At 42.0% G+C, this 72,089-nt stretch overlaps 1 protein-coding gene across 1 annotated transcript; it reads left to right on the top strand.

The window, feature by feature from the left end:
- Positions 1-41,960: 41,960 nt before the first annotated feature.
- Positions 41,961-54,225, top strand: sall1a (spalt-like transcription factor 1a). Its single transcript, XM_030048141.1, has 3 exons — positions 41,961-42,803; positions 48,711-52,120; positions 53,206-54,225. Exons 1-3 carry the CDS (start codon positions 42,731-42,733, stop codon positions 53,644-53,646), a joined length of 3,924 nt encoding a protein of 1,307 aa, XP_029904001.1. The 5' UTR covers positions 41,961-42,730; the 3' UTR covers positions 53,647-54,225.
- Positions 54,226-72,089: the final 17,864 nt, after the last annotated feature.

The following is a 72,089-nucleotide window of genomic DNA, read 5'->3' as shown; positions in this document are numbered from 1 at the left end:
CTGTTGTGTTGCAGGTGCATGGCCTGGACAAAGCCACATAAGCCACCAGGATGCTCATGTTTTCACAATCACGCAAACTTAGTTGGACAATTCACTAAACATTTGCAGTTGTGCTATTAAATGTAAATGAAAAAAACTAGAGCTGCAACAATTACTTGAATAATCATTTCTTTTTCTCTGATTCCAGCCTCTCTTTGGTTTCCTTCCTCCTCTATGACAGTAAACGAAATATCTTTGAGTTGCGGGCTGTTTTGTGAACTGGACAAAACAAGACATTTGAGGACATTTTTGAGATCTTTTTTGTGACATTTTATGGACAAGACAACGAATCGATTAATCAAGAAAATCATTGACAGACTGATCAAAAATGAAAATAATCGTTAGTTGGAGCACCAGAAAAAAACACTGAGCAACAACTTATCTTCTGATCACATAACAGTAAACCCATCAGAGATGTCACTGATCAAAAGTTTTATCCTTTTGGTGTGACTTTTACATGCTTGTTTGTTTGTTTTACATGCTTTACCCATATTTTATTATTACTGTTATTATATTTAATGTCTGTGTTTTATTTTCCCTGTAAAGCACTTTGTAACATTTATTTTGAAAAGTGCTTTACACATAAAATTTATTATTAGTATTACTATTAATGATATCACAGTAATGGAAATGTATTGGAATCTGATTTTACAAACGCAGGAATTGGGCTTGAGTGATAACCAAAATTTAATATCATGATAAAGTAATATCAGAAATATCACAATGTCTGATACTATTACAGTATTTGGATCGATATTGTGAGTCACCCAACCCAACATTTCAAAAGTTCACCATTTTAAAAAAAATCTGAAAATTTTGCAGTTGGCCATGCGTATTATAAAATTGAATAAAACTGGATGTTGCCTCAAACCTAGAAGGAACCCTGTATTATATCATTCATCGTTGTCATGTCATTGTTGTTGTAGTTGCACTACTGTAACAAAAAAAAAAAAAAAAAAAAAAAAAAAACAGTCCTAGCCTCAAGAGACGGTCATTGCTGTGGCTGTTGAAAGGTGCTCCTGTAGGCCCTGGCAAGCATCAGACCTGGCAACCATCAGGTGTCCTGGCTCGCCCAGCTGGTTGGCTCTCCAGAGCCAGAGGAGGGTAGCGGAGCTGGAGGGACACAGGACATCAGTGTCAACGAAGGGAGAGAGAAGCTGCTGCCATGTCCTGCTGCTACTGCTGCCGCGTGTTGTTTGTTTACAGAAAGGTGTCACTTGGCCGTGTGTCTGTTGCTAAGGGCCAGGGGCCTGGATGGAGAGATAGGGCCTCCTTCATCCCTAATGACTATTGAGTGTGACTCACAAGATGACAGCCTGCTGAGAGCACCTGGCTGGCATGGTGCACAGCTCCATGCTACACCGCCTCACGTTGTAAGAGGGCAAAGGACGGCTTTATGTATGTGCTTTGTGTTTATGTATGTGCAGCGCTCACTGAATAAGCCATGAATCAAGAGGTCATGTGATCTGCCCTCTAATTGTCATGTTTAAGTCCCTTCAAAAGGGGAGATGGAAAATTCCAAACTGTGGAGGTCATGCGCTCAGGCCACCAGACCATTTTGTTTACTCATGGCAAGACTGAAAAAGGTAACAGCCAATGTTTACATAATTTTATAGCTGTTTTATGTAGGGCAAGAAGAAGAAAAACATCACTCTCCTGCAAGTTTGTCAGTGATTTATTTCATGTTTAGACAAGTATGTGGTCCGGTTTGGCGATGTAAAGGAGAAGACGTAGGCAACAGGTCTCTCGATCACATTGTCATTTTTTACTACTTAAACATCAGACTTTGCACTATAAAAACGTCACAGCTCGCTATAAACCCTTGTGACATCTTTTGGCATCAAAATGAACAACTTAAAACACAAATCCAGCGCACTAGCTCAAGTTGCAACACGCGCTAGCACTAGCCTAGCAGGCAAACTTTCAACAATGGCGGCTAACTCAGCCGCAACTGACAGCGAAGCTGCTAACCCACCTGTTCGAGAGGCTCGGGAGGAAACGGGCACCATCTCCATGAAGCAACTGGTGGCCGAGCTGGCGAAACAAAGAGCCGGCTTGAAGGACGATGTCTCAGATCTGATTCAAGAGTCTCTAAAGCCACTCCAGACAGCTGTGGATGCCCTCCGAGACACGGTCGGTTCGTTTCAGACCCGCCTTACAGCTACGGAGACCGTCGCCGGGGAGAACTTTGAACGCCTAACCGCAGCCGAAGCTACAATCAAGTCTCTCCAAGCCCAGAACCAGGCACTGTTGGATCATGTAGATGACATTGAGAACAGGTCACGTAGATCCAACTTGAGGATCCTTAATATCCCGGAGGGCAGCGAAAACGGCAGGGACCCGGTCAAGTTTGTCTCTGAGCTCCTCATGGAATGCATGGGCCCGGATGTGTTTACCGAGCCGCCGGAGCTGGAGAGGGCTCACCGGTCTCTTGCTCCAAAACCGAAAGACGGGAAACCCGCAAGACCATTTGTCGTTCGCTTTCTCCGTTTCCAGGAGAAGGAGGCAGCGCTACGGTGGTCCAGGAATCATGCGGTGAAATACCGGGAGACAGCTTTGAGATTCTACCCTGACCTCAGCTCGGCTTTGGCGAAGAAACGCGCAGCCTACAACGGAGTGAAACAAGCACTTTACCAGAAGGGAGTTCGGTTTCGTCTGATGCACCCCGCCCGGCTGGTGATAACTTTCGAGGCGCAGACGTACACCTTTGAAACACCTGAAGAAGCCCAGGGATTTTACAATCGTCGGGTAAAATAAGGAGTGAAAAAGCATCTGTGAATGGTGTCATTCATCATCGGGAAGAATTGCTTCTACAACAAGTAAAGGACTTAACGATCAGGACTTCATATAAACATTTGGAACCCTTTTTCCTTTTTTTTTATTTTCTATTTTCTATTTTTTTCCCCTCACACTGAAGGCGGAATGAGGACTATTATGGCTCTACATATTAAAACCCACCATTTACTGCCGCAATGTGTGCTGCCAAATGTTACAGCAGTCAGCGTTTGACACCTGCCCACCTGCCTCAACCCCTCAGCCAAAGGTTTTTCCGGTATAACTTTCTATTTTATGTATTTGTTTACTTATTTAATTAATTTATTTATTTATTTTCTTTCTGATTTTTTGCAAGCAGTAGATCATTACCTCTAGACAATCAGCCGCTGTTTTTGGTTAGTCCAACCACAAGTGCCAAAACAATCTATACAGTTCATACACTGAGTTTTTTGTTCATTTGTTTGTTTGTTTGTTTTTGTTTTTCTCTTTTCTTTACAATTATTTATATTTATTTTTCAACTTCCATCATAATAGCTGATGTCTGATAAATACTCATTTACACCTGCCCATGTGATAAGTACCATAGGCTGCATTCCTATTTAATTATTATTCATTTATTTTTTCCCCACTCTCTCTCTTTGACGTTTTTCTTTTTTTTAATATACACGTTTTATAGCGATGTTAATACTAAGTTACTTACACTGTGATTGGGAGTACCTCGAGTTAGAATAGTAGTTAGAGGAAGTCCCTCTGGAAGAATAAGAAAGAAATGGTTAGCCTGCAGTTTGCCTTAGCTACGGTTGCAAACATAGGCGATGTTTATACTAAGTGTTACTATGTTTTACTGTTATCTTGGGGAATTTGGGGTTCTGTTCGGGGTATTAGGGTACTGGGTTTGTGCATCCCTGGATTTCAATTATATTTTGCAGGTTATATTGTATGCTTTCATTATTCTACCTTATATTTCTTAGTAGACGTACCTTTTTACATGCCTTTCACAGAAGACTATGTAAGTGTTGGACTGCGGTATGGCAGAGCATGTAGACCCACAAAACATTATCAATAGATCTCAGATTATGAAGAAGATACAGAATGGTAATCCAGATGTAGGAGGAGCAAGTGCAAGATTCATATCATGGAATGTCAAGGGCTTGAATGGACCCATAAAACGAACTAGAATATTCACACATCTCAAACTTCTAAAATGTGAAATTGCTTTCTTGCAGGAAACACATTTAATGGTCAAAGATCACACTAGACTTAAAAAACCTTGGGTTGGCCAAATTTTTCATTCAAATTTTAATTCCAGGTCACGTGGCACAGCAATCATAATACATAAAAAAACACTTTTCAGTGCCTCAAATATAATATCTGATCCACATGGCCGTTTTATCATTGTATCTGGGTCCCTCTACCACAAACCTGTACTATTGGTTAATGTATATGCACCCAATTGGGACGATGAGAAATTCATGGAAAAATTAATTTCATCTATCCCTGACCTAAATTCACGCAGTCTAATTTTTGGAGGAGATCTTAACTGCACAATTGACCCCTCTCTAGACCGTTCCAGCTTAAAATCAAAAAAACCATCCAAAATGGCTAACATTTTATCAGCGTTTATGGACCAAATTGGATGCATTGATCCATGGCGTTTTCGTTTTCCTCAAGTTAAAGAGTTTTCTTTTTTTTCACATGTCCATAATTCGTATAGCCGAATTGATTATTTTTTTATTGACAGTACATTACTTCCCCTTGTCAGTAAAATAGAGTATTCAGCCATAGTGGAATCTGACCATGCACCAATAATACTAGATCTCTCCTTCCCACTCAACTACTCTGAACGTGCTCCTTGGAGACTTGATGCCACACTATTAACAGACAAAGGATTCTGCCAAATGATCTCAACAGCCATTGACAACTTCCTGAAAACCAACAAGAAAGATGATGTTTCTCCCTCCCTGCTCTGGCAGACCCTTAAAGTGGTAATAAGGGGGGATATTATTTCATACACATCTATGGTAAATAAAAATAGAAGGCAAGAACAAGAACAACTTCTCAAATCAATAATTAACATAGATCATCAATACTCCACTTCTCCCACTCCGGAACTTTACAAAAGTAAAATTGACCTTCAAGCCAAATATGAATTACTGTCTACTAGAAAAACAGAACGCATGTTACTGAAATCGAGAGGCTTTGTATACGAACATGGGGAAAAATCTAGTCGACTCCTAGCTCATCAATTAAAATGCAAGGCTTCTGAACAGCAGATCCCACAAATTAAAAAGGAAAATGGTGAGCTTACTACCGACCCCCTTGAAATCAATGAAACTTTTAAAGCATTTTATTCAAAACTGTACACCTCTGAAGCACCGACTGACGATACCGAAATGCAGAACTTCTTTTCAAACATACAAGTCCCTGTTATCAACTCTGTTCATAAAGCAGAGCTTGAACTACCTTTCCAACACAGTGAAATTTTAAATGCAATCAGGGCAATGCAAAGCGGTAAGGCCCCAGGTCCCGATGGATATCCTATCGAATTCTACAAAAAATTCTCAGCTAAATTAACTCCACTTATCTTAGAAATGTTTAATGACTCAATGTGTAACGGGACCTTGCCACATACACTAACAGAGGCATCTGTAACACTTTTACCAAAACCGGGGAAGGACAGAACTGAGTGTGGATCTTACCGCCCCATCTCCTTATTGAATAGTGATATTAAAATACTAGCTAAAATGCTTGCCAGACGTCTTGAGTCTGCTGCAGGAGAAGTGATCTCCTCTGATCAAACTGGCTTTTTGACAGGTCGACACTCATTCTCTAATATCCGAAGCCTGCTTAATGTCATATTCACTCCAGCATCCGGGGAGATACCAGAGGTGGTTATCTCCCTGGATGCGGAGAAGGCTTTTGACAGAGTGGAGTGGGCATATTTATTTAACTGTTTGCAAGTTTTCGGTTTTGGACCCACTTTCATTGGTTGGATCAAACTCTTGTATACATCACCTAAGGTCTCGGTGGTCACAAATGGAAAACACTCTAAATACTTTTCATTGTCTAGGGGGACGCGTCAGGGGTGTCCATTAAGCCCACTTTTATTCGCATTTGCCATCGAGCCTCTGTCTATCATGTTAAAATCGTCTCGGTCAATAAATGGAATTTCTAGAGGGGGGAAAGAACATAAGTTGTCGCTGTACGCTGATGACCTATTGTTGTATGTGTCTGATCCCGTGCGGTGCAGCCCCCATATAGTTCAGGTTTTGCATAGATTTGGTATTTTTTCGGGATATAAGGTCAACCTCACTAAAAGTGAGTGCTTCCCAGTGAACAACATAGCTTTTTCCATCCCACAAAGTGACCTACCCTTCCATTTATCTAAATCTGGTTTCAGGTATCTGGGAATTAATATCACACGAACCTACTCTAAACTATATCAAAAAAACTTTGCACCGCTCATTGAAAAACTAAAAAATGACTTACAGAAATGGAGATCCATTAACCTGTCATTGGCAGGGAGGATCAACTGTATTAAGATGAATGTCTTACCCAGGTTTCTTTATCTTTTTCAGTGTCTCCCAATATTTCTCTCAAAGTCTTTTTTTCAGTCCGTTGATAAGTCTATATCATCATACATTTGGGGAGGCAAGGTACCCAGAATACAAAAAGGGCTATTGCAGCGGCATCGGTCTCAGGGTGGACTGGGTCTTCCAAATTTGCTTTATTACTACTGGGCGGCCAACATCCAGAAAATCATATACTGGGTCCAATCACCAAAACTAAGCTGGTGCGAAACTGAAAATGAATCTTGTCTCTCTACATCCCTCCCTGCCCTGGCTACCTCCAGTCTCCCTCTATCTTTCCAGCAGTACACCTCTAACCCTGTTGTTGTTAGTACTCTACGAATTTGGTCACAATTTCGATACCACTTTGGTCTAAAAGACTTCTGTAACTTGGCCCCTATCTGTAATAACCACCTCTTTGTCCCTGCTAGAATAGACAATACCTTTGCTGTATGGAAGAGGCTCGGTCTCTCCAAATTTAAAGATTTCTATACTGAAGGTATCTTCTCCACCTTTACTCATCTTTCTCATAAATTTAACCTTCCCCACTCAAGTCATTTTCGTTATTTACAAGCCCGACATTTCATACGAAGCCTTGAACCAAACTTCCCAATTACACCACAACCCTCTGCTATAGATGACATTCTCCAAATTCCTTCCAACCTGAAAGGCCTCATTTCGAGAATCTATTCTATTATATCATCCCTTGGAGATGTTTCCCTCAACAAAATCAAAGTGAGATGGGAGGAGGAACTAGGGGTTGCAATACCTGATGATTCTTGGAACGAGGCCTTGACCAGAGTAAATAAGACCACATCATGTGCTAAGCTAGGTGTAATTCAGTTTAAAGTTCTGCATCGTACCCACCTCTCCAAGTCAAAGCTTGCCAGAATATATTCCAATATAGATGAGAATTGTAGTAGATGTCATAGTGCCCCAGCAACCCTAACACACATGTTTTGGTCTTGCCCATCCTTGTCTAATTATTGGTCAGCTGTGTTCAGGACCCTTTCACAGGCACTAGACCTAAATCTACAACCTAATGCTTATTCAGCTATCTTTGGTGCAGCGCCACTTGAACATCAGATTATTAATAAGCATAAAGACGTTATAGCATTTTCCACTCTACTTGCCCGTAGGAGGATTCTCATGCATTGGAAATCCTCGATTCCGCCAAAAATCTCATTATGGATGAGTGATCTTATGCTTTATTTAAACCTTGAAAAAATCAAATACACACTTAGGGGGTCCAAAGACCGCTTCTACTCTACCTGGAACCCAGTGATGTCATATTTTGCCACACTTAAATCACTCCCTGATAACTCATGAATGTTAAATGATGAGTGATGACATGTGATGACACCCGGTCCAACACAACCATTTCATTTGTTGTTCATATAACCTCACTAAGAACTTGACTCAATTTCATTTATATGTAATGAATTGTTATTATTATTGTTATTTTATTTATTCAGTTAATTTTTTTTTTATTATCAGACTGGGTTGCACTACCTGGGGTTGTTGGGATGTGGGTGGGTGGGTGGGGGTGGGGGGATTTATCTTCTTGTGAATCAAAAAAAAAAAAAAAAAAAAAAAAAATGCCTGTCTTTATATGCCTGGAATTGTATCTTGCTTTCAATAAAAATAATGTTCAAAAAAAAAAAGACAAGTATGTGAGATCCATCTTTAGACAGGGACTTAATTTCTTTGAAAATATCACTATTATTGCTCAGACAGGAATGTGTGTCTAAATTGGAGATTTAATGTGTTGATTTAGCATATGGTTATATAATACGCCTCATAAGCATACAGTCTCTCAACTAATACATTTCCAAATTTATGTTGATGGCTTGGCTGTTTTTCTACAGAGGCACATTGTAGTGACTTCAAAGAAAGTCTTGAACAAGCAAAGGGTCGTGGTTCTTTTTAATTTCATAACAGCAAACTACTTTGTGCTTTGTTACGAGCTTATTCCAGTAATCATACTTGTCAGAGCCCCTCCATGCTGCCAAGGTGTGGGTGAGACACCTCGCAATTACTTATCTGCATTTTGTTGAGACGTTTATAATTCCCACAACCTAATACAGGAGCATCGACTCAAATTACAGGCTTTGAGTTACACGGTGAGAACTTATTTATTGTGGCACCTTCTCTTTTTCTGCTGGTGACAGTCGACTACAAAAACTAATTAGTGCTTTCAGCTCAACACCCATTAGTTGAAACCCGATCCTTGGCCTGGTGGAAAAAAATAATTATGACATTCCTCTTATAAATCATTGGTTATGTCCTGGGTCCTTTCAATGGAAATATGATTTCCCACTACAAATTGTCCGACCTGTTTTATGTTCTCCAACACATAATTAAAGCCGTGGTGTGCGAGAGGAAGTAATTTTGTTCAAAGGCTTTTGGCAACAGTGGTGCTATGTCTTTCTGCTTGTTTAGAGAACAGCTACTGGCAAACCTGGACATGTGAGCTGTGTAATGGATTAGGAACAACAGCAGCAACATGTGTGAATAACCTGTATTTGTCACTCAGCCAAGAGACATGGGGAATGAAATACATCATCGAGTGGCAGGGGTGTTCTGGGGGTCATCAGGTACGGAGAGGGCCACTCACAACCACTCTGACCTGGAGAAAATGTGTCCACACATTAGGGCTGCTGGGGAAAAACAAGTCTGCTTTATTCTCCGGGGTAGGTCGGCTTCAAACCACAAGGAGCCATGCGTGACCTAGTGAGTCCGGCCTCGCTGAATGAATAACACCCAAACTCCAAAGGTCTTTAATAGAAAAAATATCAGAGGGCAACTCATGCAGTATCTGCTTGTCTTACATTACAGAATTCTAGTGCTATCGATATATCTGTCTGTGTCTCTGTCTGTCTATCTATCGAGCTATCCATATAGCTGTCTGTCTCTACTGTTTGTTTATTTATTTATTCATTTTTGTTTATTCCACGTATGTCAGCAAGGATTACTTGCATATCAATCACTGAAGAGTAACTTCAATACCTCCATATGGCAGAAGATAAGTGCTGAGAGCTTGCACTTGAAGATGCATGGGTTTAACCCTGCTTATTGTTGCGGTGGATGGGCTAATCTCCTGCATACTTGTTATCCTCCTGAAGCAGGTACATTAAGTTATTGTGTCTTGTTTATCTGTGCTCTTCCAAGCTAGGGAAGGGCAGACTGTTAGTCCTCAGGCGTGCACGTGTGCGTGTGTCTGCATAAGTGTGTGTGTGCTGTATATGCATACGTGCGGGAGGTTGCGACAGACCGCGCCAACGTCAGTCAGCCAAACACTTGGCCGTCTGAGTGCTTTGAGAGGTCGTAGGGCAAATCTGGTGATAATCTGCTAATCCAATTGGCCTGTTGTATTCACATGATCTGCCGGGCTGCAGGACAGCCATCTTCTGTTCAGATACACGTACCCGCTTGTATATATGGGCGCGCGCACGCCTGCTGTCTCCGCCGTCCTCTCACGACAGTCTTTGACTCTATGACACCAGCCTGTTTGATACCACTTAGGCTTGAAGCAGATTAGTGAAGGTGACTCCTGAGGGGGAATTCCGCAGCACAATTGGCAGAATTTATAAACCAATTAAAAGCACATTCTGAACAGCGCTATTCTGCAGCTATTATTAACTTTGTGTGATGGGATAAGCAGGGGCCCCTCGGTGTGGCATGCACGCTTCCTTTCATATACTCAACTGTACAAGTGCGCCTGTGTGCTATGACCCTGCTTTCACTCCCGAGTCATACATATAGACGCAACCACAACATGTGCTCTATCTGTGTCAACCAACATGCTGTAACATGAAAGAAAGTGACTTATTTGTATCTTTCCCATGTGAACATAAAGACGATGGCCACATCATAGCCAACAGGCTCTACATTTTATGTTTGAGGCATGCAGCTGACACTCTTAGTTGACAGGACCCTTAGGTGTTGTGGGGATCCAACCTGTGACTTTTCCATTATGGGGTGGTTTCTCTAATCACTGGGCCGCCCTGCTATCCTGTCTGTGTTAACTAACATACCATACATGAAAGAAAGTTACTGGCTACATGTGGTTCCCATGCAAACACAAGATAACAACCACATCATGGCTGGCAGGCTGTGCTGCGAGTGTGTCGTACTCTATGGCACCAGAGCCGAGGCTTAGCGAAGGGACTGGATCCCATTTCCCAGGCCGAAGCAGGACCTCGGGGCAGAGTGTGGAAACTGAACTAATTGCAGGATATTGGTCCTAGGATGATTAGAAGAGGAGGTGGAATGCCTGCTCTGTGATGCAAGCAGACCAAGGTGACGCTAATGAGGGATGCATTTTTTTATGTCTTCAGATAAGTGTGGATCCTACAGTGGAGGCCCACGGCGCTGCAACAGGAAGAGGCAGGACACTGGGGCTCATCTGCCTTAAAGGGATAGTTCAAGCCAATTTCCATATCCAAATTCTGTGCAGTGTATGGATAATCCTAGCAGTATATACAAACTGTATTTTCTTTGTGAATAATTTATACATGCCGCCTTCAAACTGTACCACAACAAATTTTGTGTTTTTCAGTGACAGTTATCTGGAGCTGATTTGAATTTTGTTTGTCTACTCATAGAGCTGATAAGGCTCTGGCACAGCTGTTCAAACCTGTATAAAGATTTAAATTAAGTCTGATGGTGTTAACTGTGAAACACTGGCACAGAATTGATTTTTACACCACATTTTACAGTAACTTTTTTTTACTTTCATGATGGTACATTTTACAATTAAGGCTTACACAAGCGCAACATTTTGGATAGTTTTTGACAATATATTTTCTTGGTAGAATTTTGCAGGCAACTGTGCAGTCAAATTAGTAAAAGTATAATATCTTATCATTTTCATTCTGCTAGTGATAGGAGAAAATATGTATAAAAGGGTTTAGATGTTGTTATTCAGACAAAAACAGCAGTTCCTCTACTGCATAGGTGCTAATAAGCCAGAGTTTTACATTATGTCATGGCTGTCTCTAACCACATTCAACAAGTGGCCCTTAATTTCTTTTTGCATGATGCAGCTGGCTTGACACTTCAGCTATGTTTTAGTTGTTTGTGTCCAGAAATGCTGCCCATACTGGGCAGAAGGCATTTTGGACACAGTGAAGTGTCACAGCCCCTCTGTGCAGACACCAGCCCTTTGATTCTGTCTCTGCATTTAGTAGCCTCCTTTGTTTGCAGTGTTTGTTTGGTGTTACTTTAGCAGAAAGAGACAGACACCATTGAGTAGCGGGGAGTGCTGTTCTGCTGTGTGCCGTTCACGCCTGCTGTAGAGCGCGCAGAGTCAAACACAACAAGGGTAGGCCATTGTTTACCAGTGGAACTAATCACCCTGATGACACCTCCATAAACCCCCTCCTCCCTGCAGACAGTGATTGGAGTGTACCTATGTGTGACCATGGACAATGTGAATGCGCCGAAGGCAAACAGAATGGGGGTGCACTGAGGCAATATTTAGCTTGGCCAGATGGCCGGTTGCATGCGGCAGGCTTCTTGGTCCTCCACATCTGCTCCTTATGATGTGCCAGCAAGTGGGTGAGTCTCTCACAGCTTTACTGGTTGGGCTTTGCTGTGCAGCAGGGTTAGTCCCACTGCAGGATGAGCCTTCACACTTTAACCTGTCCTCTGGCAGATAGCCACCCGCCTGAGCTCAATTAACGACACCCAGACATTACTGTAGGGACCACTGGGGCATCTTAATGTTCCTACTGACAGTATGGCACATTTACTAGGTTATGAATCTTAAGAATATATTAAGTTCTATTATCACATATTTGCTGTTAACTGTGTAATTTGAGTTTACCTTGTATTTTACGCCAGCTGTGACAGAATTTTCTCATTTTGAGAGAAGTGTCAATGTGGCCCGCAGTCAAAGCTCTTCTCCTCTGATTTCTCTCTTTCTCTGTCCTGGAAGCTGATCAGAGTCAGACTTGTGGTGTGGTCCTGTTGCATCACCAGTCCACACACAGAAGCTTGCTTTTGCAGCTGTTTAATATAAATTCTCTGTGAATATCTTTGTCCAGATGGTTTATTTTTACAAACAATACACAGGGCCGCATTCCTACTGAGCCCCCGACCCCGCCCCTCCACTGTCTGCCTAACTAGGCAGCTTCACTTGGAAGAAGAGAGACAGGCACTATCATGCAGAGTGTGCACAGATGGTCCAGTGACACTGCTGTCATACAAACAGACTTCAATAAAAAAGATATATACATGTGTAAAGGTATGGATACATAAGCCATTCATTTTCGAAGAAAGACACACGCATGTGAACTCACATACTTTTTTTCATGTGCATGGAGACAGATGTGCGCAGAGGGGGAAAAGGCGCATGTATATGGATTTTGGATTCCAGCGTGTTTATTTTAATAGGATACATACCCATTTGTCATAGATCACCGTGTTTCCAAATGACTTCCAGATGACAACCCAGTGTTGTGTTAATGTCACTGATATTCAATGGTTGGGTGTGTCTGCCTCACTTTAGCCAGCTCTACGCAGCATAAAATGCAAAAAAAAATCTTAAAATCTTACTTTTATTGAAATATGCAACTGCTGTACTCTAGCAGGGTCATATAGTGTGTAGGGGGTCTGTTGATCAGATCACTTGATTTAATGGCCTGTGCTGGTTATCATCACCCCTGCTGCACTGTCCTAGAGCAAGATGTTGAATCCCAAGCAGTTCCAGAGGCGCTGCTCTGTCATGTCATGTCATGATAATATTATGTGTTTAACTGCCTTCTGGCCAGTCCACAGTCCAGATCCAGCTTCCCTGTCATCCTGAATAGGAATAAGTGGATATGGACAGTGATTAAACAAGTGATCATTAATCATATTGAATGATGGCATGTATATACCAAACATAAATAGTCCTTTGCTGCAAAAAATGTAAATCTTACCAGGTTCCTTAATCTGTAATCAGTTTTTAGAATGTATTTTTTCTTCAATAATATGGTATTTTGGTATACATTAATATATGTTTTGCAACTTTGTTGGGCTGCACAATTAATCAATCTTTTATTGAAATTGTGATATGACTGTGTGCAGTATCCAAATCACGGGAGTTGCAGGTAAAATCTGTGATAAAACATTGCTGTAAATGAAGTCTTATGGTGCTGCGGAGCCACCCTGGATTTCAAATTTTATTTTTCAGATGTAAGAAAACATGTTTGTTCAGTACAGACCACAGCAAAAATCACACCATGATCATTTTGATAGCTTTTTCAGTGAAAATGAAAATTATGATGCAAAAAATATCTTTTTTACTATTGCAGTTGCAATATCACAATTGAATATATTTTTCACCATATTATTACTACTCTGTATCACCAGCTGATATACAGTAACACTACAGTGATTCAGCCTGTAGCCAGTTCATGAAAATTTTTACATCTGCTGCTCTACACACTCGATGGGGGAAAAAATCACAGGAATGACTGCATTTTGTTTTTACCTTGAGCTGTGATATCCACTGTGGCTGAACAGACAAAAAAAGACATTTAGCAACAGAAACTCTAACTTTATTAACAATTACTTTCTAATTTTTTATTTAATTTATTTTTTTCCACACTTTTTTTTTTACTACATAAGAGTAAGTTCAGACATTGAGAAACATGAGATTCTCTTGTAGACTGATTCATTTTTATTTTATTTATTTATTTATTTTTGAGTGTGTGCAGAGGAGTGCTAATGCTGGAACGAATGGATAGTTAGGGTGGACTTTTTTTTTTCCCCCCAGTGCACTACTCCTCCACCCCACCCGACCCACACACACCCCAAACCACCAACACTACCAACCCCACCCTCCTGCCACCCCTTACCTCTCCCCAGGCCCTACTGCCACATCCACTGCACATCCTCTGCTCCCTTCCGGGCCCCCAGCTCTGGAGCCTCACAAAGAAGCCCTAACAAGAGAGAAGAAAGAGCCAGTGCCACTTGGACGGGATTACATCCTAGTAAGATTCTTCAGTCCTCTTGGCCAGCCGCCCCTTAACCCTCCCCTTCCCTGATTAGAAAGTGAGCAGGGAAGGGTTGGCTGGATACTAAAAAAGGTCCACACATGTCCAATGAAGTGTTGCACAGTTGTATGGAGTAGACTTGCTGAGAGTCTTGTCAGTCTAGTTTTAGCAGAAATCCTGCCATTGAAGTCATTGTAAAGTGTATGGTTTATATACCTCTGTGCATACTGAATATTACGCTTTTTTTTTTTTTTTAAACAACCATTTCTTGGCACTTTCAGCTTTAATTTATCAGTTTACTCATTAATTTAACCTCAACAATTAAATTAACCCCTTTCCCTGTTGAAATCGACAATCTCAGTTCCAAGACAGCAGCAGTTCATTTAGTTACAGATCAAACAGCAGCATTATTTAATACGTAATAGCTGACTGTAAATGTTCAGTTTTTAGACGTAGGAGTCAACCCAATGTAAACTGTTGGTTAAGTTCATGCTGCGACATGCCCACAGTTCAGTCTGAGAGGGGCAAGGTCACCACCCCTCTCATGTTTTTCCATGTCCTCTCCGGATACTTAACACCTAACCCCACCCATCCTGTTCTCATCCCCTGCCTTCTATCCTCCCTCCCTCCCACACTAATCTTCTCCTAGGTTTGCCATGTTACATACCTACAGCTATAAGGCAGCCACTGAGATGAACCTTCATCCTGTGTATCAGCATGTGATTTATTAAGTCTTGAGTATTATTTTTTTTCTGTGAACATTAAAAAAAACTGCTGAAAATGTTTAGGAATTTTACTTGTTTTTTGTACAAAATTCAAATTCATTTTTTCCACACTTCTTTCAAAGAAAAATTAATCTTGGTAACACTGAATTACATGTTAAAAGCAACATTTTTGCAGTGTGGATGACTGTCACGTAGAGCTTCTTGGGGTGAGTGATGGCCTGTATGTCCCCCTTTTTACGCCACCTGAACCCCATGCACCATCTGACGATGGCGGAAGGGGTCAGGTGACAGGTGGACAAAAACCAGTAGCTTCAGAGTAAATGATGCGTGACCCAGGATCGGTAAATAAGAGGCAGGGTGCCATTAAAGACGGGCAGCCTGCATAACTGCCATTCCTGCTGGGCTGATGGTGAGGTCACCTGGCTGAGCCCACCATGAGTGTATGACTCTGTGTTTGTGTATGTGTGTGTGTGTGTGTACCTTGCTCAAAATCTTGACCACTGAAATTCATTTAATTTTGTACCTCAACTGTTTTTTTCCAGCGCAATTAACTTGTTCCATTTTTAAACTTAGAGTACTTATTTCGATACTAGTGGGGTGATCTACTTTACCATTGTTTTACACAGAGTGACATGAATTATCTCCCTTTTCTTGAAAAAAAAAAAACTTATAAGACTGAACATGAGACAAAGACAGGACTTGATACGAGTATGTGTATGCATATGTGAATGTAATCTATATATGTGAGTGTTATTTGTGGGAGGGAGTGCTGGGGGTGGGGTGGAGAAACCTGTTGATGCATATAGTTGAGGCAGTGGTCAAGGGCTAAGACACATTCACCAAAAATGCCCTGCACCCAAGATAAATGGAAATAGGTTTGGGGCCAGTGGAATGGACTAGATTATAGTTGTTTGCAGATGATGGCAGTAGTAGCTGTTATTCTTTTGTTGTGCTTCTCTGCTCACTTATCCTCCAGGGAGATGCCTGACATTGTCATTTCAGTGGTTAGGAAGGTTAAGTAATTCATCTGAGTAAAACCACATAGGTTGAACACCACATCCCACAGTTTCCAACTACCCCCTTGTGTTACTGCCAGTGGTGATTTCTTTTTTTTATGTCTTCTTCAGCTGGTGCAGGGGATGAGCTGTTGCTGTTGTTTGTTGGAAGGTGGTGTTGTTTAGAGAACCTGCGTCAGAGCAGCTAACCTCAGAGCTATGCGAGAGAGAAAAGTAAGGGGGTGGAGGGGTGAAGTGGGGGGAGGGGGTGTTCTGGCTTCCCTCAGGAGCTCCGTCTTTCATTGGAGCCAGGGAGGCAGCTGCTTGCTTGCCCAGCCAGGACTCCCCTCAGCCAGGCCCCGCAGCACTTCTCTGCTCCCCTCTGTAGCTGGGCTGGGGACTGACTGGGCCTGGAACTCCTTCGCCTCGCACATCGCAGCCAGGACAGCAGCCGCCAACCAGCCAACCAGCCAGCCAGCCAGGCAAGCCCCTTCCCCAGCCCCAGCTCCCAGCCAGGCCCCATTGTAGTGCTCCACTGCACAATAATTGATGCCTTGCACTGGGGATATATTTAATCACCATAACAAGAAGTTGGTAGGAATAAAATGATCTTGTAAAGACGCTGCAAAGCTCTCTGAAGGAGCTGGATCAGAGTTTGTGGGAAGAGGAGGGTGGCGTCAGCACACGCACGTAGTTGCATGTGCGTGCTCGTGCACATGGGCGCGTGTTTTCTTTCATGTGCATGTGTCAATATGAAATCTTCGCACACCCACCTATGTCCCCTCTATCTCCCCCTTCCACTTCTCAGCCCCGACTTCACTCCCACAACACATCCTACTGCAGGCCAACAAATTTCATTACAACAGCCTTAAACTGCCCAGTTTTAGAGCCTTCTAATTATTCCACTCTCAGATGTGGTTGTGCTGAGAAAGGCCGTAAATCAACAAAAGTGGGAGCGCCAGGCCTGGAGCTGTGAGAAAACTGGAAACAAATGATCTGCCCCTTCCCCTACTCTTTCCTTTACCCTCTCCCCACCCTTCAGCCACACCACTGATCGTTCTCTGTCTCTACTTCCCCTCATCCAACCCCTCACCTCTCTGTCCACCCCCCTCAACTTCCAGAAACATGAAAGATAAGAAAACAGGAGGATGTCTGGGGCGGAAGTGACCTGAAACTCCATCAGCACCCCCTTTACCATGTGTACTTTTTTTTCAACATTCATTTTGTAAATAAAGATTTATTGAGCATTCTTGCTTATTTTTAGCAGTGCCCTACTTGATACAAATTCACACCTGGAAGCTGCCCAGCAGAACCACAGCTATCCACCACTAGCCACTAAGTAGCTCCACTGAAGCAGTTGGGGGTGAAGTGTCTTGCTCAAGGGCACCACAGTGGTAGCTGTGATGCTGTAAGGGGCGAGACGCTGGCCGGCAGACAGCTGAGTAGTACCTGGGACCAGGTCTGTCTGTCTGCTCCCCAGTCTGTGACTGCCTGTAATCAGCTTCTTTAATGGTTCCAGCCAGTAATTGCTCACTATAGCCCCAAGATAGCAATCAAAGAGATGTTGAATTCCATGCTCTCTCTCTCTCTCTCTCTCTCTCTCTCTCTCTCTCTCTTCTCCCCCGTCCTTTTTTCTTTCCTCTGTCTCCCTCTGTCCGTTCTTTTTCTCTCTATCTCTCTGTCCTCTGTCTCTCCCTCTCTGTATCATCTCTTTATCCGCCGCTCTGTGCTTGGGGACACTGTAACGAAAGCATCTTAGCATCTGTTTCTTAGTGTTTGAGGGAGCAAAAATCAATTCAAATTGAACTAATGGCAAAATTGATATGTCTTTGAAGACTGGCCTTGCCCTGCTCCCCCAACCATCACCACCCCCTCTCCCCCATCTCTGTCCTGGTTGCATTTTTCCCCCCTGTTCTCTGCTCTTATCTTTCAGCAATTACAAGAGCAGTCTAATGGCCCTTTTAACTTGCCTGCCAGCTGTATTTGCAAAAAAATAATGTCTTCTTCATCTCTGGGCAAATGAAGCCATGTTGAGGTTTATTCTCATGCAGCACTGCCGATGCCTTTCCTCTGAAGTCATGATGAGGGCATTTAGGCTGTTTGTCTAGGCATGAGATGTGAGTCTCTTCGTGAATAGATTGCATGATGTTATGTCAAATCTGTCACCCATCATAAGGTATCTCAGAACGTTTGATGTGGTTTAAGTTCCTGGGATCCAAAGGTGTTCATTAAATGCTGAATGTATATTCTTAGGGAAATATGAGGCGTCTGTTGTTTATAATATACTTTTCGCTGTTGATTTGCATTCTGGGTGACGTCCTGTTGCCTTTGTGGCATATTGCCAGTAATTATTGTAAGTCATTTTGGATAAAAGTGTCGCAAGAGGATCTAATGAAATATATTTTTTTATTTCTTTGTGTTAGTGCCACAAAATAACATATTCTAAATGTAAATACAGATTGATAAGTAAATAGCGGTAAATAAAAATGTATAAAACATTGCTGACGTCAGTATGTGTACATACGTGTCACTTAATTTTCACGAGGGATACGTCTCCTTCACTTGTTCTGCGCTGCGGCTGTAAACAGCATGGTGGCACGGGGTGAAGTCATCTGTTAACTCTGATGAGAGAAGGGAAATAACAGACACCTGCAGTTCAGCAGATGTCCCATCCATTATCACTGCCTCTCCTTCACCAGCCTCACCGGCACCCAGCCCACCCGTGCCGCTTCCGGAGGGAGGCCCCATCCTGAATACAACTGTTTGTTCCTCTTATCAGGTATGGTGTGGTAGCCCACTTTCTCCTTGGAATCAATAATTTATCTATCTTCCTATATGATTTTCAGACTGCTTTTTAGAATTTCAGCTTTGTAGTAACATCTAACATTTAATAATATTATTCAGCCTAACTTCCAGTTGCATTCTTTCCACTTAAGACTCAGAAGTTAACCTGCTTAAGGAGGCACCTGCCACAGGATATGTTTAGAGGAGGATCATCCAGCATGGGAGATCAAATCTCATCATCACCAAGCACGCAAGTACAAAGACAACGACACATAGTGGAAGCACAGAGAGAGAAAGAATAACAAAAGTGAGAGAGAGAGACTGGGAGTGTCTTTGGCCCCTCTTTCTTGGTCTGTTCAAGGTGGAATGATGCCCCATTATTCCATCTCGCCTTGCTGTGTAAAAGGTGCAAACACAGAGTGGGCAGGCAGCGAACATAGTCACAGAGCCACATTCACATCTGTGTAAAAGGGACAGCTGCCTTTGTTTGGTTCAGTGTAAAAAAGAAAGGAAAAAGAATGGAGAGAAAGTGAAAGCGAGAAAAGCAACAGAGGAAAGAGAACAAAGTGTTGAGACAGAAGCAGAGAGAGAAAACAGGCAGTGGATACTGGAGAGAGGAGTGAAGAAGTCAAGGAGAAGAGGGTATCACTGCTGCAGCTCAGCTGAGACTGAGGGAGATAGGAAAGAGAGAGAGGGAGAGAGAGAGAGAGTGTTAGAGCGAGAGACAGAGAGCAAAGCAAGCCAAGTGTTTGAAGTGGATTACTGTAGGCCAAACATCTGAAGAGGACAAGACTGCAAACATGTCACAGGGCAGCCTGCTTGCATTTAACAACAGATGTTTGGGCTCTCCATGCCTGGTAATGGTTCCCTATCCAGGTTGGTCTGACCCAGTGAATGAATAACAATCCTCATAAATTATTTATTTATTTATTTAACCTTTTTTCACATACAAGGAAGATTAGCTTGTATGCACGCCTGTTTTTGGCAACTCCGTGCGAGTGATACAGTTACACATCTCTGTATATTCACACCTGGGGGTGGAGTGTTTTGCCTGAAGGTATCCTGATAGTAGCTGTTGCAGGAAGAGAGAGACATCCACTCAGCGATTACTCATCTGCTTATCCCTGATCAGATTTTTCCAGACGACACAAGGATTCAAAGTGGCAAACTTCAGTCACAAGCCCAGTTCCCCTCTATGTAGAGGACAGCTAGAACTGTAACAAACGCACTGCAAATCTTTTTTTCTTTCTTCCTCCACATGTTCTGTCCATCCGCTCCTCCACTCTCTCTCCTCCCTCCTCTCCCTCTCCTTATTGCAGAATGCCTAGCCACGCTTCCCGTTTTAGTGTGTAATTACTCCACGGCCGCAGCAGCACATACATTCTCCCCACGTAGTGGCATCACTGGTGATTCGTTCCTAATTTATGGGTGCAGGAGGTTCGAAGTTTTAATAATATTTGGGTAATATCATGGCAGGCCTTGTCTCGCCCATGTGATGGATGAAGACTGAACCAAGCCATTGTGATTCTGAGCATGACGAGATATTGGCACCGAACAGCTTTATACCTCTCCACTCCTTTATAGTGGCTGGCAGTGGTGTGAGAGAGGAGCCACGGGGCCTTCATGAATTATAGATATGAGGCTGAATGATTGGGCCGAGGCCACGTGAACGATGGACAAAGAGCGCAGGACGTGGCTAGCTGATGCGCCGCCATCCCCGCTGTGCTGCTGGATGCTTATTTTCACATAGATTAATGATAGGATACTGAATAAAGCAGGTCCCATGTCAGAGCAGTTCATTGGCAGTAAAATGCGAGGCCATCAAGGGATGTTCTCCACCTCTGATGGAGGCTGAAGTCACATCAAATGTATTTATTAAGTACTTTGGACAAACAGATTGGTGACAAAGTGCTTTACAAACCGACAAAGGACATCAGTACGGATACAAGCAAAAGAGACCCACAACACTGATCACTAGATATGTGGCCTGCGCCCATGTGCAGTGGTGGAAAGAGCACTATAGACTGCCACTGAAGTAGAAGCAGTTTTACTTTGCTCATATTTTACAAAAGTAGAAGCACTACTGTAAAAATCTACCAAAGTAAAGTAAGAAGTAGCTTATTTAAAATGTAAGTTACTGTGATTTTTTTTCCATGCAGTTATAAAAGGATGAGAGTGCAATGTTCAAAGCAGTTACTGTGATTTTTTTTCCATGCAGTTATAAAAGGATGAGTGCAATGTTCAAAGCAGATTCTTTTAAAGGGACCAACTCACTGATATTATCACCCTTTTTCCACACGTATCGTACATTTTTTGCCGGTTGAGTTTAGATGACCCTCATTTCCATCGACCATCTGCAAGATTTCATCGTGCACCTTTTATTGGAAAATTGGAAATGACAAAAAGTTATGGATATGATTTAAAGTGCAGTTTACTCAATAATACTCAAAAAAGCTTCTCAATTAGAGTAACATGAGTAAATATAATTAGTTACTTCCGCCTGTGCTTGTGTGTGTGTGTGTGTTGCCTGAGCAGAAACTGGGAGGGTCAAAGCTGTACACAAGGGAACTACTTAAAAGAGTTGCAGGTTTTAAAAATGTGGTATTTGCAGATACAGAGTGCAGGGAGAAAACTGAAGATGGGTGTTTCAAATAGGTCAAATAGAAAGATGTTCAGCTTGTTTGAGGATAACATTAGGATGACACTTTTATCATGGCAAATGTTGCAACTTAACATATGTTTTAGTATGCTGAGGTATATGAATGGTATGTTGTCTTTTGTATGACTTTCCACTGTATGTGAGGTCTTTTTTGGTTATTATTGTTACTTTGTATGCCTCTAGACTGATGCAACCAACAAAAAATTATACCCAGTTATTGCATTTGGCAAACACAGTCATGGAGATTCACATACTATCCCCATTTACAGTGGTAATTCAGTTAGAAGTGATGTGAATCCATGTCCCACTATGTGCTTTGATTTCCCTCTTGTTATTTTTTCTGTACCACTGAAGCAGCAGACTGAGTGCCAACACACTTTTGTAATACACGGAATTAAACATTGCCATTCTGTTTTAATGAACCACTTGTTGGAGGAGCATTGATTGTACAGACATTAAGCCCATGCTCAGATAAGATAACACAGAACATTCTCTAATCTAGCCCTGTCCCACTTCGCACTTGACCAGATGGAGATGTTTTTTTTTTTTTTTTTTTTTTATCTTTGAAAGAAGAGAGAGAGAGAAAAAAAATCTCTTTAAAAATTAATACATTATTTACACCCACCAACGGCTTACTGGCCTTGTGTAAATCAAGTCCACAGCAGGCTCTACTCAGTCGCTCTTAATGACTTCTAAAACATATGCTTTTTTAATCTTTCTCTTCTGTTTTTTTTTTTCATTGCCTCATTGCTGCTCTGGGCTTTTTTTTTCTGCCCTTTATTAAACCATGCACGCACACACACAGTGAATTACACAGTGTCATTTCCACAGTGATTAGAGGAGAGCAGGTTCTCCGCTGTCCTGATAAGATCTGGGGAAGGAGACGAAGTGAACCCCCTCCCTCCACCTCCCCTCCAAGCCTTACTCCCCCCTGAAACGAGGAGAGACAGTGTGGAGGGAGAGGTACTGTTAAGTTTGACCTCATGTCCAACAGAGCAGCTGCTTTCTTTGTCAACATTTGCCAGATAATATCAGCCAAAGAGGCCATTGTTGTGGCAGGTAACTGTTTTACATGCAACTTAAAGACTGTCAGGTGGGCGGCGCTGGGAGATTACCACCTGAGGTTTATGAAAATGGTCACTGATTAAAAAAAAGAACAATGGGGCTTAGCCGGGCTGGGTGAGTGGGCCTTATTCACGGCTTGAAGACAGGAAGGCCGCGGCTCTGCCCCCTCCCACATATAGTGGGATCTCAGGATGAAGGTTCTGGCCACTTTGCCATCAATTAGCAAACAAACCTGGTTGTCGGACTGTCTCTGCAGAACAAAAAAAAAAAAAAAAAAAAACATTCGATATGAGACAGTCGCACCCCTGTTAAAGGCAGTTTTAATTGGGAGGGCACACCACTTGTTTTGCTAATGTTAAGGATGAGGCTGAGCAAGGATAAAACCCCTCAGGTTTATGCCAAGACTAATAACCCATAGAATTAATGTAACACTTTTAAATCCCTGCCGTGAATCTAATGTTTTGATGTCAAATGTACACAAAAACATAAACAATGGAGCACAGTGCTATTGTGGATTATGATAGGGTAAAAGAGTTGTTTTTAACTCCTCAGACATTTTTAAGTTATATTATTTTGAGATTTCAATGGCACTCACCATTTTTTGCCACATCATAACAAGGTGGGGTGCCCTCCCCTTTGAAACAGCATAGTCTGCCTTTAAGGTGATGAAAGAGAGGGAGAGATATGGCTTTCTGTTCGGTCAAATGAATGTTTCAAATTATGCTATTACACAGTTCTGTGCTCCCTTGTATCATTAAAAAAAATCTGAGGTTTAAATGGATGTACTAGTGTCTCCACATAATCTGCCAATGGGATTAAACTAGAATGTACAAAGTGTGAATTTTGGTGTCTCAATAGATTTTAAGAGAATTACGTTATGTATTCTATTTTTGTAATTTTTAGTATTTTGATTACTTGCCAGCTAGTGTACACTGAATGTGCTAGATGTATGTCGCTATTTGCGAATGCTGACATCTTCCCTCACTTGATAAATATTGTAAGATTAAAAGCTGTGATCCTGCAGATGTTCCCGCAGACACGGCAAGCGTATGTTTTTTCGTGTTAAGAGGATACGTTAAATTCAACTGGAGAATAATTATTGAAAATACTTGGCCGCAATCCTAATCTGGGGTCCAATCAAAGCATGAGCCGTAGTCAGATTAAATCCATCCCCCCTCATTTCCATCTGCTTCAAGACATCTCAGAAGAAATACACATTTTCTTTGGAGGAGAAAACAACAGAATTAGGTGCCTGCAGCAGTCTTAGCATCAGTGTTTACCAAATCAGTATGGATTAAAGAGAAGGCCCCAACCCTGGCACAGGAGCAAGGCAGCACAAAAGGACAGAACCACACAGCATTCCTAAAGTTCCTTGACCCAGACACACACACACACACACACACACACACACACACACACACATCCTCTTCCAAGCCTCCATTACCAAGCCTATGACTTTATATGCAATCAGCTTGTATATTGCTTGGATGCATTTTCAAATCCGCAGCAGCAAATTTGGGCTTTGAATCGACAGAGGGATTAATCAGCAGGACGGTAAAAGGGTGACATCACCAGATGAGCTCGGGTTCAGCTGGAAAGTTTCATCAGAGACGGTGGAGACAGCTACCACGACCTGTTTTTTTTTTTTTTTTTTCACCTCTTCCACCCAGTTGTTGGTTTTTTATGGGACAGGAATGGCAGGTGCTCCTCTCTTGGCTCAGTGTGAGACAGAACTGTAGGGAGATGATGCATTAAATCCTGTGTGTCAGGCCCACGTCCAGCCTGCCACCACTTAACCCCTGACTGTAGACGTATCACCTGTGGTAAACATTGGGCCTGTGCCAGAGTCAGGGGAATTGGAGGAGTGTTTCAGGGTCAGGAAGGAGGGAGGCACAACAGTGCAGCACAACTCAGAACAAAGTAACAACCAATGAAATCCAGGACACTTCCTCATATGGAAAAGTGATTTAGTGATGGACTCCCTTACTATTTTAAGGGAGGAGACTTTTTTCTTTTTTTTTTCCCCACCCATAACAGCCAACACCACCACCAATACCAATATACATTTCCGAAAGAACCAGAATACAAATACAGGTACAAAGCAGGTTGAGCTTTTCAGACAGGCTTGTCTTAAAATAAAAGAGTTTTTTTTCCTTAACAAAAGGCAGTGTTTGTTTGTTTTTTCTGTTCCTAATCTGACAGCTGTATTAATGACATCCTCCTCAAGAAAAAGGTCACAAAATGCCAAATTTCAGGCAGTGAAAATACTTGTTGCACTGATACCGATATTGCTTTTTAAACTTGATATTGGCTGAAATCAATATGACTATATGATTTTCTGAAATGATTTTAAAGAAACATGTTTGCCCCAAACTGCTTTGCATGACAACAAATGACACGGACAGATGAAATGCATTGTAATCGTGCAGATATGAGATTCGAATTTAAACTCAGGATGCATTTAAGTGACTGCTAGGCTCATTCTTGCACAAAACATGCTATAACATTGTCAGATGATGTCAAATGTTAAATGCCGCTGTGTTAAAATATATTTACCCGCAAAAATGGTTTTGTTTGTGCCCTCTCAGCAGGAGGCGTCTGCTCTGTCAGTTCAGCGTCGGGGATGACAGGAGATGACAGCAGGCTACTATTACCTCATCCTCTCAGCCATGGCCTCAGCCACAGACATGTCAGCCTGTGGCATTTGGGGATTTGATGATATACTTACACATGTTCACATATGTCTGGGGGAATTAAGACATATGTGACAATCCACTGCCTTTCTTGGGCCACTGTCTTCCTCGGCCTGCTATTATTTATCGCCCTGCCTGTCCACAGCTTGCTGCATTTCACACTTTGGATTATATCATTACTCTCTTTGCGTTTCACAGTCGTACATGATAATAAATCAACCAGTGGCTGCTCAACTGTCTCCCCACTCCAACAACTCAGTTTCAGTCTAGCTTGTTTTATCCCCTCTTTTTTAATTACCATGACCAATTGGATATGTTCTATTGGCAACTGCCTACCTCTCCTCATACAGTGGGCCATTGTGAATGAGAAGCAGAGGACCAAAAAAGAAAGGGGGCCCTTTGGATTTTCAGCTTGTGTGTGACAGTCTGTAAAAATATGTTTCATGTGACTCCCCATCTACCAACTGTGTCTTGGTATGAACTGTATGTTGTATGTGATTATCACTGTCTGTCTTTCCATATGTCTCTCTGCAGGAAATAGTCATGTATATGTTTCTGCGGCTATTTCTATATCTGTGTGTGCCAAGAATCACCAATAGTTTGTCAAAGCTAATGCTGATATTGATATTTTTGTATGTAAAACTCCCAGTAGCATATATTTTTGTCAGTATTTAATTTTAAATTTACCATTTTTATGTGTTTTCCCCAGAGTTTTTGCTTGGCAGAGGGAAAAGCCTCTGAAGCAGCATTTAAAAACTCATGGGAAACAAAAATTCTCCACTGTAACCCAGACTATAATTAAATTCTTTCAACGTTAGACGTCTCTTCAGGCACGGCGATCAGCACCATCTATTCAGTGGTAGGAGAAACTCTGGGATACGTTACTGTCATCAAGTGGAGAATTAATTGACTGAAAATATTATTGAACAATTAAACGAGCAAATAAAATGTGTCAAGAACATCAAGCTCAGTTGCAGGCTTTACAGATTTTTTTGGGCACAGCTGTGGTCAAGTGAATTTACATGTTGATGTGAAGCAAGAGGTGCAGATCATAAAATTGGGAGGAAGTATCATAGTCTCTCATTACATCATTCATGGAGGTTATTGCAAATATAAACCATTGCTGCAGGAAGTGACTTAACAACTGTCATAAAAGTCAGTTAAATGCTATTCATACCCCTGAGTTACAATCAATATATGTTGAAATGACAAAGCTTGATTTTTTTTTCTCTTGCAAAATGGGACATTCTTCTACTGAATATGTGTATGAAACAGACACACACATGCACAAAAAGATGCATAAACACAGGCACACAGTCATTATTCAATAAGAATTTCTCCTTTGACACACAGATCGACTGATATTTAAATGGGTGATTTTCAAGAATGGCCTTTTCATGGTACATTTTGCAGCACTTTGATATGAGCACATTCCACCCAGCTCCAGATGGGTCCTCTTTGAAGATAAAAGACCTGCAAATCTGTGGACAATGGCACAATGGATCAAACACTGCTGTTGTTATCAATATGTGCAGTCAAGAATATCAAGAGCGGTTATGGGTAATCCCTTTATCCACATCTCAAGGAACTCCTAAAATAATTGTCCACTCAATGCATGTTTTCAAATTTAAAGCACGAGTGTTTTCTTTTTCTTTTGCACTGACCCATTCAGTGCTCTGCTAAGGTAATGGTTCTGGTGATGTGTCTTAGTTGGAGAGCTCCTTTATTTACCCAAAGCCATTTTATCCATCAGTTCCTTAAACAGACTTTGTGGACCTCCCCCTCAGTAGCTGGTTGTGTCCCAATTATCGCAGTGAATCTTAGTGCAGGCATCTAAATGTCAAGTGTCCTCTGTGTTATTTCTCCCACAATTCCTCCATGGAGTGGGTACGGTAATTAGTACCTGTGGGATGTGTCTGTGTGATCAGAGGGCGAGGGCTAAGCATGGCTCCACGCACAAGCGGTCCTCCATGACGGCTCTGCGGTTGCAGTGTTCAGACAGGGATTTTTGTTCGATAGAGCCCCTGAATCAGACATTATAGCAGTGTCAGCAGCCGTGTGCAGGTATGGAGGCCAGGGCAGCCGGTGTACCCAGGTGGGTCTTTGTGTTCTCACAGCCTTGGGCTGAAGAACTGCATTCCCACAACTTGTTAAGACTACAGAAAAAAAAAAAAAAAAAAAAAGTTTGACAAGTTTTAAAGTAACTTTGAAGAATCCTACAGTGGGGAATGCACTGTAGTATAGTGTGAATGTGCAAGAAAAGACAAAGAATAAGGCATTTCTGTCACCTTTTGGGCATTTAGGTGACACTCTAACCCAGAGAAGCTTAGAGGGAATGTGTATGGACGGGTTCAGGATGCTGTAGAACAAATGACTGCTGATATTCAATATAGACAGATTAGGTGTTACAGGAATCAAACCTATGACCAATTGGCCACCTATAAACTGATCAAATTTATCATTAGTTATTTACTTCAAACTGATAACACCGTCTTTACTCTTGCAATATCTCAGTTAATATCACATTTGCACTACACGTGGGTTTTACACAGTTTTTTAAAATTTATTTATTTTATCTGACACAAAGAAAAAAAAGAGTGACACGATTTACATTATCAGAAGACCGTACATATCATTCACCTCCAGGTTAACTGGTGTCACAGTCTTTCAACCTCACTGAAATGCAGCCTTTTCTCCGCCGTTCCCACACTGTGAACATCAGTCCAATCCAAAAGATTGTGCTTTATTTGTAAATTATCATATTACATAGGTTAAAGCTACAAAAATCAAATTAAAGAGTGACATTTTAAGTAAGGACCGCTCACGTAACTTTAAGCAGATGTGGCTCATGCCGACATGTATCACTGGCTTTAATCGCTGCCAATAATGCTCTCTCAGATCAAGTGGCTTTCATACAACAGTTTCCAGTGCATGTACACCATCTGAAAACTTTGCGCGCACACACAAAAAAGATCACAAACAAGTTCTCTAGTTACTGCATGAGGCAGCACATTACCCAGGTCAAAGATTGATAAAGCACGACTGAAGCCTTTAACTAGTCAGATGAGTTTACTGTGTGTATAAACACACATTTATATATATACACCAAAGACATTTATATATGTCTATATTCTGACCAGACACATGGACTTGCTTTTGTTCTACTTTGTCGGAGACTCCAGTAAATAAGAGAACAGGTAATAAAGGAGAACAAGGAAGCTGTAGGAAATCGACTGATGAGGCTGCTCAGTTCAGTGTCTCCAGTTTGATATAAGAGCTATTCTATGCAAAAGCACTCCCTGCTCGTTTTTTCCCCTCTCCTCCCCCTTTGTCACTTAAAGAATGCTTGGCGCCTGTGGATTAATTAAAGTCTAAACATTAAATATTGATTGATGCATTATCAGTGGCTCACAGTCGCCTCCTCTCAGATTGATTTCCACTGTGATTTATTGTCATATTTGCAGAGTCATTTCACTTGATAACAAAGAGAAATTGCTTGCAACCTCGGTACCTCCACCATTAGCCCCCCACATTGACACGCTCCCTGGTACTTAGCCCCCCCCAACCCACCCACCTCCTTTTTTCTCTCTTGTTTTTTTCCCGTCTCTTTTTATGCTTTTCCCTCCTTTTACTGACTTTTCCTCTTCCATCTTCGCTGTCATCCTTGTACCATTTAACAATAAGTCTGCACACTTCATCTCTCTCTCTCTCTCTTTTTTGAAATGCTGATAATGCCCTGATGTGCTATTGTTTTTTAATAACAGTTACCACAAACATTAAAATAAGCAATATAATTATAAAAATATTTAACCCCCCAAAGAAGAATCCTCATTGAAAAATAAATCTATTCATTACAGAAAAATGGCTTAAGGTTTTTGCATAATATCTTTAACATTTTGTGGATCCAGTGTGTTCGAGTTTATTATTTGTTTACCTAGAGTACTTACTCTAGTGTGTTTTAATTGTGTGCAGTTGTTAATTTGAGTAAGCGTGTATTTTGTTCAGTCATTTTGGGAGAAAAAAAATCAAATATAGGCAAGGGAATTTTCTGTGACAGATCTCCCTCCCAGTCATCATGCCATTTTCATATGCCAAACATAATTTACGATTTGTCCCCTCAGTCCGTCAACTGCGAACTCTATTCATTTGTAGGGTAAGGAGTTTGATTTATAGGCTTATGAGCCCATGTATCCACATCATCATTTGTTAGCCAGATATTTCCTGCCAACTCTCTGGATGATGGCACCATCCTATTTCTCTGTAGCATACACACACACACACACATTAAAACACATTCACAGAGGGGCACATAAACATTCATGATGCATGAAATTATACATATATTGAAAGCAAAAACACTTTCAAATGCCCAAACTTCATTTTGTCAGCATACTTTTTTTTCAGTCGTCTTGAATATTAAAAGTTACAAAATTTCTGTATCAATAAAGAACACCATGTCATTTCCACCATAAATAAAACCTCAGGAAAAGTAACCTTTCACTCTCCAGTTACCATCTAATTCTCTGATGTAATCTAGGCACTATTCTTGTGTCTATGTTTCTGTACACATTGCTGTGCTCCGTAAATAGGGAGACTCACTGCTATTCCATTGATTTGTGCACTGTGAAAACAGAAAAATGCTTTATTTACACTTTATATTTTTAGAACATGTACTCAAGTCAACCAATTATTTTGTGGGAATGGTACAAATTGAGTTTTCCTGATTGCAATTGGATTTGGTGGCATTGAATTATGAGATATATCCTAATTTGGTGTGTGTGTGTGTGTGTGTGTGTGTGTGTGTGTGTGTTTTGCAGGAAGAGTAACAACCAAGATCTTGTGGGTCTTAATTCTTAAGCCAGTGTTGAGACGAGGGATGCATGAAGTCCAGGTCTCACACGGTATTGTATTGCCTGCTAAATTGCATTATCACTCATGAGGAGTTGGTGTGGGAAAGAATGTGTTCCCAAATTCAGGCTCCAAATCAAGAATACAAGAACTGAACCCATGTGATGTGAGTCTGGTTCAAACCAGGTAAGCTCCCTGATTTGTCTCTTTGTGCCTCTGTTTGAAGACTTTCATTTCGAAGCACTGTATATCTGTTGCGGGACACAATAATTATCTAATGTTGATGAAGAAGTATCTTGAAAATTAAGTGGATCCAGTCTGTAAAAGTGTCATCTGATATTGCCTACTATTTTATAAAAGTGCCATAATTTGTTTTTTGCTGTCAGTTGCATAGTATCACTTACTTCACTCTTCTCAAAAGGAACGGTTCATTTTTATTTGTTCTGTATAGCTCCTTTAGCTCAGTCACACACTACCTCATTAGCCATACAGCCTCTATTCAGAGCATTTTGTTTCATCAAGATAGTCCCTGTGTATTTGACGTCCATAATCGGTGAGCTGTGCGGTAAATTATTCAATTAACCCTAATTAACACTGTAATATTCCGCAAACTACATGAAGATTAGCTGAGTGCTTTGACTATGCCGAAACATGTTCACACACACACTGTACAAGCTCATCTATTGTCTGAGAGCGGTTAATTAAGGCTAAATTTGCTAATTGTTCATTTGTATTTTTCCTATTGGCCTGTCACGATAAATCACGGTGCAGTAATTCATCTAGCGCCATGTAGTTCATCTCTGTCGTACAAGAGCTCTCGGGGCTCCCGAAGATGAAATGTTCACCACATAAGATCATCCATCACACTGTGGGAGGATAGTGATGACACAGCTCTGATCTGCTTTGGCTTTACAGTACCACTAGGGTGTAGCGGGCCCCTCGGCTGGGAGAGCCGCTCGCACAGAGCTGCTGCACTGTTACCGACTGAGGCAGACCGAGTTGGGACTCAGAATCACAGCTAACTCTTAGTGCAATAAATGCATGGGAATTTAATCTTAATGGAACTGATGCAGAGGTGTTTTGTTGACTTGTATCATAGTGAACTTGGTGCAAAGGCAACAGCACCACGAATACCAGGGGAAACTGTAACACATGAGGTATATAGGCGGTATATAGCTGACTGTGTTTATCGATCTGCATCCAACAGTTGATATCTCTGCATTATCAGCTATTGTTTATGGCTGAATAATAAAAAGTGGTAGCCAGACTTAGTCAAATGCACGATGTAGCATTTCTATATGTTACTACCAACCTTTGTCCACTTGCACTCCCACCACAGCGGCTGAAACCCTGTGGGTGCAGACCATCCTGCATGCAGTGAGTTTTCTGCAAGGCCTCGTGCTAAATAAACAAATCCCTGTACCTTCTCCATTCCACAGTGAAGCAGTTCAATACACTCACTGCTCTTTCTCCCTCTGTCTCAGTGTGTTCCTGTCTCCCTTCTCTCCTTTGCTCTCCCTGCTCTGCAGCACACCCGGGTCTCTCCCTGCTGCAAGTATTGGATTCAGCGTCTACCTATCGTCTTATTGATCACAAATGAAACACTGAACTGATCAATACAGTCTTAATGCGAGTTTGTTGTTCAATCAGTTGCCATTTTAATCGCCTGCCTTGCATCCCACGGGCCATCCGTTTTCTGTCATACTCCAACACGAGCCTCGCCAATTTGCTTTGTCATTTTGGGAGGAGTCTGCAATTATCATAAATATCTCCCAGCACTCACTTTGTCAGCCCTGCGGCTGTGTGTGATCAGGCCTGCAAGAATTCAGAACGACCCCCTTTTTTTTCCTTTGTTACCTTTTGAGCCATGTTGAAAATGGCTGCTTTTCTTTTACCACCAATACTTACGGCGGACTATTCTTACATCTGAAATTAGGTTTCATGAATGTCACAAATGAAGTCAAAGTGCAACCCCATTGATTAGGCCAGTAATTAAGATGTAAATGTGGCTGTGGGCTGCTGAGCGATCACACCTGCGATAATAGCAGAGTGCTGTTAACATCACCGGGGGTCTGACTGCCATGCAGCGCACCGCCTTATCAATGTTTGGAGTGATCCTCTGTTTAAGTATAGGCTCCAGTCCTAATTCATGCTCTTTGCTACTGCTGTGTTGCCAATGGCAGATACCAGGCTACAAGGTAAAGACAGTTTTCTCCACTGGACCTTTTCTGAAGTCCTTCTCAGTATCTTCCTCTGGAAGCGAGATGCGTCTCTTGAACCACCCAATTAAACAAAGGAAGGAAGAATACACAACAATCTGAATGAGGATCCTCTTAACTGTTAAGTGCAATGAATGTAGAAAGAATTGGTCATGGTTCCATATTGACAGTTTACTGAGTCAAGCCACACATACTGACACACATGGTACAAGGACAGACTTTACATTCACTGTCACCATTTTTACTCTTTACCCATGATACTGGTTTTATGTGTGACCAAATCCTTTCAATGTGATTTGATTATTTAACAAAATAAGGAAAGGGCTTAACATGATAATGAAAATGAATATAGTGAGTTAACTTAATATCCACACCAACTTTCAGTGGACTTGCACAGACAACTCTGCCTCTAGGGTATCGTTTTTGCAGTGCAAACATTGAATGATACACTCATGTACTGCATGCTTGGTGTTTGGAGAGTAGAAGTGATCTAAGGAGTGTGTGGTGGATTTGGGTCGACCAGGCATGTGCAAACCGCTGGCAGAGCGTTTGGAGTTTGGGCACTCACACGTTGGTGTTAACTGTTTAGCTTCAGTGCCAGGCAGAGAATGAATGACACAGGGGCAGGGTGGCACATCCTCAGAGATGTTTGTCAGGAGATGTCCCTCCCTTCTGCATGTTTACACTCACAGGGCCCACACTTGGCTGTTACCGGAGAAGAAAACTGGGAAAACAGCCGTCTTGTGAGAGCCAAGACTCTTACTGTGAATATTAAAGAGAGACAGATCAGGAGAGAGAGAGAGAGAGAGAGAGAGAGAGAGACAGAGTGAGTGAGTGAGTGAGTGAGTGAGTGAGTGAGTGAGTGAGAGAGAGAGAGAGAGAGAGAGAGAGAGAGAGAATCAGCTATCTGGACAAAACAAAGCTGGGTTTGGAGAGCCTGGAGCACATAATAAGCATAGCTCTTTCACTGCACACCCAGGGCACTCTGGAAAAGTGGGGAGGCTGCTGAATGGGAAAGGAAGTAATAAAAAAAGCAAACTTCTTTGAAAAGAGTCCTGTATGCGTGTGTGTGTGTGTGTGTGTGTGTGTGTGTGTGTGTGTGTGTGTGTGTGTGTTTGTTTGTGTATAGCTGTCTGCCTGAGTGATGAGCATATATACCTGTGGCAAGTTTTTCAGACATGAGATACAACTTTCTGTTTGAGATGCACAGTTGGATCGGAGGAAGGCAGAAATATAAAGCAGTGCAGCATCATCAGAGATGATGGGTAGATTGGAGGGGCCTTGTGAAAAGGTAAGGAGATCCGTGCCGTGTCCCCTTGCCAGACATTTTGACGGGAATTTGAAAAGCACCACCACACCAGACAAGACAAGCCAAGAGCTAGGAGGCGACTTAAAGTAAAAGGGCAGTGAAGTTCGATGAGAGAGTCTGATTGCCATTCTGTCTGACACACAGTCTAAGTGAGCTGAGGAGGGAGGGGGTGGGGGGGTTTGACCATACGCACACACTCACACACACACACACTGACACACACTCTCACACACAAAATTTATACTGCAATGTCTGATGTAGCTTCTCTGGTTTTGAATGTTTTGCATGAGTATCTGTTTTGTCATGTGCTATAGACCATTGAAGAAACTGATCATTGAACACATTGCCGTTATTCCATAAAACTGGAAAACATAATCATGCAATTGTCTCCAACATCAATATAAGTTGCAGACAAATGTCTACATTTTAGTCTTAAAATATTTCGTTGGCATTATTGTTTCTGCTTTAAAATTATGCCAATGAAACAGTTTGAACATAGTGACTTGGCAACAGAGGGAAGTAACAGAGAAAAAGGGATAGAGTGAGAGAAAGAGAAGGAGTGGAAGAAAGGAAACTGGAGGAGTTACAGAAGAGGACAAGAAGTGAGTAGGGGAGCAACAAAAGTGAATAAGAGGTTAGTCTTTTTGCTATTCATCTGGGACAGGGCTTCTCTGACGTCCCGCATTCAACCATACTGTACTTCTACAAGTGGTGTAAACAAAGGATGACAAGTCCACTCCATACACACACATACACACACACACACACACACACACACCTTACCCTCACTGCCTTGTGTTGAGTAATGTAGTAAAAACATGGTGTGTAACGATACAGCTTCATTGAATGATGACGCATTTCCCTAAAATCTGCTTGTTTAACATTCTGCCAAAGCTGTTGTTGCTGCACTACAGATTTTTTTTTATCTTCCCTGTTTTATCATGTGGTCACTGGGTAAATAACATACTGCACAAAAACAGACATACACAGACACACACTGGCACGCACACACACACACACACACACACACACACACACACACACACATTCAGAGCTCTCTTGTGTGGTCAGACGGAGCTAAATACACACAAACACACACACACACAGGAGAAGACCTCACATTAAGCGTCAGCAGTGCTCTTTCCAACAGACAGTAGGGATTTTTAACCACCAAAACCACAGTGCAGTCTAATGTGTGTTTGTGCTTGTTTTAAGGAACAATTAAGAATGGAAAGGCGTCATATTTTGCAGTGTTTTTTTTTTTTTTTTTTTTTTTTTTTTTTTAAACTGGAAATATGGAGAACCATAATGGAGTAAAAGGAAAAACTAAAGCTGTTTGATGAATTGCATGCAACTCATTGTCCAGGCAATGAAACTGTACTGTGAATAACACAGTCCACACAATGAATAGATATGATTATTACACCAGCCAAAGAACAACAACAACATCAAAACAGTCTGAATTTTGTGAGGCGATAAAACTTGATTTAGCTGCCAAATAAATAGCAATTTTTCTTTACTGCAACAATATATTGAAACGCAGTGTGTCTTTTGAATTCAACTGTATAATTCTGGAAACATGAGCAAACAGGCCTAAAACACAGCTTTCACAAAATATCATCTGCAAAATCCTTGCTTTTTTATTTATGTATTTTGCTGTCAGGTGCTACGTGGTGCTTTTGCACCGCACATCCCACAGTCAACCAGCACTAAAACGTCTTTTTCTTTGGATTTTCTGTAAATTAATTTCACTTTCAACAGGCATTGCTGTTTTATTTGTCTCTTTGTTCTCACTGTACATGCTAACTACCCAGTTTTTCTTCTGTTTATTCCAAACACGGTGCTATTGCCACTGCCAGAAAAATCAAACACATCACTTCCTGTGCACCAGAAGAACACCTACTAGACACAAGGAGTTCAGTACTGCAAATACAAAAGTTATGAAGTGGCTGTAGGTTGACTCACTTTCGTGTTTTATTGATTTATTGATGTTTATTTATATGTCAGTGTTGCATATTGCTTTAGACAGAATGAAACCTTTACCTTAAAAATATAGAATTACCCCTCTGCAATACCACCAGTGGCTGTCCCATCCCCAGGTGCCAGGCAGTGAGTGTCATAGCTGGACAAACCCCCACACCCCTCCATCCCCAGCGTCCCCACTTCTTTTTTTTTTCCCCTTTCCTGTAGCTCCAGGCAAGTCAGGGACAAGCTAGAGATCAATAGCCTGTGTTTGGCCATAGCAGCCCCATTTCTCAGCCGGGACACTGATGCTAACTATCAATAGCAATAAGGGTCTGTCTGAGACACAGTTAAACTGCTGGCCAACCAGCACGGCTGTCTGGCGGCAGCTGATAAACATCTTGTGCCCAGAGTCACTGCACACAAACCACTTGATATGCTCCAACTTTGTGGGCATATTTGCTGTAAGAACATATGTTTCTTTCTTCTCTCTCTCTCTCTCTCTCTCTCTCTCTCTCTCTCTCTCTCTCTCTCTCTTTCTTTCTTTCTTTCTTTCCTTTTTAACGTGTTGTGTCTGTTCACTCAGTGGTTACCTGCGTGCGCCTTTGTTGTGGGGTTCCACTGCTCGCCCAGCTTACTTTGCGGCTTTGACCTAGACATCACATGTGTATGTTTTGTGTTTACGAGCGCGTGAAGTAATGTAGGGATAATTCAATGTGTAATTTTTAGTTTTGCTTCCAGGTTCTTAGAAATACATAAACACTCAGCTTTTTGGGGGTGATGGCTGTAATTTCTTCAAGATGTTTGGAGTGTTTGGTTCCTCTGTAACTTCCAGTCTTAGTGATGTGTGACAGTGTAATCCAGCTCCGCTTTGCAAAAAATCTAACAAACTAAGCATCTCTCTTCATCCAAATATCATTTGTCAATGTCATATGAAAGCAGAATGTGTTTTTACAAATAAAAAAGGAGCTAAAATAGGATCCTTGGTGGTCATCCAGTGCCATGGTGTTTCTCGTTAATGCAACTCAAGCGAGCATGTTTAATCAGATACAATCAAGTGAATTTGTATCATAACAATGAGAGGATTTAATGATTGGATCTCCGTGAATGTCTAAGTGTCCATTAAGAAAAAAAGTCTTTACTTGGAGATTGGTTGCAGGGTAATGAGAAACAGACATAATTTAACAAGTTACAGCAGAATTACCACTGTATAGAGGTGCAAGTACTGTAGCGTTACCAACACATATTGGTACAGTTTAGATTGATTGATTTTATATTTCACACTCTCAAAAGTCATACTTGTCATGTTTTTATTTATTTGTCTATTTTTATGTTTGACTCGCGAGATTTTAGTGGCACTTCAATTACCCCTTACTGTGTCTTTACTGAGGATTTACAAAGTGCATTGATGTATTCTAAATTTGCAATACTCATTTTGTATTTCACACATTCAAAGCAGTGTCTTATTGATTATGCATGGTTGGTATAAGAAGTTGATGACACTTTGGTAGTTGCTTTTCCTCTGTTGTGCACAATTCAGTATACATACAGAGAGACAAGCTGAAACACCATAATTGTTATGCAACATGTGCCCGTGTTTTGTAAAATTCCTCATTTTAAATTATTGTTGTCGACATTTCTGGATCAATACAGGATACCCACAGTGGGCAATATCATCATCAAACGCCAATATGTTCCTCCTTTCTCCCACCTGCTTTAATGCTGAACAAACAAATTATTATGATTTATAAAAAAAAAAAAAAAAAAAAAAAAAAAGGCTACTGAAAAACAAAATATTTCTCCTCACTGGATCTCATGTAGTCAAACTGACTGTAACCTTTAGTATGCATTGCCATACATTACAAAAGAACAACAGTTCATGTGTGTGTGTCTTAAACTGTACAGTGCAACATTGCGACTCAGCCTGAATTTCAGGTCTAAATGCTCACTCGTTTCCAGTTACGCCACTCAGGACAGGATACTCCGAGCTGGCCACTTTGTGTGCGTGTCTGTGTGTGCGGTGTGTGTTCTTGGGGAGAATGGCGGTGGGGGGAGGGGGGGGGGTGTTCTTAATCTGGTTTTATCAGCCCACATCTCTCAACACTTATACCTAGGCAATAGGAGACACAAAACTACAACAGATACAGACACACACACAGTTACACAGTGTGGACATGCTGTGTTTGTACTTGAAGGGCTACACCAGTGGCACATACACACTCTTGCAAAATGTGGGCACATTCAGTGCGCGCGCATGTGTGTGTGTGTGTGTGTGTGTGTGTGTTGGCTCAGGGGTATAGTCAGGCCAATGACCTTTAGCACCTCTGTGACACTCTTCAGTGTTTGCTTGTTTTCCCTCAAACAAGGCAGGATTGAAAGGGGGTGTCTGTAACTGGAGCTGAGATAATGTAAAAACAAACACAGACCATTGATATCGGGTGATGCTGCAGGAAGTTGTCAGGGGGCACAATGGGGGGAGACACAATCTGCAGGACAAGTGGTAGCAGGGCTGCTGGAGGACAATAGAAAGGGTTTGATCTCTTAATTAATGGAGGCTATTCTCTGCCTGCTGCAGGTACTGAATTTAAATGCCGGCGATTTTTCAAAGGGATTTCTTGCCAAGTGGCACAAACAGAGCTTTAAACACTGCATCCTGATCATCTGGCACACAGAGTAATTTTAACTTCATACTAGGGAAATTGATAGTTTCTATTGCAGGGCCTCCCTATAAGCTCATATTTGATTATTTGAGAGGAGAGGATAGACTCCATACAGGCTCAGAGTAAAAAGGCTTGACGTGGCACAAATTATGTAGTTTGAAGGGTAGTTTTTAAAGCAATTTTGAAGTTGAAAAAAATATTTTGAACACTTTTTGCTCAGTGCTGTGTCATTGTTTTTCAGTAAAACCATTGAAATTGGGCACCATGAGCAAAGCTGCCCAGTGCTAACTATGAATCACATAATGCTCTATCTATGACATGATGCAAGGAAAATGTGGGCCTGCTTCTTTATTTCTTTGAGCACAAGGCCAGCTTTCAAGCAATCTCTTTAATCAAGCCCCTAATACTTTTGAAAAGACATCAGCATACCATGAATGAGGCCATCCACTACTTGATATGTGTGGTGATAATGATAGGAGCAAAAGGTTCAACATTTTTTTTTCTATAGCTCATTAAAATGTGTCTCAAAACAGCAAGGACATAGGTTTTAGCCTTTGTTTTTAGTCTTGCAAAACACACACACACACACACAAATCTTTTTACATTTATTTAGCTCTATTTCTTGTGATTAAATTAAATAAATGCTGACTGTGTCAGATGACATTCTCTTTTTTTATTATTATTATTACAATGGAAAGTTTCCCTTGTTGCCATACTGAGGCATATAAATTCATTTTGATTTTTTTTACTATTTTAAACTGATGGTATGTATTATGATTGATTATGGGGTGTAATAATGACAGAACAGGAGCATCCCATAAAGACAAATCATGCAGTGGTGTTTCTACAGTCCCGCTAAGGCTCTATGTAGGCTACTTCACAAATTTACCCCTCTTAACTTTTAACCGTTTTTTCCATTTTTTTTCCAGTCTTCCAGTCTTCCAGTCTTTCCAGTCTTCCAGGGTTCAGTTATCTCTCTCTCTCTCTCTCGCTCCCTCTCTCTCTCTCTCTCTCTCTCTGTCTCTCTCTCTCCGACACACACACGCTTACACACAGAGTGCAGCTGACCTAGATGAACGCGTGATCCAACTAGTTGTAATTCTTTAGGCATCTTGTTTAGCAGGGAGCTGGATTGTGAATAGAAACCCACCACATGTTGAATGCGGTGTCACACACACAAAAAAAGGATTTCTGGTGAGAAATACTCGCAAGATGGGTATCACAAACAACACGGGTGCGGGAGATTCCCCGCTTAACTATTCAATTATGCGGTCAAACGCTGTGTGTTTCTGAGCAATGATCAATTATGGGATGTCAGTGATAATAGTGAATGATGGCAGCGGGCCGGATCCCCCCTGATATGTTCCGCACCTTATCGATTGCGCGTAACAGACAAACGCGCATTTTATGCGCCACATGCAGACTTCAAGCCTCTGTCACTTTTCTCCATGCCGCCTTAGAAAATAAAGAGATTCTTTCCACTCTGACACGAAGTAACTGATAGGTCACTAACTGAGATGTGGACTATTTTATTGACCGATTTTATACTTGCAGCGATGTGGTGGTAAATACCAGAATCGGTAAATTATGACATCAATTCAGTCACCAGTATAAATACAATTGTAGCAGTTTTAGGGGGGGAAACATGAATTTTAACCTGTCATTAAAGGACCTTATAATTAAATATGATGCGACTGTAATTAATTCAGAACGATTTATTGCTTCCCAAAAAGGTGGGTAAACTATTCCACAAAACCACATACTGACTGTAGTCGGTTTTACCTGCTTCTCCTTCAATGCACAAAGGTGCCCGAGAGCATTTGTCACACTCAATTCATTATTTTTCATATGAACCTCTACTTTTTATAAGCAACAAGCAGGCCCGCATCCAACTGCCTGTAATAAAGGAGGCAGTTTCTTCTCAATTGGCGTTTAAGTGTGTGTGTGTGTGTGTGTGTGTGTGTGTGTGTGTGTGTGTGTGTGTGTGTGTGTGTTTCTCAAAGTTTTTTCGGCCCTTGCATTGAGTCATCGCTGATGGGTCCCCAAACTGTGGCCCTCTGTGTCATTCAGCCCATGATTGTTAACACCGTATCCTTACCGTCCCGGGTGAATCTCATTTAAAATGTCTCCCGCTCGGCTGGGCTGCAAATCACCCTGTTTACAATCTCACACCAACACTCACATCAATTAACTGGCCATTGATTTTCCCGCCCGGGACATTACAATATTGCAGACCCCTTTTTTCCTCTCCCAGCAAATTCAAGTTTGGTGCCCATAATTGCATGGGCATATTAACGGCACACACTCACACACACACACACACACACACACACACACACACACACACGTTTTCTCCAGTTCATGATCATTTGTTGTTTAATTCTGGTTCTCACAGTCCTTATTTCGATTTCTTGATATTTCAGATAGACCGTTCAGACATCTAAAATTAAATGCCCCAAAATACATTTGAAATTTAAAAAAAAAATCTATTCTTTAAATATTTGGCATAATGCAGTGATAATGTAGCTCAGTTCGACCCATTAAAAGTATTTGATCCCCCCCCCCCCCCCCCTTGCTCTTTCCTCTTTTTTTCATGAATAAGTAAATAGTAAGGCAAGTCGAAACTAAAAAGATAGCTGACACAAGAGAAGACCAGATCCATCTAGCCTGCAGCTGCTCTTTAAATATTCAGTGAAAAATAATGGCATCGCAGGCATCACCTATAGTAACATTATTATCTTCATTTCTCAAAATCAGCTCGACTGAAAGCTTCGTTTGTCTTTTTCAAGTAATAAATCTGTTCGACTCAGCGCATGGATGAGGCTCCTGCGGGACCTCTTGCCCTCTTAAAACATCTTCTCCGATGGTGCACTCATGTTAATCCATTATTTAAGATGATGATGATGATGATGATAATAATAATAATAATAATAATAATAATAATAATAATAATAATAATTTTATTTTAAATACTAAAATACAAATTTACGTTGTATTGGAGAATCCACGAACTACAGGCTGTTTACAGGATTGGATGAAACATTATTTCCTTGGCTAAACACAGGCAGCCCTCAGTTTAACGCTGCCTCTAAGACCCTGACTTGCATTTGTGGTAATTAAAGGCCATTAAATTGCCTGCAAATTATATGCAACTTTTGGTAAGATTACCATGCACTGATTCATACTGGCCTTCAAGTTTTCAAATGCAAACAACCCGCTGTAACGGCGAAGAGATACAGATAAGCAACTTCTTTTTTCAGTAAAACTTGCAAAACAAATAGTGTAATATGAAGTCTACGTGAAGCGGATTATGAGACAGTTGTTTGCTTTAAAAAAAAAAGTGTGCTGGGGAGAAATTCAAAGCCCTATTTATCCCCATTCAGATGAACGGACTTCTCTTCGCTGTCTACCGCACTGATCGCCCTTGTGCGCACAAAGCGTTTGAATCTCGTGTGCTTGTCCAGAGAGAGAGAGAGAGAGAGAGAGAGAGAGAGAGAGAGAGAGAGAGAGAGAGCGGTGGGGGCTGGGGGAGTGGGTGGGTGGCGGGGATTGCACCGTGACTGAATAGCCCAGTGACCAATCAGCTCGCAGGTGGGCCGGGCTCCACATTTCTCCCAGTGCCACACGGGCCCTCAAAGTTTGTTTATTCGCGGAATGCAGTGTGTGATGAAAACGTGTTAGTAAGTAACCCCCCTTTCTACTAATAATAATCAAATGAAACTGATTGGGACGTTGGATAACGCCTTGGACTTTTGGGAACGCGCACCGGTGCCATTTACGCACGGAACACGTTTGCGCGACATGCGTTTTTGCGCGCCGGGAGTCTCGCTTGAGGCTTGAGAGTGTAGGTGTCGGCGTATAACACAACAAGATCTGAATTACAACGACTTTAATGTAAATCTGGAAAACAGCAGAGGCCAAGTTGCAGAAAGAAGAAACTTATTTGGTGATCGCGGAGGTTTCAGTTCAGCGCCTCGTCGGTGCGCTTTTTAGGGGGGAAACAGTGTTTGATCGCTGTTTGATCGATATGAAAGATTGAAAGATACTGTGGCAGGCATGGACTCAAGACGTTTACATTCCCCTGTAGTAGTCAAGATAAGCTTTTTCTTGGCTACCAGAAGGGGTTAAACTGTATCTAAAGGGAGTTTGGAAAACCCAGCCTTTCTTCCCCACACGGATCAACTCATTGGGTGGGAGCTGAGAGAGAGACAAGAGTCCCCAGCAAATCAGGAGCTAATTGATTAAAGAGACTTCATTTGAATAGGAGGGGGGCTGGCGAGGTGCCAATCGCCTTTCAAAGAAGCCCCCCGTATGATTAATCGCAGAGCATTATTGATAATCATAACGGGGCACATGCGCGGTGGATGGCCTAGATTTTCGTAATTTTTTAGAAGGTTTTGTAGTCATTTTTTTTATTCTTTGCCTGCTGATGTACCAGCCAGCATGTCGCGGAGGAAACAAGCGAAGCCTCAACACTTCCAATCCGACCCTCATCTCCCCTTATCGGAACACAATGGTGAGTCCAAGTAGCCTACAACTCTCTCTATCCGACCTCTGTGAATTTCTCACACTTTTCTGGGAGATTTATCATGTCCACTGGCAAAACTGATAGGCAAAGTGATTGTTTTGAATTTTTTTTCTTTTTACACTAGCAGCTATTACTACTGTCTTCAAAATTTCAGCGTGTTTGTCATCGAAGTTTGTACTTTTCAGAAAACTTCCACGTTCAGGAAATCTCTTCTTTCACTTTATCACAGAACTAAAGACAAATTAAGCCATCTTATGTTCCTCGCTCATCTTTTGGAATGACATCAAATTAAATAGAGGGGAAATGCAAGTTAAAGTCATTAATAACGCAACTGTGCAGGATCTATCCTCAGGATTTCCGCTGTGTGCGTTACACAAAAGTTAGTAATATTACAAAACACATCAGGCTTGACTTAATATTTAAACTTGGTGTTTAAACTAGCTGACCAACTTTCCTGGAATAACGAATGCCTAGTGCAGTTTTTTCGGCTCCTCGGGACGCTTCGCTGTGCTCAGGCTCGGGCTCGGTGCGTCGAGGTGGACCACCCTGTCGAGCCTGAGACTTCTCAACTTTTCATGCGTCCCGGACGCAGAATAGTCCGTTTCTGTGTTGCAGCCTTCTACCGCAGTGTCTCAGTCTACGTTTTTTCCCCCTCGATTATGAAAACCAGTTTCACTAAGTCATTGCTTAATTGCACTGCACGCGAGCGTCCTGTATTTTTGAAAGTTAGATGAAAGGAGGGAGAAAAAAAGTGTATGCTGCCTGTACGGAGCGCAGATAAACACACTTCCTTTCAAGGCTCTCAAAATATATTATAACTGATTATCCAGACTTTGTTCTCAAAAAGTAACTCAACAGAGTTGACAAAAAAAAGTCTTTCTCACTCTGTCGTTCTCTCACTCACTCACTCTCTCTCTCTCTCTCTCTCTCACACACACACACACACACACACACACACAGTCACACACACATACCCCACACGCACAGAAACAAGACACATACACACCAACACATTCGCTCACACTAGAGTCCTGTTTAAATGCAAAATCATCTGTAGGATTTTCAAGATAAAATGTTACATTTATTTAAATAGTATGTTTTACTTTTACGCCTTTTGAAAAGTCAAAGTCCAAAGAGGGTCTGGCGGCCTGTTGTGAAATTATCCACTATCAATACACCAGCTCGTATGGTTTTTACTATTCGTAAAGCAAGCTGTGGGCTCTGTCTTGGCTGTGTTGTTGTGCTCTAAATGTGAATTCACAGCTCTTACAAAGTGGCATTGGGAGTTTTAAATTCAGAGATGTGGAGCTTACAGAGCTCCATGGCCAAGCAGAAGCCAGTCGTAAATAATTGTGGATTGTTACAGTGTTGTTGAAAAGAGACTATCTAGAAGTGTCCCAACAAAACACAGATACCAAGATACGTGTGAATAATGTGGTTGTGCTGAATTACGTAACAACACAGTTTATATTGCGTTTTAACCAAATGTAGCAAAAGAAGAAAAAAATACGGACAGACGCCTTGGTATGAAGAATTAGTATTTATTATTATTATTATTATTATTATTATTATTTTAAATTTCTGGAAATTCAAGTAGGCCTTTGCCTGTGTTTGTCGGTGTATTTTATGCAACCTGTTCGAATTTTGTTACCACACCTGAGTATTTTTATCAGTTCATTTATGTCGAAAAATATAAATATTTGCACTTGCATAACACATGCAGATTGAGTTTTTCAATTATTAGAAATGTTGGCCAAATTTGCTGATAAATTCTGTGATGTATGCAGTTAAAATTTGCAAAATTAATATTTTCAAGGCTACATTTTTTTTAATAGCCCCTCAATAACACATACTGGTTAGTTGAAATAATGTTGTTTCTTCAAGCAGAAGCTTAACAAAATACGCATTTAAGGCCACCTTAATATGACTTCTGTTGGAACATCAGGGTAAATGCAAAATGTCATTTATTTCTCTGTGATACTGTGCTTTATTTTGCCCCTTAAATCTAATTTGATGAAATAAGTTTTGTCACTGTCCCCTGGCACACTGATTCCTGCTGACTTTAACAATTAATACCCAACACGATGACATATGTTCAAATAGTTGCAAATGCAGTGTGTTTGTAATTGTGAGGTGAGGGACATGTCCTATTTAGGTTTCTGCCACTTAGTCGCTGACTGCTGAGAGAGCAGGTAACAAATGTCCCGTCTATGTTTTCTTGAGACTCCTCATAGCCAGAAGTGAAAACGGGCCGGCGTTATATTTCCAGTCGCATGTTAGTGATGCTGAGGGCAGTTGTTACTGGGAGGTCAGCTGTGAGAGCCACAGAGGGTGGGATGTTGAGCTGTTTTAACCTTTGCCAGTGTCCCTCTGTGTGGAGGTGATTAGAGTTCAGGGCCCAGTGTGTTCCTCTCTACCTCGTCATTGACCCTGCTGTTTGGAGCCACAGGCGGCCTAGTGAGGCCTTGGCTCTTTATTTAAGCGTGTGTATGTCTAGCAGTCCTTATCAATGTTGTGGCCGTCCCCTTTCGCCCTATCAAAGTGGCCCCCCTAGAGGGGAGATTGGCAGGGCAGCCCCCTTCACACAGTTGTACCCTGCAAACAACAGAGATTCAGTGACTTGTCGTTTTGCCAATGTTTATATAGTGCAAGTCTAGATGTAGCCTGAAGGACTTGCTTGCCTTTTTCCCTCCCCTTAAGCTTTAAGCATGTCACCAGGGCAGAGCTGCTGAGACTTGAGTCTTGTCCTGGACCACGGCAGCATTAGTGGAACCCCATCTAGTGTTCAGTGGGATGAGTCCTGGCGGAGGGCTGGAGACGAGGTGGGCAGAAACCCTCCTGAAGTTACAAGTGTCAAGAGGCTCGCAGCGGCCCCCTGCAAAAAAATAATGTAGGAACTCTCAAAGCTCTCCGTCAACTTTGCTACTAATCCTCGCTTGCTTGTCTCACATATTCACAGTTTGGTCAGTCTCTTTGCGGCTCTGTCCTCTGCTCTTTGTCTCTCCTGACGCCCTTTAGCCCGGCGCACTGCTTACATTGTACTTGTGGAAGGGGATCATATGGAAGTTTTACAGACTCCATCTTCATGCCATCTTGACTTTATCTTAAATTTTAATTCAGAGTTAATCCATGCTATTTTGGGAATTAAGCCTAATGCTTGCATCTGTGCTGTTTGCTGTACTCGTCTTTCATTTGGATAGTGGATTTGCAGACATGCACTGGTTTAGTTTTGATTCTTTTTTTGTTTTGCTGCCAAGCATATGATGTAACACATAGTGTTACACAGTTTTAACAACCAATGCAAATTTGTGTAAGCATTTAAATCAAAGTTACTGATGGAACACAGATTCTCAGATATACTTCTGTATTGCAGCTGTAAGAGGGTTCTTTTCTCCTCATATCTTCCCTCACATTCCTCATTTGAAGTACAGTTGGGGAAGAAGAGGCAGTGCAAAGAGCACAGTTGCAAAACAAATTGGTGGGAACAATTTACTTAAAAGTGTGTTGATGTCGACAGACTGCGAATTGGGAAATATTGCTTAGTGAAATATACTCATACTTTTTATATAAATTTTGAAATTGAAATTTTTGGAATGAATACTGTCTTTTATCTTTATTTTTCAGCAGTAACTCCACCAAACTTGTAATGCTGCTCATATCAGTAGTTTTTAATCCAGTATATATATCTTTTGAATATTTGGTATTTAGCAATAATAGTTATAAGTAAAGATAGGAGAATTATTGAAGGTGTTCAGATTTTTATAATTGTTCATAGTGCTTTCAGTATGAAATATTCTTGTTTTTGGTGAGAAACTTATTTTTAATTTCAGAAAAATTCTCGGGCCTTTCCTATAGCATGTGATTAAGAATGAATGGCTGAGAATTAGCGTAATTTCAGTGCTGCAATGTATGGCTTTTCAACTAGTACATACAATAGTGTGTTGTGTATTTTTTTTTTTTCTGTGTACGGAATATTGGACTTTAGACACAAACACACACACACACGCAATATTATTTATCTCATTTACCTCTGCCATTTTTCAAAGTATTTTTCCCCCAATCCCAGTGTTTTGACATCACTTTTATGAGTCAAAAGTTTGTTTTTGTCTCATTTTCATGTCACCCGTTTTGATACAATTTTCTTAACACTGACTTATTTACAGTCCGCCTTGCAAACAGAGACAAGGCGTTTATATAATCCACACATTTCTCACATAATAAATCAAACACATTTTTTCATTATTAACGCTTGAGGGTGTGGGGGTGTATGTGGGTGGGTGGATAGGGGGGATTTAACATGAAAAGTTATCATTAAAGTTGAGTCTTCCCGTTTGCATGGTTTGGTGGTGTGAGGGCCAGGGTTTACTGTCATGGCAACTTTGCGTTATCTGATGTCTTCGAGCAGAGAAACATTGAGGGAGATAATCCCTGAATTAAACAGGATCTGCTTTGAGTCGACTGAGATGAGCAGGGCCAGGCTGTGCCGACGATCCCCGCCGCTCCCATGCTGCGCGAACAATGGGAAGGCATCCTGTCTCTCTGTGGGGCAGGGCTGCACTCCTCTGGGTTTCATTTGCAAATGAATTCTTGGCCCTGATGAAAATGTTGAGGGGCCAGAACCACAATGAAAGGGATTCATAGAGAAATGCAATTTGTAAATCAACTTGTATGTTAAACAGTGAGATTTTAGTGTGACAAAGAGAGAAAAGAATAGGGAAAGTCTGGAGCACAGCAGTGGCTTAGGGGGCAGGGGTGTTGTCTTTTCTTTCTTTTTCCTGACTCCTCCTGTTTATTAAAATGGAAAATCAAAAAACCTGTTTCTATGCACATTTGAAAGATAGTCATTTGTTTTGTATTTGCTGGTCACTGACAAAAGTATTTGCTCTGTCTGTAAACTGGTGTGTCCAGTTTCTCAATTTTGGCAAGTTTGTAATGCATGTATTCTGACGTGCCAGCCCACTTGCAAGTTTTGACCCACTCATTTATTTCGTATTTTATTTTATTACATTATTACCTAAGTATATTACTGTTTTGTTCTTTTTTATGATTGATGAAATTTATTTTTTACAGTTTGTTAACAGTCATGTAATAGAGGTATGATTATTTTAAGAAACTATAATTCAACACAATTCTAAAGACATTATTTCACATTTTAATCATAACAGAAAATTTACTTTCACATTAGTATTAAATAGGTCTTTTGTTGTTGTTGTTGTTGTTTTTTTGTTTTTTTTTTATTCTGCTTGGCTTGTTGTGTCTAAGTGGGTGCACATAACAATCTGGATGCCACCGGCTCGGTTGTTCATGTCTCTCTGTGATTGCAGCCTGAGTGGATACAAATTAGTTTAGTGACATAGATAACCTGTCCAAGATGCCTATAGTTGGCTGAAAATGAGCAAAGTTGACAGCAAATTGAAAGTCTAATAAGTCCTTCAAATGCTTGATTTGCACCGAGTGGACAAGTAGACTTTGAAGGGCATGGAATATAGGAAATCAGTGCCTTTCTATGAAATTTCATTAGGGCCCAATGTCCTCACCTCACACTATTCTATATTTTGATGGATTATCTGAAGAAAATGATTACCTTTTGTTGGTCTGATGAAACCCTGATGTACATCTTCAAAGATCACTTTTAAGCAATATTTGAGTAGTGGCATTGATTTTGTTTCCCTTCTTATCGTGTTTCAGAGGCCACTGCATTGAGTAAGGCCTTTTCTCATTTCTGTGGCTTATTGTTGCTTTTCGATCGTAGTTTTTGTGAACACATCAAGGGGATAAGTGTAAAACTGATTAACTTAAGATTAACAACAATGGAATTTGAGGAGATAAAGCTGCTTCTTCAGCTGCAAAACATTTCTAATCACTAATCCTCTGTTTCCCCTCTTTGTTTTTCAGGGAACACAGAACCTTGCTCCGAGGACCCCCCCTGCAAGGAATCAGATGCCCACGTCTGCAGCAGATGTTGTGCCGAGTTCTTTGAACTATCAGATCTTGAAGAACACCAGAAGAATTGCACTAAGAATCAGTTAGTTCTGATAGTGAATGAAAATCCTCCCTCCCCCACCGGAACCTTCTCGCCCGGTTCCCCTCCCCATAATCCTGATGACCAGATGAATGACACGGCTAATAACACTGATCAGGCAGAGCGCAGTGACCTTTTGGACTCTAACACTCTTGAAAAAGAAGAATCCATGGACGTGGACGTTTCCGGAATCAGCAGTGGTCATGAAGAGGAGGGCAGTCACACAGAGAGTGGGAGCCCCATCAACACAGGCAGCAGCCACGGTGGCAGGGGCAGCTCCGGCCCTGCAGTGGGCACCTCAGCTATCTCTGCCCCTCTACCTCAGCTGGGCAACTTGACCGAACTGGGGAACTTCTCTATGATCAATAGTAATGTCATCATTGAAAATCTGCAGAGCACCAAAGTGGCAGTGGCCCAGTTCTCACAAGAGGCGCGTTCCTCTGGGGGCCCCAGAGTGGCCGTGCCCGCCCTGATGGAACAGCTCCTTGCCCTACAACAGCAACAGATCCACCAGCTGCAGCTTATCGAGCAAATTCGCCATCAGATACTGCTACTGGCTTCCCAGTCCCCAGAAATGCAGGTCCCCCCAAGTTCTGCTCCAGGCACAATGGGGCCTGCTGCCAGCCCACTGACCACACTCAGCTCCCATCTCTCTCAACAGCTGGCTGCAGCCGCAGGCCTAGCACAGAGCCTGGCTAGTCAGTCAGCTAGTATCAGCAGCCTAAAGCAGCTGGCTGCAGCAGCACAGCTACCTCAGCCCAACCACAGTAGCAGTGAGACATCTCAGAGCATTAGCACACTTGGGCCATCGACAATAAATGCCCAGTCTGCTGATAAGAGGCCGAGTCATATGAGTAGCCTCCACTCTCAGCTGAGCAATTCATCACTAGCTAAGTCATCCACGCCAGCATTTGGAATAGGTAGCTTGTTAAACTCTGCAGTCAATCCACTTCTACCTCAGCCCCCACCTGGCAACCCAATGTTCTCCAGCTCTCTGCCCAGTGTTGGCACCACCGTAGAGGACCTCAACTCATTAGCAGCTCTGGCCCAGCAGAGGAAAGGCAAGCCACCAAACGTCACTTCATTTGAACACAAGAGCAGTTCAGATGATGCTTTCTTCAAGCATAAGTGCAGGTTTTGTGCCAAGGTGTTTGGGAGTGACAGTGCCTTGCAGATCCACCTGCGCTCTCACACTGGCGAGAGACCATACAAGTGTAACATTTGTGGCAACCGCTTCTCCACCCGTGGAAATCTGAAGGTTCATTTTCAGCGTCATAAAGAAAAGTATCCACATATCCAAATGAACCCGTACCCTGTCCCTGAGCATTTAGACAATATACCAACAAGCACCGGCATTCCATATGGCATGTCAATGCCCCCTGAGAAGCCTGTCACTAGCTGGCTGGACAGCAAACCAGTCCTGTCAACTCTGACCTCCTCAGTAGGCATGCTGCTGCCACCAACCATGCCCAGCCTGCCACATTTCATCAAAAAAGAGGATCATTCAATAGCCATAACTAGCCCTTGTGTTACTGCTAAGAGTGACTCAGGTGCCACCGAGCCGTCAACTAAAAGTAATGATGGAGTTTCTGAAGAAGGTGAAGGTGCAACTCTGCCTACCTCAAATGGGAAAACTGAAGAAGGCAGCCAATCCTCAAGTTTCATGACAAATGTGAGCTCTGCCTCTGAGAGCACTGCTGAGTACACAACATCCAACAGCCCACCTATGATGACCAACCCTCTCATGCCCCTCATGTCTGAGCAGTTCAAGGCTAAGTTCCCCTTTGGAGGCATTTTGGATCCTCTCCAGGGGTCAGAGACCTCTAAGCTACAGCAGCTTGTGGAGAACATTGACAGGAAAGTGACGGACCCAAACGAGTGTGTCATCTGCCACCGGGTGCTCAGCTGCCAGAGTGCTCTGAAAATGCATTATCGCACACACACTGGGGAAAGGCCCTTTAAGTGTAAAGTCTGTGGCAGGGCATTTACTACTAAGGGAAATCTAAAGACCCACTACAGTGTCCACAGGGCCATGCCTCCTCTAAGAGTCCAGCACTCCTGCCCTATCTGTCAGAAGAAGTTCACTAATGCTGTGGTTCTGCAGCAGCATATTCGCATGCACATGGGCGGGCAGATCCCTAATACCCCACTGCCAGACAGTTACCCAGAGTCCATGGGCTCTGACACTGGCTCATTTGAGGAGAGAAACTTTGATGACCTGGACAACTTCTCTGATGATAACATTGAGGGCATGGAAGAGGGCCCAGATAGCAGTGTCCCAGACACACCCAGGTCAGCTGATGCCTCTCATGACAGTCTGTGTAACTCCCCAACTCCACCTGATTTATCTAGCCACGATGGGCAAGAGAAAAACAGCCAGCAGAATGCCCAACATAATGACACAGAGGATCTACAAGCCAGCCAAATTAAGGCTGCAGCAAATGGCTCAGTGGAGGGGGATTGCCTCACCAATGACTCTTCATCTCTGGGAGGGGACATTGAAAGCCAAAGCGCCGGGAGTCCAGCTGTGTCAGAATCTACCTCCTCCATGCAGGCGCCATCCCCCACTAGCCTGCAGCCACAACAGCATAAATCCCCCAGCCTGGAAGAAAGGCACCAGAGGGCCTTATCCCTGGAGCACATTAGTGCAAGCCTCATGCACTCTCACCCCTCCAGTATAGGAGCCCTAGACCTGACATCTGTCAACCCTTCTAAAGAACCCCTGGGCATGATCTTCCCCTTCCGTGAGCGTAGCACCATCAAGAACACAGCCTGTGACATCTGCGGGAAGACTTTTGCTTGTCAGAGTGCCTTGGACATTCACTACCGAAGCCATACCAAAGAACGACCATTCATTTGCACGGCCTGTAACCGAGGTTTTTCCACCAAGGGGAACCTCAAGCAACACATGCTTACCCATCAGATGAGAGACCTGCCTTCACAGCTCTTTGAGCCCTCAAACACCAGCCTGTCCTCCAGCCCCACTCCCTCCCTCCTCTCTGTAGGTTCTCTCATCAAACCTGAGGTCAACGGCTTCCTCCATGGCCTTCACCCAGAGACCAAGGACATGCCCCCTGGCTTAGTTACATCCTCTGCCTCCACTTCCCCTGTGCTGTCTGCCGCTCCGCCACGCAGAACACCCAAGCAACACTTCTGTAATACCTGCGGGAAGACTTTCTCCTCCTCCAGTGCCCTGCAGATCCATGAGAGAACACATACTGGGGAGAAGCCCTTTGCCTGCACTATCTGCGGTCGGGCCTTCACCACCAAAGGAAACCTGAAAGTAAGTTTAGAAACATCCAGAAAACTGTGGTCTGTTTAAAAGTTTGTGCATGAGAATGTTCTTGAAAAAGGAGTCTCAGAACTACTGTTCATTTAAATTAATTTGTTGTGTCAGTACACTATAGGCATTAAGAGGTGGTAATGTTGTATAATTGATGAAAGGAGCAGCCTTCTGAGAAAAGTGTATCTTAGTGGAAAGGCTGAATCACCCCATTAATATGATTATTGGGTAGAAACTTGAGAATGTGATCAGCAGAGCACAGCTGGGAATGGTTCAGTTAACAGAATTAAATACAGTTACCAGAGGCAACCATTCTGCACTCTGTCAGCCTGTAGTTTTCCATACCTGATCCCATGAAAACAGTCTTGTGATCTGTGATCACTTATAATGTCACTCATCTTTAAAATATTGACCAAGCAATTCTAATACAGCTACATTGTGTAGGGAAGAATTTGGGATTGATTGCTTTATGTATTTTTTTTAATCAAAGTTGCAGTGAATCAAGTCTCTGTGACCTACTGGCATAAACACAGCTAACTGCTTTTATATTTTAATTGATACACTTTGGTAAACACTAGAAAGTCTATGAACTTGTTTGTGCAAGGTTATCTATAAGATAGTAATGAACATAATATTCTGGATGCATAGAGGGAAAAAGTGGTTGGCCATGTTATTGAAAGGGTATGGCAGAGGTGAAATGTCAGATGTAATACTGGCCTGAACAATGAAACTGGACAGTGTAATCTTAACCTTAAACCCGTGGTCCCCTAGTGAGACAAACAAATTAAGGTTTAGATTAAATACTGCGTATCAGTCCTGCCAAAATAAGATGTTTACACCATGCCGGTACCTCTCACAGCACAGGCAACTAACTAGTCTGCTGCACCCAGGGTGTGAAGCTATTTTAATTCTAAGTCACGCATTATTATTTTTTTTCCATTGCATCATCTCATGTGCAGCTCTTGTGGCCAAGTTTGTAAACATCACTAATTTTCAAACCCTTTTGTTGCTCTGTCTCTCTCTCTCTCTTTCTCTCTTTCCCCCACCCTCCTCTTTCTATGCTCCCTTTTTCTGTCTCTCCATAGGTTCACATGGGCACACACATGTGGAACAGTGCCCCTGCCAGACGTGGCCGCAGGCTCTCTGTAGATGGGCCAATGGCCTTCCTGGGCACCAACCCTGTCAAGTTTCCTGAGATCTTCCAGAAGGACATGGCATCGAGGGCAAGCAACGGGGACCCAGCCAATTTCTGGAACCAGTACGCTGCGGCCTTTTCCAATGGCCTAGCCATGAAGACAAATGAAATCTCTGTGATCCAGAATGGAGGCATCCCACCGATGTCCGGCAGTGTGGGAAATGGGGGTAGCTCTCCTATTGGTGGCCTCACCGGCAGCCTAGACAAGCTGCACAGTACAGAACCCAACACTGCGCTGGCTGGTCTGGAGAAAATGGCCAACACAGAGAACGGGACCCATTTCCGATTCACACGCTTCATGGAAGACAATAAAGAAATTGCCACCAACTAGAGTGTTTGTCCGCAGTTGTGCACAGACTAATGAAGATGCCTAAAGGCATACTGTACACCGAAACAGACACACACGAAGACCAGAGAAAGAGAACAAGACAAGGACAAATAGAACTGAACTGCTTTGGCTTGCCATTGAAACTTTACGATCACGAGTGTGAAGACAAGTTGCTTTTTTGTACAATGTACATGTTATAGTTTTAAGGAGCTTATTTATTAGTGATTATAACCTTGCTTGAAACAAAGTGGAAGCATTAACAATTAGGTTTTTTGTTTGTTTTAAAGTCAGAATGGGTATGTATGAGTGCTTAAAAATGTGCTTTTGAAATTTAGCATATCTGGGTAGATAACCTTACCTTGGCATTAAGTTATTTTCTGTCTGTAGTAATTATAACAAAACTGTTGATGTTCATGTGATGCATTAGCCCTGTAATAAGCAAACAGACTGGCTGTAAATAATGTACACTGATCTTCTCTAGATGGTCTAACATCTGTGTATCCCCACCCCCACCCCCACCCCACCCCCCCATCACCACCCCAACCCCCACCCATACCCATGGAAAAAAAGAAAAAAAAAAAAGTGAAACTTCAGGCAAGGGACTATATGGTAGTTCCATTCTTTCCAACTGCTATTCATTTTTATTTTATTTAAGGCAGAAAAAAATTGAGTCTCACTGCATTTCAACAGTTTCTTTTAGCGTTTGTTGTTACGTTTCTGTGTATTGTACTTTTTACTTTTCATTTACTTTCATAGTTTTTTTTTTTTCTCTTCAGTCTCTGTTTTTGTTGCTTGTATTTCGTTGTGAAGTTGAAAGCAAGACAGTTGCTAAGAGGGGAACTTTCGGACAGGCCCACTTCCTGGTTTTTTGGAACTGACACAGCCAATCAAAGGGGCAGGATTCTTCTTTAGTTCCCCTGCTGGATCTCCGCATTAATTGCTGCTATGTTCGAGCATCCTCATTGACATCAAATGCAAAGTTGTGTTGAAGCTTCTGTAAATACGTTCAGTTGTGGAAATACAAACTCCCTTGCAACAAAAATGTACATACAGCTCACACAAGACAAAGTCCATCATGGCCAGGGGACAAAATGATAGTGTTTTTATAAATATAAATATATATTAGGTTTGACAACCTTCGGACTGTTACATGCACTTTCTTGGAAAGTTGGAAGATCTTTATGGGTCCAGTTTCTCTACACTTTAATACCTACTAACAACTAAGATACTGTAATTCTTTACTCTAATAATCAAATACATCAGTTTTCCAAAAGAAACAGTGTGTGTTTGTGTGCTTTTTATTCCCTTCTTTTACACACGTCATTGAAAATATGCTCTACAATTTCACATTTGAGGCGTACCAAATTTATTTTGCAGAGCAGTGCTGCGTGGTTTGCGCTCCAGCATTAAATAAAATTAAATTTTGCTTTTCACGTTATTTGTGCAGCAGCTCAAAGTCACGCAATTTTAACTCTTTCCACTCAATTTTGTATGCTTTGTCAAACAGCAAGTATGTAGGCCTTAATGCAATCACTGGGTTGGAGCTTGCGTGGTCATTCATTTAAATTATCGCACAGTACAGTTCTCATTTTTAACTTAATCATCTCTGTTGTTGCCCGTCCTTTGACTCGCTAATTAAACAATCGACCGCTCCCTGAATCCTCTATCTTTCACTGGCTTGACGTGATGGGCTGGGAAGGCTTTCACACTCAGGAAAAGGGCAGGTTTCTCCCGTTTCTCACTTTAATATATGGAAATGCAATAAAATTCGTAGTGGGTGGCTCCTTGCATTTTCTTCCCAGACTAAATACCAGATAACTTGAAAATGTCCCGATTTTTTCAGCAACATTAAGAAGGTGTTGTGGCTGCAATCGGCATTTGATTCCTAAATTAATCTTTTATTGGGAGAGCGTGGATCTAATTACCATCCGCGGTCCCCAAGCCTGCAAAAAAATTAGTTGTCAGAGCGATCACATGAGGCCTCTGACTGCACTGAAGGCATTTCGGTTTCCTTTTTTTTTTTTTTTTTTTTAAATTCAAAGTGATATTCCTCCCCTTTTGTATTTCAACAGCTGCATTTCATTTAACACATCGTTGCACATCCTGTAATACAGGATCTGTTAATTTCTGTCCTGCATCCTGGGCTCCCTCCCCTCCTCTTCACAAACGTGGATTCGCGAGTATTTACGTTTTATATTTCAAGACGTCGAGGAGCTAAATGATCCTTGCCCACAGTGCCTGTTCTCTTTTTAACAGTCACATCTGTTCCCCTGAGCTTTGTTTGTGCAGCACCTCGGCTTCCTGAGAGATTTCTTCAAAAGACAGAAGGACCAAAAAAAAAAAAAAAGCACATCGGCTGCGTTGTTGCTTTTCTCCAAATTACAAGACCAAATTCGTTTGGGCCTATATTTATATCTCTGTTAACGGCCCATAATGTAATTCATCCATGCTCATAGTCTAGAGTGGTTCGATAACATAATAATAATAATGATAATAATAATTATAGCACGTATTATTATTATTATTAATCTGTAATTGTTGTTGTTTATTGTCATATTTTTTTCTCCCACGTTCCAAATGCACGATACTGAACGTTAAGATGAACTGACTTAATAAAGATAATTTATTTAATCCGAAGTTACATGTAAAATCGTGCATTTGTACGTCGTCGCAATAACCCTAATGATTAAAGATCAGAGACGAAAATTTATTAAAATAATCAATAATAGAAATTGCTTGGAGGGAGGGGTTGATAATTGAAATGCACATTTTATTCAGCTATTTACAAAAAAATAATTTTGCAGGTATATAAGCACAGCCTGATATATGATATATGATACATAAATTCAATGTGAAATGCAGAGTAAAATATAAAATGAATGCATGACTGTTTCTCTTTATAATAACAGGTGGGAGATGCAGATAAAATGTCATAAGTAAATACATGGTTTTTCATTGTGCAACACCCTCCTCTCTGTGATAGTACCACTGTTAAGCATGTACCAGGCTTTTCTCCCTGAAATAGCCCTGCCCCATTTTGCCCAAGTATCGATTGAGCTGTGGAGTATTACAGAAACTCTTGAATCTCAGGTGGCAGGAATGTGTACAATTGATCTCTTCCACTGTGGCTCCCAGCAGTGGCTTTTTGCTCCACAACACAGCGCACCACAGGAAGAGCCGGGTGAACACAGTGAAACACAATCACTCCAGACTAAGAGGGGCTGTCCCAGTCTGCCCAGCTTACTGTCACACTTTATTGTGGTGGAGAGTGGTGCTGTGAGTGTCATCCAGTGCTGTACAGCCATATAGCACCATACATATTGGCAACGTGCTTTCAGGACACATATTACGCACACTTGAATACAAACACACTCCATGGCAGATATGCACAGCCACACACATGCCTGTAGGTATTTTATTACATTTATTTTTGCCATTCATTCTCACATTTTATCCCCACATTTTGCCATTCATCACAATTTATTTTAATGTTAGCATAGTGTACTGTTAGTTCTTGTATTTCTCTGCTGATTTAAATGGTTTGATGGCCTTTTGCTGCAATGTCCTGGAGAGGATGGGACCCATCAGCAAAGGAACATTACTTTCTCTTTAGCTGTAAGCCATTCCTATCCACTTACCGTACAACATTTAAGGGTTGGCCTAAGTAAGGGCTGTATGCAGAGCTGCCACACAGCAAAAATAAGATAATTGCATTTGCTTGCAATACAAGATACTTTGTTTCAAGAATTCTTTTGAATGTAGTGTTATTTACCTTATACTATTAGACTAGTAGAGTGATCTGGCTTATTCTGTGTTGGGACTTTAAAAAAAAATCAAGATGAGTATATTGGAAGCAATAGGGACTGACAGAATGTCTCTTTTTCTTTCTTTCTTTCTTGAAAAAAAATCTTAAAACTGAGTAAAAGACTGAATGATTTGTCAAGATGGACATTTTTTGCAGTGCATATTGCTGTCCATCCACAGACATTCCAAAAAAGAACTGGGGACAAAAGCTCATTCATTAAAAATAAGATAAATTGTTTACTCTTAAAGTCAATTGATTATCCCCTTTTTCATCTGTTTCACAGCAGGAAATTACAGCAGTGACACGCAGTATCACTCGATTACTGATGACTAGCTAAACAAGAATGTTTTAAATATTGCAGTGCTTTCAAGTAATAATGATATATTGAGTCATGGAAGGCAGCTGTGAGAGCTGTGCTGTGTGTGCGCGTGTGTGTGCAGTCGCCGGTTTGTGCGTGTGCACGTGTGCTCGTGCATGTACATGTGTATCTGTGTTTGACCAGTAAAATTCTCTCAGTGCCCTCCTTGTCTACATAGCCAATTACGTAGCTCCTTTATTACTCAGTTTGAACACAGGAGTTTCCAGTATAAGTAAAAAAAAAATGCCAACAGCTCCATGACTCTTCTGTTAACCTCTAAATCAGGTAACAAAAAATAAATAAAATAAACAAAGCCCTCAATATTTGTTTCTGCTTTTCATTCATACTGTCCACAGGACCGTGAGCTCACAGGTCAAGTCGATCTGAAGCTACACGGGGACTATCTCGGGAAGCCGGCGCCCCCTCCCATGTCTCCTGCCTTGTGCTGTCAGCCCTCCTGAGTCGATACAAACCGTAGCCTGGGGCCCAGCCTGGACTCCCCACTGAGGTTCTGGCCTACTGCTGGGAGATCAAAGACCTACGGAGAACAATAGCGAGCCTCAGTTTGCCGGCCGTGGTTCACTTTGCCTAGCTGTATGGCCACACCTGCCCACGCTGTCAGTCACTCCCAGGTGATGGGCCTGCTCTACAGGCTGCTTGCTGCAGGAGCCTCCTGCCCTGACTGCTATTAAATGGGTATTATAGCTGTACTGGGTGACATTTTTCTGTAGAGATACACTCATCTGTTCAAGCCTGTAACAGCAAAGTGTGTCCCATCTCCACTCATTAACATGCTGTACATTCACCCTGTTTTACCAAACCAAGTTCAGGTTTCAGGTATGGTCAGTGGTCTAAAAATATTTTTGGCACACAGGAGGTGGTGCAAAATACAAATCTTTCCCCTTCACAGCAGTGAATGATCACTTTGTCCAAGGACAGATGGACTCACTGATGATAACTGAACATGCTGTGGAATCTTTTTTTCACCATCTCCACAAGATCTGAGGAGTGCAGGTTACTGAGGTCTCACTTTCTAAAGCAGTTTGTGGATAATCATGTCTTTCAAACTTTTATGCTTTTGTGCATTTTTTCCATATTTCCCTGCCAAATTTCAGTATATACCACTGTCACTTTTTGTTGCTGCCCCCTACTGTTGGGAGTAGTCCTTCGGTATATGTCAGCCGCTAATTTTCACCTGACAACAAGGAGGTCCATCACCCACTGAACAGGCGCCCTGATCAACCAGTAGGAGTCAGTAGTACAGCGACAGGGACTCACTCCATCACCGACTTCCCACCCGCAAAACGGCTAATTGTGCTCGAAGGGACTTCCAGCCAAGCCGCAGGCACTGCTGCTGGGAAGTGAACTCTGTTTTTTTGGCAGCGGACAGGTGACTTTACCCCCATGCCACCAAGCCACCATCCTTTAAATTTTCAAAAATTCAGGCAGCTATCTCCTGCTACCACTTGGGGCCACGGAAGTGCAAAGTTGCTTAGTACCACTTTAATGCATGATCTACATTACCCTAGTTGGCATTGGGAGGCTGTAGGTTTTCTCTATATTGGACTTTTGATTTGTTGAATTGAACGCAGGGGTTTCACTACTGGTCCACAAACTTTGTCTTCTGACAACTGAAGAAAGTAGCATGCAAACTGACACACATACAGTGACAACAGGGTGTCAAATATAACAGAAGGGGACAGTGCTAGATATGCAATAACCAGGACACCATGAGGCTCTTGAGTTTCAGATGAAGAGTTTCAGTCCACAGGCCATGTCTCCTGCTTGGCCTAAAGAAATGCAGGATTTTAAAAATAGTTCTGATTCTGTCTCAAATGTATGATTATGCAGGTTTGCTTTTTTTTTTTTTTTTTTTTTTTATTGCTGAGTGTGTGGTATACTCCATTTCCTGAGCCACACCGCCTAACTTACCAGATTGATCATTTAACTGTGAGTGTTGTCAGCTGGTGAATGTATTGAATCTTGGCCTCTGTTGAGTAAGATGTGGATTGCTGTTTTGTGCAGGACAATAAACTATATCATATTGTATAGAAATGTGCTGATTTATTACTTTTAAACCATATTGTCATTTTTCTTCTTCTCCAGCCGTTCTGTGCTCCTTTCGTCTCCCTGTGGTTCTCATCATGGCGTTTCCTGTGGAAAATGGAGACTGTCTGCAGCATGTACACAGCTGGTTGGAAGACAAGACCTCTAGATTGTAAGTCTAAACATCAAGCAGGATTTTTTTTTTTTTTTTTTTTTTTGGGCCTGCAGACTCTCACAGTTATCACAGACGAGCAATCAAAGTCTTCCATCCTCCCTAACCCAACACTTTTTTTGTTGGTTTTTTTTTTCACTTTGCTCCTGTTTGCTCTCTGTTTAAGTTGTGCTTTGGTCTTATGAGGTTTTGAAGATAGTCCTTGCATGGTTTATTTTTATGGCACAGTGATCTGGAGACTATCCAAACGTCAAAGTCGTTTATCTTGCAGTTCATCCGCTCCTTGCCTTTTGTGTGGTGAGAAAGAGAGGCACAGGCCCATATTGCATTTCATGACCTATTGTGTCAAAAGAGTACCCAGACAAACAGGTGGGAGCTCTAATGTGAGCTCCTCGTGGACCAGGCACACCAACCTTGAGGCTCCCTGGCTGTTCTTTAATAAGGCACTCATGCTTGCAGAACAGCCATAGTGCTCCCTGTCCCTCATCGTCAAATGGGATCCTTCAGGGATGCTAATGAACATACAGTAAGGGCTTGTCTTACCCACAGTGCTCCTGCTGTCTGTGTCTCCCAGTTTATCATCACCACTGAAATTGCTGGGGCCATTTCAGTAGGCTTTTACTGCAACGGGGACATTTACTCCATTGTGATGCTAATTCTTTAAAATTTGGTGTCTAGGGTTTGTTCTTTCAAGTCAGGACAGGTTTATGAGACTGGATTATTTGACAGTGTACAACCGCCTTTTTTCATTACTAGGGAAAAAGTTGCAGCCAAATGTTTTCGTCAGTGCCTCGGCAAACAACAGCAAATTTAATTTAATGTGCATTTCCATTTTGGGATGAATCGCACATTTCCCTGTTTTGTACAGTAGAATGGAGGCAGATCATCTTTCTTTCGTTTAAGAGACCAGCTTCGAGATTAAGTAGGCTGATTGTGCCCCTTTCACCATCAGAATTACGGTTGGTAACCCTAGCCAGGGCTGTCTGCTCTGGGGCTTAAACACACACAGACTTGTGGATACTCTCTGTTAATGTCATCTTGTAGATTCAATTTCCTCATCACAGTCTAACCTTAAGTCCCACAACCCCTGACTCATAGTCTTCCTTTTTCTCACAGTGCCAAAGCATGCCAGCATAGGATGGAAAGATGGAGATATTGATATTGAGCGTTGAGATGGAATGTCAGAGTGACTAGGAAGAAGCCCCTGAGTCCCTTGTCAGGTGTGTTTGATTCCATAGGTGCTCTGTAGAGATGCCTTGAGTTTATTGAATTTGTCATTTTCGGCCTGGGAGTGAAAAGGGCACCTGTGTGCTGCCGTAAGCCTCCAACAGCAGTAGCGCCACCACATCACACGATGACAGCTGATGTGCGCAGACAACCCTGAAGCTGGTGATTTTTTTTTTTTTTTTTTTTTTTTTTTTTTTTTTTTTGGGAAAGCAGTCCTTTCTTATTTCTGTGTTCAGCCTCTGTGTACATTATTCATCAGGGAAACAGCTGAAAGGATATTTACTTTGTCATTTTCTCATAAAAGCCTCCCCAGGCACTTTGAGGACAAAAAAAAGTCACCCAGGGTTACAGTGAGAAAAATGTAGCTATTTCCAAGGAAGGTTTAGTATTGTGTTAGACTCGGCTAGAGGACTGTTACAGTGAAGGATACTGGCCACCCACATCAGTACTAGATGAAAGCAATGGCCTGCTACGGTATCATGAATATTCAGTGATGTTATTGGAGTGTGATAGGTTCCTTTGCCCGGTTACTGACTGTGGGAAAACGAGTATGCTCTGATAGAGATTTTGATCTGTTCTACCATGGCCTCTATTTTCGATGGGACTGTGGACTGGTGTACAATGTATTAGGTATCTAATGGACTGGGATCAGAGCTCTGCCACCCACTGCTTTGAACACTGGTCATTCTTTTTCTCCTTTGCTCACTGTCGGTTTCCTCACTGGACAACTTGTTTTAGGCAAGAGGAAATGTCTTCCCCTGTGAAATGTGTAATCGAATGTCAGATAAGAAATGCATTAGGTCATGGCAATTCCCACAATGTACTCTTTGATATGGAGATGTGTGTGTGCGTGTCTGTGTCTGTGTCTGTGTCTGTGTGTGTGCCTGTGTGTGTGCATGCTTATGGTCCTGTATAACTCAGCTACACTGCTTGTGTCTTATGTGTTGCCTGTGTGGGTCGGTGCGTGCATGCCTACCTCATGCTTAGTGAAATCTGCACCACCTGTGATTAACAGGAAATATCCCAGATCCAGCAGGTTAATGTTTAATCAATCAACTCTGAGAGAAGCTTCTAAATGGCCTAGTTTGTTTTTAACCACAGCATCACATTACATGCATGAAGGTTTTACGAGGCCAGAACTCATCATTTTTGCTTTCAGCTAATGCTTTATCAGTCTTGGATGGGGATATTTTAAAATTTATCCTTGTTTTCATATGTGCTCGAAGTATCTTTTTCAAGACTTGAGACAATTTGTATTTTCTTTCTTTCTTTCTTTTAGCAATTTCAATCATCCAAATGCCATGCAAACTTTCAGTGAATAAGACAAAAATCTAGACCACCATAATTACAGTTACACGTTTTACTGCACAGATATGATATGCTGTTTCATTCTGCATATCCTAGGAATGTCTTCAAAATAAATGTTAGTAGTATTTATAATACTACCGCTGCAACACGCTCCCTCACCACAAACTGCTACTATGTGACTTGGCTGAGGCACCTGCGGTATGAAATCAACGCCCCACTCCGCAATAATGCTCTCTGAGGCTTGGCCTGTTTACTAAATAATCGATCCAAATAAAACCAGCAGATAAAATTGACTGACCCTCATATACTTAATTATTGCAGCTATTTGACCAAATAGCATTTTTCAGGATGCTGTGTGTCACAGGCCATCAATATTCCTTTAATCGCTGTTAGTTATTGCCCTACTTTGTTACTCCTGCGGATGGCCAGTCTCCAGTGGTCAGTTTGGCCCCAGGCAGCAAGGGAATGAGATGCTAAATGGTTGCGCAAACAATTTGATTATGCTGTTTAATTCCCGTCATATAGATCTGCCTGGCTGCTGATGCACTCATTTCTGTGAGGCTGTATAGCATAGTGCTGACCTGCCCACCTCACACCACCAGCCCTGGAAGAGCGGGTTTCTTCACTGTGGCCTCCAGATCAATAGTGACTCCTCAGCGGTTATGGACCGGTGTCTTACAGCCTTCACCTCTTGCCACTGACCTTCCTGTGCTCAGCTCCCATACCCTAAAGCCCTACTCACATCCGTTCCAAGTTCAAATGCCATTGTAACCTCTGGCATGTTGTGTTTGTGGTTGTGGCCTAGCCTGTAGGCCCTCGGTCCCCGTGTGGTTGAACTAAGGTGTTGTAATACGAGGAGTGTCGAGGGTTAACCCTCCTCATCAAGATGGGCCGCCTTGGCGGAGTGAAAAATGAGAAATGAGCACAGTAAGCTCTCAGCCTCAGTTGCCCAGTTCCCAAAATTAACATTTCAATTCAAAACCAATAAGAAAGCATTGTGTCTGGCCTGAATGAGTCCTGCTGCAAGGGGAAGGCGATACCTCCTGTTCCTGTGTCAGTGAAAAAGCTCCTTCATCTTCTGCTAAAGAACCCACACAGTCTGAGGTCAGCCAGTCAGCCTTGGTTACACTGCACAGGCATGCCTGGGTGGATGGCTCTAGCTTCCTGGTGCCTTTACAAAAGCCAGGAACTGCCCACTCACACATACACACACACACAACCACACACTTATGCACTCATACACACATATGTATGCACAAATACTCATGTCACGCTCTGCATGAAGTTGATGGCTCTCAAGTTCTGCCAGAGAGTACTCAGCACACTGAAAGAAAAGTACACTTTTGTGTTCTTTGAAATGCTTTGCTGTAACTAATTGCAATATCATATGACCATTTCCAGCTCACCAACATATTATGATTTGAAACTCAATAGTAAAAGGGTAAATAATATCTGGATTATCATTCCGTGTTTTTCTACTGGACTTGTAGCACTACATTCAGTAAATGGCAACACCTTTTCTTTGAGACATTAGATATCAGCACTTGCTCTTACTTGTTTTGTCTTGGGTGTATATGTGTCTCTCCTCATGTTGAAGCCCCTGGTGTGTTCAGTGACATGACATCCCAAGCACTCACAGGGGGCTACAAATGAACACACTGTGCCTAGGTTTGGGCATCTTGGCTCTTAAAAATGGGATTTGGAGCCAGGCTCTGTGGCCCTGCCAAGAAGGTGTCAGAGCTGGCCTCTGCTACATGCTCCCCCTCCATCTGAGAGCAGATTACCCGTCTGGGAGGTGAAGGGAAGGGACATGGGGCAATTTCAAGAGAGCACCATGGCTATTTCTGTTGAGGCTGGATGGGTGCGAGTGGCTATCTGCTGGCTGTCTGCTCCAAGCAATGCAAGCTGTGTTAGTCTGGGGTGATTCCTCACATGAACTCTACTGTCTGTAGGCTGGTGGCTTGTCTGGCTGGGTTAAGCTCCCATAGTTGATGTTTTACTTTTCTGTGCTAGCACCGAGAGCTGCTCTGTGCACCACACAGATCAGCTGTGGTCCTAGCAGCAGACATTGATACGTAAGACATTTAACCCCAAAATGTTCTCGTGAGGCTGCTCAGTGGCCAGCAGTACTAGACTGCACTTGTACCCAGGGTATCAAATTAAGTTTACCTGCTCACCTGAGGCAAGCGATTTGGGGATCAGATAAGTGAGGGAAAAGGTACACGAGTCCACCTGGTCAGTTAGACTGAGCAGCAGACTGTGCACCAACATTAGTTAAGGGGTTATGGAAATGTCCGTGCGTCTCAGTCAGTTACCTATACTCTGTTTCTTTGGCTCCACCTTAAAATCCAAGAGGTCCTCACTGCCTGTTTTAGAGTTTGGGTTCGAGCCAGTCGTCCCATATCTGCACCCTAACCTTAACCACACTACACTCTTGCCTGAACTTAACCATCTGGTTGGGGGGCCAATCACAGCAAATCTGCCAGGAACAGGGGTGGGAAATAGTTGCGCTCTCAGCCCACCTGTCAGGACTCTGCACTGTTGCCATAGTAATAGCACTGAAAGCTGACATGGCAATGTTCAAGATGTGTTTATATTAGCACCAAGCTATGCAGAAATTTGTTTTGGTTCCAGCTGTGCCAGATCTACAGAAATGTTAATCAGTGATCATTGACTGTGTTAACAAAAAGCACAAATGCTCAATAAACCAAATGTACAGACTGAGTGGCATTTATTTTCAGTAACTTCAATGACAATAGCTTTACGATAAGTTCAATAGCGCAGAGCAGATGGGGATGAAAGAATAAGAAAAACAGATGATATGTATTTGCAACTCAAGAGGAAATGGTGAACTGTTGTTGTGTTTGGGGTTGCCAGGTAACAGTACAAAGTGGAGCAGGGGTTGGATTTTTGTGTAGATTTTGGCTTATCAAAGACGCTAGCTAGGCAATCCAGAAACATAGTCACCATAAAATAATCTTATCAGAGAAGTCAGATTTTTCGTACCAGCCAGTTTAACTGTGTCTCTCTGAATGACACAATTACAACTGAATAATGACAACAGAAATAATCACATCTGGTGATATCTCAAGCCTCCATAATTCATAAACGTTAAAAGCTCATAAACAGATATGCAGTGGCAGGTAAGCTATTGTACCTTCCTTTTTAAGACATTTTTTACCCGAAGTATGTCGCTATTTCAGATGTTTAGTTAAAGTTTGCTGTGTTGGACATATGTATATTATATGCATGAATGTGTACAGAATATAAATAAAAATGATATAAGAAATAATAGTATTAAGAAATATAAGGCGGTTGTGTGAATGAATACAAGAAATTGTATGTGAATATGAATATAAACAAGGGCGTCAACAAACCTAAAGGTTGAAAAATATGTTGCTGTCATACAGTAGCATGACAACCCATTTAATGTAAGTGTGATGCAAAAAGAGAAGAAAAAAAAGCATCATTATGCACTTTTGTGAAATGCCTCGCTTGGCCAAGACGTCGTCTTTTGGCTGGGAGTGATGACATCAGTGCTTCCAGCAAAGAGGCCAGCTCCACTAACGAGGCACTGCTGGGACTGCCGCCCGCTTAGGTTGTCAATGAGTCTGTCTTGATCTGAGGATTAGGCCAGTCGTTCCAATTACAGCCTGGTGCCTTGAGGTTTGTCAGGCATTGACATGGACGCCTGTCGATGGGCCCGGTGCATATTCCAGGACCCCCCTGAGTGACAGGCGCCAGCACGCCAAAACACGACGATGCACTCTGTGCGTGCGTGTGGGTTGTGTATGTGTCTACTATGTGCGCCTGTGTGTGTGTGTGTGTGTGTGTGCGCACGTGTGTACCCCAGCTTTAGTGTCTCATTTCCATTGCACAGATATCAAGTCTTGACAATCTATCCTGTACAGATGGAGGTGTAAGAGTTATACCAGCATGATAAGACGGGTGGTGTGTTAGTGAGCAATTAATGGTTCATATGAGGAAGTCGTTCATGCATCCTGGTGGTCCTGCTAGTCGTTCATTGCAAAGAGTTTTGATAAAACAATGCTGTAGTTAGTACACAGATACACATGGATGACACATATCCAAAGAAAATGAGTCTGAACTTGCTGCTCAGATGTTGGCGATATGTGTAGTTGGAGAGAGCAGGAACTCCTGATCCAGTAATCGAAACATGTGACTTGTGCCTGCATTACATTCTGCACTATCAAGACCTTTGGTATCGCTACTGGATTGTTTAATATCAGAACAAAAAGGAAGCACTATAAAGTAGCCCTAGCTTTTTGATTTAGGCTTGGCATTGATGTTTTAGTCAGCTGAAAAATGTCCAGCTAATAAATTCCAGTGGAGCTGCACCTACATGTTTGGCCAGATATCCACATGAATAAGACAAAAAACATTACAAAACAACATTATGAGATAATGTGCTGACAGTGTAGTGGCCAGTGACAGAAGGTACAACTCTATACTTTGGTTTTTCACAGTGAACAAAATGGGCCTGGACATGCAAGGGACATTCCCAATAGTAGTTTAGCAGCTGAAGTGAAAGTGTTTCAGGATGAACTTTTTTCTCAATAAATTTCTGATGCCAAAAGGCTTAAAGAAGGACTGGAGGCATTGCTGGAAGGTTTGCTGCATGCTCCAAATAAAGTGATGGTCCTGGGTGTGTATCTACAGCTCAGTGATGAGTCATGGGAGCAGGCTGGAGCCCTCCCAGTAACTTGACATGGCTTGGCTGGACTCAGCCACCTCTCATCTGGTCATCTCTCCTGTCCTCTCTCATAGACCTCAAACACTGCTCCCTCCCCAAACACACACTTACACACACGTAGGAGCAAAAATATATACACATTCACCTGCATACACACACACACACTCACACGCACACACACACACACACACACACACACACACACACACACACAAACACACAGAGGCTTTTTGCCTGGGAGGCCAGTGGTGACTTTACACCCACAGAGTGGTGGGTCATGTGACACAGACTGTCGTGTCCCATGTTTGATACTTAATATTCACCACCTGGTGTTATTTACATGCCATTAAATGAGAAATGGGTTGTCTGAACTCAGATCTGCCCTCGCTGACTGTCTACACACTTATCCATGAGACACATGAAATTATCAGAAAAACTCTTTGTGGAGACTAAGTGGAGCATCCAAATTGTAGCCTATTCCATGCCCTCACATAACCTTTAAGATTTTTTTTTTTTTTTTTTTTCATAGCAGCTCTTCCCTCCCTTCCTGTGCGGTGTAATGTTATCTGGGTATGATGTTAGCAGGCCATGATTAAATATGAATGGAGCGCTGTTGGTTGCCCGGCCAGTTTGTTTGGTTGAGTGCTGGCTTAGGCAGGAAAGCTCATCAAATCAGTTGTGTTGGTGTCATTCTACACTCGTACAACACTCCCTGACAAGGAATCTCGGTGGTCCTGTGTAACAGGGAGTGGGAATCACCTGTATTCAGAGTTAATGGATTCGAAATAACCCAAAGGCTTGCAGTTTAATGAACGCCGGATTAATGAAAAAAGGGCCCCTTCTCCCCCTCCGCCCCACGTTGCATGACAACATTTTCAAATTGCACGCTGGCACAGATAATTCACTTATTCTGTGTAATTGGATGCTGACTAGGGTTAATATGTAGGGTGTCATTAAATGGAAATGTTGAGTTGTAAAGGGGGACTGTATGATACAGGGAGTCTTTTCTATAGAGCTGCCTCGATTCTGAGCTCCTTCTTCTTACTGGCAGGGCCCTGCTTTATTTGAGGCAACTCAAGCATGAATTCTGCGAGGGAAAGATTGGGGACAGTTATATTCACTTCTGTGTGTTGCCCAGTTGAATGAAATGACCTTTAAGATAAAGCGAATCTCTTGAGCAAGTCAGGTGAAGAAAAGGACGCTCAAATAGGGCAGACGCAGTGAAAGGAACTTTTTAAATACGCCAGTGAAGGAGGGCTGCTAGACCATGGATAGTTAAAAGACTGTTGTTTGCTGGTAACCCTGCTCTGCCACCATGACAATGCCACATAGGAGGAGGCGCTCACTGTGGACACTCCTTATTTTGATTCCACACAAGATTGAACACCAGGGAATTGCTGTTTTTCTATTTTATTTTTAGCTCAACCGTCAAGGAAAAGTCTTGTTATGCTAAGGAAAAGATTTTGGTTTGGGAATCCTGCAAAGAAATAATGCAGGGTAATGTAGAGACTGGTTAATTAAGTTGCTCCTTCCATTCATGGGAACAGCCTGTAATTAGTTCTCCAAAAGCAAAGGTATTTTCTTTGGATGGGTCTGCTTGAATTCCTCCTGACTCCAGTGGAGAATGCCTAGCCTCTGTGGCTTTGGGACAGGCCCGTAACCTGCATTCTCCTGGTGATACCAGCGCCGTAAAACTTCACCAAATGTGAAAACCTGTCCTCAAGAAGAACCATTAAAAGTCAAAGAATGTGATAATACAGACAGCACTAAACAAAAACAGCAGAATGAACCCTTTTGGTTTCAGCCCGCTTGTTGTTTTGCTTGATAGTCTGGTGTCAACTGGGCTGTACCACAGCTCACCAGCTTTGCCACCTACAAAGAGGGCAGACTCCGGGCTGCCTGGGTACTTTTGGCGAGGAAGTTAATCATATACCTCAGACTACCACGACACAAGAAAAGCGGTGTTTGTAAACCTGCCCCCATGGCTCTACCCATAATTGGCTCTACAAGTGACTGCCTCGGCTTCCTGTCAGCATTATATCTGTGTTCACACCGGCCCAGCTGGTAAGACATTTGTTCCTTGGAAACATGGCTGCTGTTTTGATCTTTGGACTGTGAAAGCAAAGTAGCTCTCACAATGGTAGTAATGTGGGGAGGATTTTCCAGGCTGTGGAGGAAGCCAGGCAAAAAAGAGGTCCTGCTGCTTCGGCCTCGAAGTGAGGAACAACACTTAGGAATGTTGTTGAGGCCGGTTTCTCTGTTTTCTTACATCTGTTTTATGATGTTTAAGCAGTTTGTGTTGTTCTTTAAATGTTGAGTTAAATACACAATGTACATCTGATGTGGTTTGCTTGGCCTATTTTTCCTCTTAAGAGCTCCCTACTTAGTGTGTTTTCTCAATTAACAGTTGGGGAGTTGTGTTCCAAAATGCTATATATCCATATTCGTTTGGAAAAACAGATATCTCAAAATGTGTTTATTTCTGCAAACCATGACAGTGTCAATTTAGAAATCATGGTATTGTGCTAATGCAAACTCTATGATAAGTGTGTTTTGTGTGGTATTACATGCAATAGTCATGTAGTTTATTTTCAGGAATGGCATTTGGCTTTTTTTTTTCAGTCCGGTTAGTTTTGTAATATTGTCATCATTTTGTCAACCAAGGACTTATGTTACCCTCTATCCTTTAAGAAAGCTCCACAATTTGTTTTACATATTGTGCTTGAAATTATTTTGTAAGAGTAAATATCACTTTAACCAAATGGGAATGTTTTATGTTTGAGCACTGTTCAAATAGACCGCAGACTGTAAATTTTGATAATAGTTTAAAAAAAAACAAAAAAAACACCAAACAGCTGACAGCGATTTCTTTGTGCTGCCAGGGAAAAGTAAGCAGGGCCAGGTCTGAGGCAGACATCTTGGGGCATGTCGTACCAGTGAACAGACTGCGATTAAAAAGTAGTAGTAGAAGTAGCAAGGGTGGGAGAGCGGAACTTTACTTTGAAGTTGACAGGGATCTGAGATTAAAATTGAAAATGTTAAAGAACTGTCACTGACACCTTGAGGTGTGGGGGGATGTCAGTTCCTGTGCAGCTGTCAAGCATCAAGCACCTCTCCACTCGCTGTAGCGCTCAGATCTGCATCTCAGCTCTGCTAATAAACCATTTGGGAGGAGTGTGAGAATGGCACATGCTGGAGCCGGCTCATAATTAATTATCATAACTCTTAATTTGGAGATTGGTAATAATTATGTCATAGTACCCGTCTAAAATGCACGGTTTCCTTTTTCTGTGACAGATACACACATGCACACACACACACACACACACACACACACACACATCTTCACTGTTACAAATTTCTATCTTAACAGGTCATTTTGTTGCAGTTACAATATTTAAAAATTTGTTTTGTCTTCAAAGAGGTGGAACATCTGCCAGTGGAACCACATAATCCCACTTGTTTCCAGTACAGTTTCACATGTTTCAGGATTTCTTTCTTTTTTTTTTTTTTCTGAGAACAAGTCAAAGTACATTGAAACAAGGTAGAATCAACCCACTAGTATCAAGACAATGACTCTTGATTTGAGGAAAAATTCTGGAAACAAGGTGATTAGCATTGGGAACAAGTGGCATTATCTCACCCCACTGGCAGATTTTTTTCATTTGTTGGAGGAAACATAAAATTTAAAGTTTCATTTGTTGGAAGAAAAACAAGATACATGACTCAATGAGACTAGATGACTTGTTGAAATGGAGATTTCTTTTCCTCAGTGGTCCAACTGAACAGAAAATATTAGATTTCAAGGAGGCAATTTCATTTCATTTCTCTGCTTGCATTTTACTCAACAAAATGCTGGCACAGTTTGAAATGTTAACTTGACAGTTGATGAATTTACCCACTTTGATTGTTGATTAACACAGGGCGAGTGAACCTTTGAATGTTGCATCATGTGTTTATTGTTCTTTTGATGGGTGCATGGGATTTTGACAGATATCTTGGCCAGGTACAAACATGATAGCTCATGTTGCAGCTGCTTGGCCACATGTGTTTGCAGCAGTTAGCCTTATGTAGTTCCTCTTCACCTCATGCCGGATGCATGTATGTGCGAATATGACTTTCTCCGGCTGGTTCTCCCATTTATAGACAGGCTAGATTTGTTTGGGATTTTTTAGAAAACCACACACTGATGAACATCCTGCCCGAGACATTTAATTGTGGCTGCTCCATTTTGTGCTCAAGCTGTGCTCTCCTTTTTTAAACCTTGTTTATTCAAAAGCGTCCACATGTTGATTGTAACCTTACTTTTCCTCCCTTGGCCCCAGTCACGTTTTTCATGAGTTTATGTGGATATGAATGGGTATGGATTTGGCTTTATGGAGTTCATTTATTGTTCATCATGCAATCATTTGTTTCAAGGACAATAGAGTTTAATTTACAGTTCATTGATTTTTTTTTATGCATTGATTTTTTTTTTATCAGAAAATAATTTGGCTTTTGGCATAGACTGCAAAACTTTTATATTTCTTATTGATGGGACTACTACAATATTTCAAGCTGTGTTAAAACTCTTGTTAAAAAAAAAAAAAAAAACAACTCCTAATCTTCTCAAGATTTTTTTCCTTCACAAACATTTTAATAGCTTTCCTTGAGGATCAGATAGGAAAAGGACAAACAATATTTGGAATGCATGAAGAAGCACCTCAGTCATAAATAGCAGTGGGGGGAGGCTAAATATTGACTGTGTGACGCTACACTGATGTCTCTTGTGACCGTAGGCTTTTGTTTTTCCTCTGCCAGCATGTGGTTGTAATTG

Source organism: Myripristis murdjan, chromosome 3, assembly GCF_902150065.1.
Source record: "Myripristis murdjan chromosome 3, fMyrMur1.1, whole genome shotgun sequence".
NCBI classification, from domain to species: domain Eukaryota; kingdom Metazoa; phylum Chordata; class Actinopteri; order Holocentriformes; family Holocentridae; genus Myripristis; species Myripristis murdjan.
The sequence above is the reverse complement of the archived record's forward strand: the minus strand, read 5'-3'. Positions and strand labels throughout refer to the sequence as shown.

Bases quoted from the DNA above. Each gene is read 5' to 3' on its own strand.
- sall1a (XM_030048141.1), top strand. From the start codon at position 42,731: ATGTCGCGGAGGAAACAAGCGAAGCCTCAACACTTCCAATCCGACCCT. The intron at 42,804-48,710 runs GTGAGTCCAAGT...TTTGTTTTTCAG, and splicing joins CCCCTTATCGGAACACAATG to GGAACACAGAACCTTGCTCC. The intron at 52,121-53,205 runs GTAAGTTTAGAA...GTCTCTCCATAG, and splicing joins CCACCAAAGGAAACCTGAAA to GTTCACATGGGCACACACAT.